We start from the raw sequence: 71,124 nt of genomic DNA, 5'->3' as shown, positions 1-71,124 counted from the left end.
CAGGGACTACATGTTTTGGAGTCCCCTGCAGAGCTTCTTGGGCAATAATAACTGGTGGGCCCCATCCCAGGTTCACTACATCACAGCATTCTGAGCCCATGAATCTGTAGTTTTTGTCAGCTGTGGTGTGATTTTTAGGCTTCCTAACACTACAGAAAATGCATTACTTTGCTCAAACTGCTGTAACAAAGTACCACAAGATGGATGGTTTAAAAATTGAAATGTATTGTTTCTCAATTCTGGAGGCTAGAAGACCAAGATCAAGGTGTCAGTAGGGATGGTCCCTTCTGAAGGTCATAAGGGAAGGATCTGTTCCAGGCCTATCTTCTTGGCTTATATATGGCCCTGTGTCTTCACATGGTCTTCCTTCTGTGTATTTCTGTGTCCTAATCTCTTCTTCTTGTAGGATTCAAGTCAGATTGCATCATGACCCACCCTAACAACCCCATTTTAATTTAATCACCTCTTGTAAGACTGTATCTCTAAATACAGTCACATTCTGAGGTACCAGGGGTAGAGACCTCAACGTATGAATATTAGGGGGATATGCTTCAGCATATTACAGAAGCATTGGTTGAAAATATGATTCCTTGGGCACTTGGGTGGCTTGTCGGTTAAGCACTGACTTCAGATCAGGTCATGATCTCAGGGTTCACGAGTTCAAGCCCCGTGTCAGGCTCTGTGCTGACAGCTCAGAGCCTGGACCCTGCTTCAGATTCTGTGTCTCCCTCTCTCTCTGCCACTTTCCCACTCCCTCTCCCTCTCTCTGTGTCAATAAAAAAAATTTTTTTAAACTTAAAAAAAAGAAAATAAGATTCCTATGCTTCATCCCTAGTGGAAGACAAGTCATTTCTCTTTCTCTCCCCCTTCCTCCCATGTCCCACACCTCTAAAAACAACACTGGCTTCAGGAATCCCTGCTTCTTGTTCTCATATCTCCCAGCTGAACTGAGGCCTTTGAGGACCCTCAGGAAGCTGGGGTCATCCCACCCTTCCCTGATGGTGGGTGCACACTTGGGTGATGTGTGGCATGTGGCATAGTGGCTTGTGAAGACAGGCTTCTACCCTCAGGTGTTAAAGTTAGCCCAGTCTGTGTGTTTCTGAGGGCTGTAATTATCCCAAAACTAAGTGTAAGGCATACTTCCAGCAGCAGAAAACACACCCATGATTCTGGCTCAGCAGCAACACAGTAAATATATATTGTCTATCATGCCCTGAAGTTGACAAGCTCATGTAACTCACACAAAACAATCAGGATTCATTGTTCACAGCAATAAGTATGCCAGCCAAAAATAGCAGAGAATGAGGACAATGTCCAGGGGCATGCATAAGGATGGCGTTTCTTCTGCCACACTATGCATCCTTGAGCCGCAGTTACTGGTGGGGTGGTGCCATATGGAACACCCCAGCTTTACCAACAAGATCCAGCATGGAGACTGCAAATCTCAATCCAATGGGACCCAAGATATTCTGCGCCCTTGTAGTGCTCCTCTTATACCACATTTAGCATTAGATGCACTGGGGCTCTTGTTCCCAGAGACATTTGGTCACATGACCCCTTTATACTCTCTGAAAAACCTAGGAGCTTTCCAAAGGCCAGCTCCAATCCTTTCTCCCCCATAAAGCTTTGGGCAAAATCCAATGCCATCTCCTCTGAACTCCCCAGACCTTGGTATAGAGATTCCTGGTTTTCACCACTCTCTTTGATCACTTAGTACAGAATTTATTCACACTAGGAAATTCCATTTGTTCTGAGAAATGGCCCCCTGGGCTGAGGCAGTTCTAACAGCCCAGGAAATTAGATTGCATCCACTCTCCCTTTAGCTCTACTTCCTGGTTTCCCAGAGCTGCTGTCCTGGTAGTCCTACTTTCCAAATCCTACTTTCTCCTGTACTGCAAAGCATATGTGTGCACCTCCTCTGCCACCCAGCCACCAGGCTGCTAAAGGGCTTCACCCCTGGGGTATGAAGAGAGAGGAGACAGGGCTATAAGAGCCTCTCTGGCATCAAGAGAAGAGAATAAGAAAGGAAAAACATGTGAACACAGCTTTGTGACAGCCATACACATATAAGCAGAGAACTGGAGGAGGAGTGGGCATACTGGGAGAGAAGGAGACAATCACAAAAGTGAAAGCAGGGCAAAGGCCCACTGTGATGGAACCCATCATGCTGCTGAAGGCTACTCAGCTATTTACTTGGACTTTTTACATAGAAGCTGTGTTCACAGAACTCTTGCCTGATCCTGGCATGGGTCTTCTTCATCCCTGATTATTCAGGTAGAAATTTGGGGAGATGATATCTCAGTCTCAGAGTGCAGGCCTCTTCTGAAAAAGGGCTAAATATCCCTGTAGGACCCACCCTGGCCACACCAGTCTCAATAAGCAGGAGTTGAGCTCTTTCTAGTAGCCATGAAAGCAGCTGCTATGATGCTGTCCCATTCAAACAGCTGTTTCACAGACGGGCTTGATGTTATCCCCCAGCAGCCTGGGGTGGGATTGCAGAGCTCCCCCCATCCTTCTTTTGCCTTATTTATATGCACATTTGTCTCCTTCACTTAACTGACAGTGCCTCTATGCCAGCAATGGCCTCTGGTTCCTGTTTCTATCAAATTCACCCCACAGTCCACACCCTAGAACCTGACACTGAATAGCTGATGGCTCAGTGTTTGCAAGGGAGCTTAGTAACCCAAGAAACCTATAAATATGAAGTGTGAAGTCACAGCTGCAAATATGGGTCAAAAGGTCAGTAATTCTGGGACAAGCAGCCTGGCCCCTGGGACACATCTAGGGCTGTAGCTATGGCTGGGACTGATGTGAAACTGTATGTTTCTTAATATAAAGGAAAGAAGGCTTGTTTCCTCCACCCATGAGGGATGTACAGCACCTGGTTAGAAAGCACTGGACTCTCCAAAATGCTCCAACACTGACACTGACTTTGCAAGGCCTTTCTTTTCTCCATCTTCCTCACCCCTCCTCCATCTTTGCATATTTTGATTTTCGTGGTTTTACCAGCAATTTATGTTCATAAAAGAATATGTGAAACATTCCAAATAAGAGAAAGAAGTAGAAAATGTCATCCACATTCCACCCACCCAAAGATAGCCACAGTTAAGATTTTGAAGTGTTTTCTTCCAATATTTCCTCTAATCTTTCTAAGCAGTGAAGGCTTCTGTGTGTTTGCCTTATTTCTACTGCTTAGTGACAACTGACAACCAGGTGAGTAAGAGGGAGCAGAATGAGGAAATGTAAATGTTAGGAGAGTGGCATTTGAGCCCCCGCTAAGCTACTAACATGTTCTATGGTATTGCACATGTCTTGACATTCCCTGGGCTTCAGTTTTCCCATCTTTATAATGGAAAATTGGATTAAGTGAGTTCAGAAGTTTCTTCCAACTTAAAATTCTTTGAATCCATTAAGGAGTAGGTAAGCCTTCAGGGAGAAATTATTGTTTGAGCTGTGATTTGAAAATGGAAACTTCTGTTAGTACATTTAGAAGGCAGAAGTCTAGGTGGAAGAAAATGCAGTTGCAAAAACAGAAAGGTTGGAGAACAAAAGTTGCACTTGGGAGATAGCTCCCAGATGGTTGAGTATGTGAGAAGTGTAGTGGTAGATACAACTGAGGCCAGACACTAAATACCTGGAATTCCTTCAGTAGAAGGCTGGGTCCAAGATGGGTTCCAAGCACTGGGTGTCTATAAGCCTGCAGAGTGGACAATGGCTATTGGGAGATGAGCAGGGTACAAAGTCAGCTTTTGCCTATCCAGGTGTGAGATCTCAGGGTAGGTCTGGTCTTGCTAGCCAAGCTGAGATGGAGACCAATGGAATCAAGGAGGTCTGAGGCCAGGAGACTAAGAACTCCATCAGCTGCAAGCATGGCACAAATCCGAGGGTAAAGGACTCAAAGAAGCTAGAATGAAAAAGAAAGAGCAGAAATCCCAATAAGAAAACAACTCAAAAGCAAAAGTAAAAACTATAAAAAGAGTGAAATGATGACCCAAACACAGAGTTGATATTATCCTGCCATCTCCACCAGACTTATTCTCCCAAGTCACACATTAATTTGGGATAAGCTGGCAGATGGGGGTGAAGATGTTGAGCGAAACAGTCAAACTTCCTAGGAAAGAAGATATTTGGAGACAAGGGTCTGGGTGTTCATTCACCGGGTAACAAGCATCCCCAAGAGTCTGCTTAGCAGCCAGTCTTTTCCAAAGGGCACCAACCAAACTGCTGACCCTCTCTATCAAGACTTAAATGTACAAGATGGGCATATCAGAAACAGCTGACCATTTCCCGGGACTTTGTCCCAGTTTAAGTATACTTTGAGGGAATAGCTGTGCTTAGGACCTCATGGTCCATACACTTTGGCTTTGCACAAACGTCATTAACTGGAGATATATAATTGTGTACACACACACACACACACACACACACATAGCCTTTGTTTCCATTTACCCATAGTACTTCATTATCACAAAATATAATAAGAGAATTTCAGGGTTGGAATGGAATTTGAAAATCACTTAGTCCAGAAACATTATAACTTACTTAAACAGGCAAATATAAATATTTATTAGACTTGAAGTTTCTAGTCCATCGCCTTAACCACTCGGCCACGACTACACGACTTAGACTTGAAGTTTCTAAAAAGAGACACAGGTTTCTAAATGCAAGTGGGCAAAGAAAGCTAGGTCCCCACTCACCAACCTCCCACTATTATCCACCAAACAAATGATATAGCCAGGCTTGAAGAGAGCATCCCACAGGGTTGCCTCTGGTAGGCTAGAGGCCTTCCAGAAGTTTTTCATCAATTTATATACCCAAGAAACCAGATAACATGTGGTCTCAGTTTAGCTGAACAAGCATTCGATGGTTGGTCCAATAACTTGGGGGATAACTTTGGCAATCCCAAGAGCCCTTTTCACCTAGTAGGTGTTAGCCATTGTTCCCTGCTTCCTTGCCTTTCCTCTTGTCTAATGGTCATAAAAAAGAAGAAGAAACACTGTAGCTCATCATAAATCTGTCATGTAATTTTCTTTTAAAGGCCATCTCCCCTCTCGGCTAGCTTCTGAAACTTTAAACATGTCTCCTATTTAAGGAGAACTTTGGTCTTCCAGAACCAGCTGTGTCTATTTCCCATGCCTGCTGTGAAAGGCAGAACCTGATTGACCCCATGACCCATCCACTGTCCAGTTTGTTTTGCCTCAACTAATCCCAAGAAATACCAGTTACATCCTCTGAACCTTTATTGGCCATTCTCTCTTCCTTTTTCAACAGGAGATTTGGGGTCTTTTAGGAAAATCCTGCAAACCCCAGCATGAACTGGTGTACATAAGAAGCCCAGAGTAGGCCCTGGTGTTTGTGGTATAGTAAGAATAGAGGGCTGGGTGTGGCCTTGCTTACTGTGTTCAGTACGGGGATCCTGCTAGTTCTGGAAGGTACTCAACCCTGTCCTTAGCTCAACACCCTGCCCAGCCCCTTTGTCTGCTTGTGTGTTCTTTTCCTTCTTTTTAAATGTTCACAGAATGCTGCAGAACTATGGAATAGCATGAGCTTTTCATGGTGATCATAAACGCACCTCCTTTATCACCACTCTTCATTATCTTTCTGGCCATTATAAAGCCAGCCCTGTCAATGTGGACTACGAGTCTCCCCTTGCCTCTATCGAGAATTATCACCATGCTTGCAGCTTGGCTGCAGATTAAATATCTATCATGCTGATAAATGGCTTCTGCAGCAGGAGCAGAAATGCCAAGTCACCTTAGAGCAGTCAGTGGCTGGTGATCCAACCAGAGCAACCCTGTACAGGAAGCACAGAACCTGAGAAATCAGTTTTATATTTGTGGCATTGTGCCCAATCTCACCTGTGGCTTATCAGTCCTACAGGTCAGCTCATATGGAAGGATGCCAGGGAAGTTGTTGATACCCTGGCTAGCAAGTGACTCTAGGAAAGCAAACATGCACAATTCCTCCTTTGTTATTCCAAGACAAAATTGGAGTCCCTGACCCAAAGGCACAGACTGGGCTTGCAGCCTGGGCTTGCAAGGCATTGGGTTATGGATGCAAAGCATTAGGTAATGAGCTTTGGCTGCCTCTACCCCAGACCATTGGAAGGAAGCATCTGGGATCCCTGCAGGGAGGGAGACTGATGAGCAGGTTCCACATTTGTGCATTCCTACAGTGTCCCTGGTAACCAAATCCACTTGTACACCACAGTAGATGAATTTGTCAGTTACATTCTGAGGAGTACAGAAGCTCATGCTGCAGCTCGACAGCTCTGTCCCCAGGGGCCCACCATGACTCTCCTGCTTCATAAGGGGCTCCAGGCTGTCTCCAAAATTCTTGCTGCTAGGAAAGAGAAGGGATAAATTCAAAGTTCTGAAGTCCCTGGGGTCTCATTCTTTTCCATACTAATTGGCAAGTTCATCTCCAAGGCTTTTGCGTCATTGCTAGCTGGACATTCTCATCCTTGGTGAGTCACACCTCCTCAAAGGAGGGTTCCCTGATGTCTCTGCTGCCTGTGGTGCCAACAAATTCTTCTGAGGTTCCGGCAACAAGCAAGAGGAAAATGTTGCAAACATCAGTGCCAGTGATGCTAAAGTCACAGCTCAATCCCAGGAAAAGTGTTGTGCATGGCTCCTGTGGGGCTTTATGTGCCATATCAGGGTGGGCCTGCCCTCCTGCCAACAAGTGGCCTCCATCTCCACAGGGGGCTGATAGTAGAGGGACAGTGTGAAGGCTTCTCTGCCCCCAGCACAGTTCTCACTGATACGTGACTCAGGGGTTTTCTTGCTGGCCTAGAATCCCTTTGTTGACAGGGTCTAAATCTTCTTTGGTTCTCAGGAAAGAGTTGCTAAATGAATGAATGATGAACAAATGAATGACTTAGAGTGTAAGAAAAAGATTTCTCAGGCTTTGAGTCTTTTGGTAGCCAACTACTTCCTCTAATTTGCAGCCTAATGGTTTATGTTAGGATTTCCTTCTAGGGCTTACAGGGGGCAAGCCTGCACTCTACTCCACAGGATAGACTTTTAAATAACTTAAGGGGATGGCTATGTTCTCCCAGGAATCTGCTTCTCCCCATCCTGAATAGTTCTTCTACTTTTTTCTACTCTTTACTTGTCTTAGTAGTTTTCTTTTTCACACCAGATTGTCCCCAACTCCATTCTATTCTGGGGCCCAGAAGTATGCTCAAAAGTCTGGACATAGTCTGCTCAACAAGGAGTCACTACTTCCCCTTCCTTAAACAGTGCAACAAACTACTATGGCAGCTTTTTCTCTAGCCACATCCCCCTCTGAACCCCTGTCGAGCTTTGTGGTCAACCAAACTAATTATTTTTCCTCTGAATTCCTTGAGAGCCTGAGATCTTTAATCAGGGTTACAAAATTTATTTTTTAAAATATGATGGCTTTCTGTGTGACTCTTTAAAACATCATCTTGTTGAGTTGGGCCAAGATGCTACAACAATGACTACTTTTTTCTCTCCAAGCCTTATATAAATCTGGTAAATTTGGCAAATGAGCCTTTTATGTCTTTAGATTTTGGACTGACCAAGGTTAAGAACAGAGTTCTGGGACATGTCACATTTGACCTGTGTTCAGTGTTAAACCCCAGCTCTCAATGAACACTCCTATGGTGCATTTGCTCAGGTGGTTACAAATCAACTTATTGGCATTAACATTCAAATCATATTTCTGAGAAAGTCATGAGAATCTTGATTGGGTGGTTTAAAACACTGATATTCCTAGAATGTCACAAGTGAATCACAACTGGGACACTGGGTGATCACTTGTCCCTTTTTTTATTGGAAATGTAAGACAGAAGCCCAGAAAGGGGAAGAGTTTGCCCAAATCTACCAGTGTAGCAGAACAGAATGAAGCTCTGTCCCCATGCAGTCCAGACCTTGTCCTCCATACCTTGCTGCAGGTCTCCATCACCAAAATATTTGAAATTTCCTTCTAACTGACATTGAAAATAAAAACAGAGACATGCCACCCTGTATCCCTTTCTTCGGTACAGCAGTGAAAATTCAGAAAGTATCATTCTTTTTTTTTTCCATTTTGCACTGAATGCCACCAGCTCTCACATACCCAGTGTCAAGGCAAATCCCTAGATGCTACAGCAGTGGCTCTTCTCCCCTGCCCTGAAGACACAGGCTAGGATGGCTTACATAATGACCAGTGTTAAGTGTAATCCATAAAAGCCCTAAGATGTTAAGGTTGGGGCTAGACCATGAGGCAGGTTGGGAACAAAACACTCAACAGGGTACCTAGACATCCATCGGTTATTTTGAGCTCTTCTCTGAGGGTGAGAAGTCTCTGTACCTACTTTCATGCATAGTTTTTACAGATTGGGACTGAAAGGAAGAAAAGCAATGGATATAATTTTTTTTCTAATAAACTTCTTAAACAACCAATAAACTTGTTTTTTTTACTTGGTTTCCCTTGATATTTGGTGGTGTTCTTTTTTATTTTAAACTTTACTTCCAACTCTAGAGCTTATATACATCTCTTTCACTGGAAGGAAGAAGTCATTTATCAGAAGCTGAGCAAGCCAGCTCACTAGTTATACACATTTGTGCTTCCTGCTGGGCCTCTGGCCCTTTCTCACTGGTATCATCTCTCTCTGGCTCCTAGGCTATCATAGTTATTGATTGTGTCTCTATCTAGCTGTCTGCCTCTGTCTTTTCTCATTCTCTCTCTCTCTCTCTCTCTCTCTCTCTCTCTCTCTCTCTCTTTCTCTCAGATAGTGTCTCTTTGTTTCCTTCTCTTTCTCTGTCTCTTTCTCATTATGTCTCTCTTCTCTCTTGCCTTAGGTCTATCTCCCAGGTGGTAAAATCTGGAAGTTATAGTAATCCTTCCCAGAAGAACCAACAGTTTCCTTCCAACTTGTAGCTGTGGCCCTTGTCCCTAGTTGTCTAACTTTGAAAAATGACTGTTAATGGAACATCTGATATTGAAGATTTAGCACATGCTATTCTCAAAGCAAAAAACAAAACAAAAAAAAGCATTCCTAGACTTGAGAAAATGTAATGTAAGAAAGAAAGAGAACTTCTGGGACTCCCTGGGGCTTAACCTGGCTTGCAAAAATGCACCCTCGGTATTTGGAGGTGGCTTGTAGTGAGAGATGGCTGGAACCAGATGGAAGAGGCAGAGCCTTAATTTGGGGCTATTCTTCCCCATGTCACACCCCTTCCATGGATCCCCATTGCCCTCCAGACAAAAAAGAAGCTCTTTAGCCTGGGGCCACAAGGCCTGCTTTGCCATGTCCCTGCCATCATCTCCATCTTCACTTCTCAACATGCCCCACATATATCTTCTTATTCAGCCATTCCAAGATTTCCACCTTTCTCTCAAACCACCCTCCATTTCCATGGCTTTATGCCATTGATCATGCTGTTTTCTTACCTAGAATTCCTTTTCCTCCTTCTACATGACCTGACAATCTCCTGTAATTTTTTTTAAAAACCTACTCATCTTCCATGCCCAAATCAAAAGTTGCCTCAATGATTCAACCGTTTAACAATTTATTGAGTATCTACTATGTACTAGGTACTTTTCTAACTACTGGAAGCACAATTTTGAACAAGTCAGGTAAAGTCTCTGCCCTTATAAATCTTTTATCTTTAGTTAAAGAGATAGACATTAATCAGATAAGCACACCAATGAAGATATAACAAATCTGGGTTAATGGCTATGAAAGAAGGGTCCAGGATGCAATAAGAACACATAAGAACTTGATCTACTATAGGAGATTGGAGAAGTCTTCTTTGCAGAGGCTGTGCATGAACTCAGGCATAACTAGGAGGAATTAACTATATTTCAGCCAGAGAGATAAATATATTCAAACTCCTTGAGGTTGGATGCTTATCTGTTTCAGGTAGAGTCAGGGAATCAGGGTATCCAGAACATAGTGGAAGATGAAGAGAAAGGCAAAATATGAGGTCAGAGAGGTAAGCAGAAGCAAGATTAGGCAGGGTTTGTAGGCCAGGGGAAAGAGCTTGTATTTTAATCTTCATGAAATGAAAAGTTCTGAACAGAAGTTACAAGCTTTGTAAAGATCCTTCTGGCTGCTGTGAGGAGAGTAGACTTTGAGAAACTAGACAAGAACAAAGGCAGGGAAACCATTTAGGAGACTATTGAAGTCATCCAGGCAAGGGATGGTGCTGGCTGAGAAAAGATATATTTAAGAATTAGAGTCTAGGGGTGCCTGGGTGGCTCAGTCAGTTAAGTGTCCGACTTTGACTCAGGTCATGATCTTGTGGTCCATGAGTCTGAGCCCCATGTCAGGCTCTGTGCTGACAGCTCAGAGCCTGAACCTGCTTCGATTCTGTGTCTCCCTCTCTCTCTGACCCTCCCCCAGTTGCACTCTGTCTCTGTCTCTCACAAATAAATAAACATCAAAAAATTTAAAAAAAAGAATTAGAGTCTACATAATGTAAAATACATTGGGAAGTGAAAGGGGTATGGATGGTAGAGACATTTATTGAGTGGAAATACAAAGATAAGAGAAACGACTTGAAGAAGGTCTTAAATTTTGCTTTAAACCAATTAGAATGGAACATGGTAATATTAACTAACAGTTTTTCAGGGCATTAGAGGGCCTTCTGTGTTCCAGGCCCCTTTCCCTACATTTTACATGTATTGCCTCACTCCTCCTCAAACCCTATAAAGTAGATGATGATGATGATGATGATGATGATTTTCATTTTTAAATGAGGTAACTGAGTCCTAGAGATTAAATAATTTCACAGCTAGTCAGTGAAAGAGCAAAGATTTAAACCAGGCAGTTGGGCCCATGGGTCTAGGTCAGCTGCTGCTCATATTGTTTACAGCTTTATAATGACCAGTAGATGATTAGAGCTATGAGTCAGGTGCTCAAAGGATAGGTCTGGGCTGGAGCTGGAGGTTTAGCAGTCACAAGCACAGAGGTTATCACTGAAGTTGTAGAAGGTGAATGAGCTGGCCTACAGAGAGGTGACCATGACACCTTGCCCTCAGCTTCCCAGTTTTCCCTTGGTCTGCCCTAAAAGACCTTTAAATCTGTTACTCTACAGTGAAACTTACCTGAAAGCTCTTCCACCCTCTGGACAACAACCTCTCATGTGCTGCCCGAAAAGTTAGGTCTCTGGTTTGGGAACTCCACTTTGAAGACCACAAGGAACCCTTTTGACCCAGGCCAGGTGTTTGCCAAATCAATGTGTGCTTTATTTAGCACATACAGTGCAGAATGAGAAGGCCTAGGCCCTTTAAAAATGAAAAAGAGGGGCGCCTGGGTGGCGCAGTCGGTTAAGCGTCCGACTTCAGCCAGGTCACGATCTCGCGTTCCGTGAGTTTGAGCCCCGCGTCAGGCTCTGGGCTGATGGCTCAGAGCCTGGAGCCTGTTTCCGATTCTGTGTCTCCCTCTCTCTCTGCCCCTCCCCCGTTCATGCTCTGTCTCTCTCTCTCCCAAAAAAATAAATAAATGTTGAAAAAAAAATTTTTTTTAAATAAAAATGAAAAAGAGTGGACAAGTGCTTTAGCTACATTGGTCTTTGGGTTCTGAAAGAAAACTATACAATCTGCCACCTTCACAGAGAGTGGGTAACTGGGAGCCAAGAGAAGCATATGGCAAACTGAGCTCTCAGTTGGTGAACCAAGACGAAAGGGCCTGACCCCAGGGAAGCCTCACAGGCTGGAGTAGAGGCACAACAAATTTTGGTGACCAAGAACAGAGGCACAGTGGCCTAGAACCTCCAGGCTGGAAATGATTTCTAAATGAATGATCCTCTGAACCTGTATTATGCAAAGTGTGGTCCACAGGTGAATGCTTGCTGATGAGATGGGTACAACAATAAGAGCAGATATTTAGATACTGCTTTAGCAACTTAGTATGGCTGCAACACAGAAGTGATTTTGTATTTTACAAAAGTATCAGTTGTGAAAAAATGAAGATTGAAAAACTAGTCCTTCCATCCTAAGTAGTGTGAGAAGTACTACTCTGCATTTCTTGTTCCCTGCCTGGGGGTAGGGACTGTCATCTGTGTTTTTAACCCATTCCCAAGGTGATTCCCAAATCATCTTGGAAACCAGTGGACCAATAGTGTAGAATGATCTACATTCCAAACACATGTATAACATCCATCTTCCTGTGGCCATGCAATCATTCCTTGCACACCTCCAGGGCAAGTGACTCTGACCTTGAAAAAGTGAACCTGATGAACCTGGAGTGCTGGCTGGCAGCTGGGCCTCTACAAGACTCCACTAAGACAATGTTTATGGTCATAAGGTGCCTGGAACAAGTTTTTATGTTGATCTGCTGCTCAGACTGGGTCCCTGTTTGGACTCTTAGCCCCTCTTCAAGATGTGTCAGGAACCTTTGCTGTGTATGCCATCTCTGTCTACAGTGCCTACTGCTGGCTTCCTCACTGCAGTTACTGGTGCCACTATGTTCTTTTCTCCCTGTCCTGATCCATGTTCCCTGCTTGCCTGCTGGAGTGTAAGAGAGCTTGATTTGTTAAGACCTATTCAATTGCTTCTATGTCCCCCTCATCTAACTCCACGACTACTTTTACTATCTCCCAAACCATCCTCTGCATCGATTGTACCCTCCCAACTATATCTGATGACCTCCCTTGAAATGCCTATTGATCTTAAACTTTTGCCTCTTCAAAGCAATTCTGGCCATGCTGTCCCTTTTAACTTGTTCATCTGAGTGGAGACTGGTGACGTTAAGTATTTGTGCTTTGGAGCAGGAGTTGTCTATTTTGTTTGAGCACTGTGTGTTAGCATAGTGTGGTGACAAAAGCCAAGAACAGGGGCTCAGGAAGCATGGATTTATCTCCCACCACTCTAACTAACTCACTGTGCATCTCTGGGAAACCCTACCTCTTTCTGAGCCTCAGCATCCTCATCCACAAAATGCAGCTGCCTTCCTCACAGGCTTCAACACTGAAAGAATAGAGGCCTTGAAATAGGCAAGTCACTTTGCATAGGAGAAAAGCAAAGACGAAGGCTTATCCTACCAGATATTAAGATGTAATACAAAGTTACAGCAATTTAAAAAATAACAATAGGTACTGGTGTAGGAAACTACAAATCAATAAGCAAAGGAAGGGTTTTTGAATAAATAGTGCTGAAAAAACTGGTTAGATCCCCACCCACACCACATATAAAAAATTATTTCTGATGTATTAAAAACCTAAATATGAAAGGTAAAAACATAAAACTATTGGCAGAAAATGTAGGAGAAATCCTTTTGGCTTTCAGGAGGTCAGGATCAGACCTAAAATAAAACCTTCAAGCCATATGAATTGATAAATCCAACTAATAAAAATTGAGAATTTCTGTTTACAAAATGATAACATTGAGAAAAAAGAGAAATGACTGGAGAGGTGAATACATTTGTGATGTTTAAAACCAAACCAAGAAGGGATCATTCAACAAGAAGATAAGATTAAAAAAAAAAAAACAGATAAAGTGAGTAGGCAATTTACATAATGGCCAATAAACATGTGAAAAGACAAGCTCACTAGTAATCATGGACATGCAAATTGAAACAATAAGATTTCACTTGGCTCCCATCAGTCTGGCAAGTATTAGAAAGTTGAATAATAAGAACTGTCAGCAAGAACAAGGTAAAATTGGAGCTTCCATGCCCTCCTGGTAGAGTGTAAACTGCTTTACTGTTTTGAAGAGTGAACTAGAGGGGCTTAGTAACATCATGTACACTGTATGATCCACCAATCCCACATCTGGGTGCCTATCCCAAAGTAGGTCCCATCAGGACATGTTCAAGGATACCCGTTGTGACACTTCATGGAACTGGAGATGAGCCACTTTCCATCCCCAAGAGAATGGATAGATTAAATGGAAAACTAAGCAGCACTTTGAAGTAACTAGTTGTATGTGCAACATGGACTGATCTCAAAATTATAGTGCTGATTTTATTTTAAAATAAGAAACAGGACAAGATTTATAGCACAATAACATTTATGCAAATTTTTTTACAATTTGTATAATGTATTTTACAAGAACACATACATATTCAGAGACTAATCTCAAATGCATTAGAGTGGGTGTCCATGGAAGGGGGAAAAGATGTGATGTGCAGATCTAGAATGAAGGGGGAAAAACAAAACCATGTACACCCTGTCCATGATTCTCATAGCCAGGCCTGAAATGAAGGGTGGATTTAATTCAACTCTGCACCTGAGGTCTACAAATAAGTTTTAATTAGTCTTTTAAAAGGAAAAGAAATGGAGAGGGGGAATGGGAGTAACTGGTTACTGGGTATGAGGTTTCCTTTTGGGGTGATAAAAAAGTCCTATAATTAGAAAGAAGTAATAGTTACACAACATTGTGAATGTACTAAATGCTATTGAATTGTGCACTTTAAAATGATTAAATGATGAATTTTGTGTTATGTAAATTTTATCTCAATACAAACAAAAAGGAAAAGAAAGGAAGAGAAGGAAAGAGGAGCTGGTCATTCAGGGCTCCTTGGAATGCAGCTTGCTCTGTGGTGTCTCCTCACCACAACCCTGTCTCCTGCCAATGGGCAAGGTTCTCCAATGTAGCACAAGGACCTCTTGGGCTTGGGTCTGGCCCTGTGCAATAATGGAATCGATAGCAATGAGCTGGGCTGCCTATGCCTCCCTTGATAAGCTAATCTTGGCCCTGGTTACCTCACAGCCCCATGGTGAAGATCTAGTAGGCTGATGTATAGGAAAGAGCTCAGCACCTGAGAAAGCACTATGCTGGTGTGAAGGATTGTTGGGGATATTTATGACCAAGCCAAATTGCACACAAGGCAATTTTCTCTCCCTTATTCCTTCCTGATATGGCAGCCAATTTTCATTTCAGACTTGGGACTTTGAGGGGGCAATATCACAACCATCCCCTCTTTCCCAGGGCTTGCCAAAAATTTGATCATCCTCCTGATGTCAAAACAACTGAGAGGTGTGCAGCGCAGGGAGGTGTGTTGGGGCCAGAGTTCAGAGACCATCAGTCATACACAGGATGTCTTCTCAAGCAAAGGTTGCTTTGTCCCAGAGTCCCAGGCCTACAGCATATGTTTGTACAGGATCTAGTCCATGCATCACACTCATGTCCAGGGGCCTTATCTTCACCTTGCATGGAGATGTCTTCAGAGCAGCCAGCTCTGGCAGAGATGGGACACTTTCGTGCTGCAAGACAAGCTAGTGGGAGGCATCAAGACATTTCCTTTCTGTAGAGGAGGTTTTGGCAGCTCTTTCTTTGCTTAGAGACCCATTCAGTTACCCCATTGGTACTACTAGATCTCAGGATGCTTAGGAAGGCAGATTTCCCTATGGCCTTGGTATTCAAGTTCAGCACCTTTGGTAGGAAAAGGTTAAGGCTAGAGCTAGTAATGCTAACATTCCAACACACGTGTCTTTTGTTCCATTACAAGCCAGGTCACCACGAACAGCCCACATGTACCTTCCTATCTAAGGAGGACCTTGGCATGCACTCCTCTTTCAGTAGAGAGACTAATCACAGCTCCCCTCCTCTCCATCTATGTTGCTGGCCAGCAGAGAAACAGCATTAAAACAAAGATCTGAATGTGTACCTCCCCTGCTTTCAAACATTGCAAATGGACAACCTAACAAAGCAAATGCCTCCACCTGTCTTTCAAGTATCTCCATTATAAGGCTCCAGGTAGCCTTTCCTGCTTTATCTATTGTCTTCTCCTACACCTACCCCTTTAGCTAAAACATTATACTGTTCTTATGAACACCAGGGTTTTTTTTCCTACCTTAGATTTTGCACATGTTGTTTTCCTTACTAGAAATGCCTGTCCTACCCTTCTGCCTTGAAATCTCCTACTCATCTTTCCCAACTCTCCCAGGCATGGTTAGTCACTGCTTCTCCTGGGCTTTCCAGAAAATATTCATTAAGCTTCTGCTGTGTGCCAAGCACAGTGTCAGGCCTTAGAGGGTAGCAAAGGGATCAAGACATACCTAGTCTTACACTCACAGAGCTGGAAGCCTAGTAAGTAGAATAAGATGGAGGGGGTGGTGAGAGGGAGATTGAACAAATAAACAGATAAAGACAATATGAGTGAGCAGTGTGGGCCAGAAAATAAAAAGGTGAGGTGGTGTGACAAAGATTGGTTGAATGGCCACTTTAGACTGGGTGGCCAAACATGGTGACATTTAGGCTGAGGACTGAATGTGAAGAAGGAGCCAGTAATGTTAGAGACTGGGGGACAGAGGATGTAGGAAGTAGAAACAGCAAGTAATTAATCAAAAATTCAGAGCCTCTGCCATCACTGAAACAATGAATAAACACACACTGCATTGGGAGAGGTGTCCTACTTCCCAGCTAGCCATAGGGATGGAAGGAAAACAGCTTGTCAAAGGCAATCACCTCCCTTGAGCAGTTCTGAGGTTTGTTCCCAGTAGATTGGCCTTTAATTCTCATCAAATTATTGTTGTTGGGCAAGAGCTCGGAGTGCCATATCCCTGGACCAACCCCATCAGGAAACACCTTGATATAGCAGGCCAAGGCGTGTGGAGCCAAAAGACCTGACTCTTCGACTTATTCACTGCATATCTGTAGCCAATCACTTAAACTTCTTGTGCCATGGCTATTGTATGTGCAAAATGGGCAAACCCAGCTTGTTGAGTTAATGAGAGGTTTAAATGGAACCACATGTGTATGGAGAAAATAAGCCAATATCACCATAATTGAATGGCCATTTAGTCTAGTCCTCTGCTTAATATAGGGACCCTGAGGCCTGATGTCACCCTAGCTTTGCTTCTGGCTCCAGTTCTTGGACTACATGAATGTAGGGGCCTAGTTGGCCTTCAGTGTCTTCTGAGTGTTTGTGCAGCCACCCTACCCATGCTCCCTTGGGGACTCTAAGAGTCCCCAGAATGCCATTGTTGCTGTCCTCTGGCAGGTCTTGGTGCTATGACAGAATTGCACCTTGTAGGTGAGCTATGTCTTCAGGAGTTCCCCTGGGCCTCATGGGCTGTCTCTGTGAAGAGTAGAATCCTCATTTGGCTGGGAATATGACTAGGGAGGACTGATGGCTTTTCCTGCTCTGATGAAGAGCCTATGATCAGATTGTACTGTTGTCTTGTGACCTTCAGGAACCCCCTTCCCCCACACTGCCTCTTTAATCATGAGCAGCCCCAATGGCTTCCCAAGGAGGTTCCCCTGGCTGCTCCACAACAGGCTAGGAGCAGAGGGACGGATCAGCAAAATGGGCAAGGGAAGAGAGTGAGGCAAGCTGGAAATGAAGGGCCAGGACTTGGGCCTTGGGATTGAGAGACATAGGCAGAGGCAATGAGCAGCTAAAGGTTCAGATTATGGGCAAGGATGGCCAAACCCTATAGGAAGAGGCTAGGATGGAGAGCCATCCAACCATGAAGAGGACCGTTTGTTCCAAGAGGAAGATAAAAGGGTCGTTGTACAGGAGATCTGCCTGGTGCTCAGCCCATGAACTTGCTCCCTCACAGATGGCTCATTGCTGGGGGTACCCATCAGAAGCAATTCCCACTGATGGAACACTGACTAAAGATAGCACACAGCTCACTAAAGTGTAGGAGCCTTCACAGACCCACTTCATCATTGTCCAGGTGGCCATCAGCAGCCCCATTTGGCATGTTAGTTCAGAGGTGGGACTCTGCCCCAGCATGCCTGTCTCCCAAGGCTTGCTCTTTTTCTGACTCTTTGCGGCCTGAGGCAGGGCTTAGGATGGCTGGGGGAGTGGGGCTGGTATTGGGAGTTGGGGTACAGGCCCTTGGGCTCAGCACAAAGTCCACTGAGGCCCAATCCTCACCAGGTCCAGAGATCGGGATGCAGGGAGGAGTGGAGGGGCAGGACAGGTTAAGGCTCAGAGAAATGGGCAGGGGAGAGGCTAAGAAGGAAAGGAGGAGGGGGAGGGGCTGGAGACACAGCTTGAGGAAGAGAAGGGAGATGAAAATAACTTGGTTCAGGGAAGAGCTGTGAGAAGCAAGGGCTGAACAGTGGGACAAGGGCCACCTAGAGAAGACACAGAGAGGAGAGGGCAGGGAGGGGTAGGAAAGGAGGGCAGAGACATATTGAAAGGACAGCAGATGAGGGAAAGGATTCTGGGGAGAGAGAGGAGGGAGGGAGAGGAAAATGGTGAAAAGGATGAGGAGAAGTGAAAAGGCAAGCAGAACAGAGTAATGGAGTGGGGGAGGGAGAGAGAGGGGAAGAGACAGGAGGTGGGGAAAGAGGAGGAGAAAGAAAAATAAGAAGGGAAAGAAAGGCAAAGAAAGGGAGCTACTGAGGGAGAAAAAGGAGGAGTGGACAAAGAAAGAGAATGAGGAGGCAGGGAGGGCATCGGGAAAGCAGAGAAGAAATGTTAGAGGAAGGAAGGAAGGTGAGAGAAGAGAAAACAGCAAGGAAAGAGCCAAAGACAGGCAACCAAAAAAGGCTTGAAGGCAGGGGAGGACCGTTTCAGATGGCACTTGTGACCTGGATGAGAGGAATGACCAGCCAAGCCTGTGAAGATTCATTTCAAAGGGGGTATGACATTGGTCTGCTGGCCAGTCTCCCAGGAGACACTTCAGCATTCAAGCCACCACACCTGCATGACCCATTGATTCTTTCCACTCCATGAGAGACACTTATGCCAGCCCACCACTAGGTAAGCCCACTACTCAGCAGAGCTGAGCACTAAGCTCTGAGTGCTGGGTGCTGGCCTAGCTGGAGAAGTAGCTAAGCTTTTCCAGCTATCATTACTCTGTGGCCATGACTCACCAGGATAGGGGCCCAGAAGTCTCCCTGCCTCTCTCCCTTCCTCCTTACCTATTTTCCTTCCTTCCATCCATCTTTCTTTCTCCACTCAGAGCTGGTCACAGCTTTAACTCACCTCCAAGTTCTTCAACTACCCTAATGAGGTAGGTGGTGGTCTGGATTCAGCCCCAGGTCCAGGTTGAAGCCCACAGTGAAAGCCAGGCAAAACCCAGGTGCTTGTGCAGCAATGCCTCACAGCTGGCTGCTAGCTAGTGTCTCCACTCCTTTGTGTAGGAAGGGAAAATCTGCTTCCAGATCAAAGTTGTGGCTTTGCAGGGCCACTAGTCCAAAGTACTAGGCATCCCCAAATGTAAGGTGGCAATACAGATCTAGTTATAGTCACTGGCTATGAAAAATATGCTCTTAAAATAACAGGCAAAATGAGCTAATATAGGATTTTCATGCCATTCACAAATGATTCAATACACTACAAGATTTGAAAATAGACAAAAATCAAGTTCCAGCCAGCTCCAACTCAAAATCCTCAAATGTCACCAGTTAGTGCTTACTCCATCTGGCTGCAATGTTATCTCTGCACTTGGATAAACAACCCACCAGAAACCTGAGTTTTGGGCCCATGGTGACTCAGCCAGGGGCTTCTGTTACTTTAGACGAAGTTCAGGAGTAGCTTCCAGGTCACTTGCCCACAGTGGCCAGTGCTTTGAACCACTCACACGATGGGATCTATCTGAAGGTGTCCAGTAGCAGGCACAATTAACTCTTAGCACATTTGGACACAGTCATTGGCTCACCTTACATTGTCTTTGGGCCAAAGAAAACTATTTTCTGTTCCACAAGATCAGAACAAAAAGGAAAGAGCCAGATTGTGTCTGCAAAATGAGCGGCATTTTTGGGACTCTTTTCAGGCAGATTTCCTCTTTCCCACACTCTGTTTCCCCACCTATTCCCTGACCCACATCTGCACAGAACTGATATATTTCCTGAAACCACTGCTATGCTATGGACATACTGGACACACACTTGTTTCCTGAAAGGCTATACTTTCATTCCATAGGTATAGTAGGAAACACAGACAAATCCACACATGTTAAAAAATAAATACACTGGTTTCCTTATTCTTTCAAGAAACATTTTTTGACATCTTCTCTGTGCCAGGCACTGAACAGGGACAAGGAAATCACGCCACAAGAGGTAACTTGATCAAGCAGGGCCAAGGGGATCTCTGGAGACCCCCAAATCAGGGTTGCTTTGGGAAAGGCCAAATTTAACTTGAAACCTAGGGAACTGGTCTCAGCCCTTGCAAAGGCTGGAAGGCCAAGGAAGGAAAGAGACAAGGGCCATGGCTTCTAGGCTCCACCCACATAAAGAGACAGTGTTCCTAGGCCCATGTGTCACTCCCCAAATTGTTTCAGTGTTTAGAGGGAGGGTTCCTTCCCAGCCTGTCTTTCCAAGCACATTGCATATCCAAGTGCTCAGTGATGAAATCGATCTGCAGAGGTGACTCACAGGCAGACAGCCAGCGCAGTCACAGAGCCCTGTCTGCATTCCCAATTTGCCTGCTCAGGTTGTCGCCTTGTTAATGTTATTTACCAGGCTCAATTCCCCCAATGCCTGTCCACAGCCTCTGCTAGAGCCCTCCAGGCATTGTCCCTGTACGCCTGTTGCATCTTGTCAATGCCTTCCTGAATTCAACAAGTCTGGGCAGCCTGTCTCCAGACTTGCCTGCTCATTCAGGGGGTGGGGAGGGGGCCAGGATCCAAGAAGGTGGCCTACTGGCTGCAGCCCCATTACCTCTCAGAGCAGGTTCCACGGGGAAATGTCCCAGAGCTACACCTCTCCTGTCTTTCCTTGGGCAAGAAAGAGAAGGGGTTGCCAAAAATGGCTCTGCAGCGTGCCACTGTGCTCTTGGCAGATGTGGTCAGGGTCCCAGTCAGTGACAGGAGGGTGGTGACAGGATGGGATGGGATCCTATGCAGAAGGGATGGGCTGACTGGCAGGGGCGGGGGGGGGGAGGGGGGGGGGGGCGGGGGGGGGTGCGGTGTTGGCGCTTGGAGAACTTCCTCCTACCATGCCTTGTGCCGGTGGCTGCACTTCTTATCTCGCCCGGGGGGGGGGGGGGCTCTCTTCTCTCTCCTCTTCTCTCCCAGGGGTCTTGGGGTGCCCCAGTTCCCTGTAGTCCAGGTCCTGCAAAAGGGTTCCTGTGACATGTAAAGTGGGCAAGGGCTTGGAAAACTGGGTGTTAATCTCCACTTACTTCAGGAGAGCGCTCCCGCCATGTTCTCCGGCCAGAAGTAGAACAGCAGCTGGACGAGCGATCTTGAACCTGAGGCAGCCTGGCCAGACAGCTCATTTCAGACTCTCGTCCAGGCTGCTGTTCACCTCCACTGTCTGCCTGTTCAGCCCACGTCGCTTGGCCTCCAAGACCTGGGTCACAAAGGTTTCTCCCTGCTCCAGCACTGGACAGTCCTGACCACTTTAGAGCCAGAGTTCTCGAAAAAGCCAGAACAGAAGGGTCTCCAGAGACCTTCCTAATTGTACAGATAAGAAAATAGGCTACAAATTCATGAGGCAATACTAGGAACTTCTGTTTACTATCATCTCACCACTTCTCCCACCCAACACCAGCCCTGAAGCCTTTCTAGCCACCCACCTTGCCCTTTTAGACTGGCAAAGAGAGGCAGGCTGTGCCTCAGGACTCAGACCCTCAAGAGCCAGAGGATCAACCTATGGATCTGAGGGATACCCATTCCTCCAGCTGGCCTCTGATTCCATCACTCCGGGAAAACGTTGGAAGGACTGGGATGTGGCACAAGTCTAGATTGGATAACTGAGTTGGCATTTAAATAACCTAACAACAAATTGCTCAATTTAATTTTCTTACTCAATCCAATAAAGGAGAAACAAGAAAATGTATCTAATTAAATACATTGATCCATAGAAACTGGCAACTCTGAAGGTCTGCCTGGAAGTTAGCAGTTACATAAACGAGTGATGCAAGGGTATGAGTTAAGAAACTCATCCCTTCCCTTCCTCAGAAAGGCTTCAAAGGGTCCTGGAAAACTCTTTCTTTAAAATAAGTGAGAAACTGAGCCTGAAAGGGAAAGGAACTCATTCAAGTTCAGCCAGTGAGGCCAAGTTAATTCCAGGGTCTGTGGAACTCAAGAGAGCATCGGGTTCATGTTCCACTTCAACCAGAGACTGGGGTCCTTGACCTTGGTCTTCAGGTTATTTGCCCAATTGGATCCTTGGACCTGGCACATCATCTTGCTTGCCTAGACATCTCTGCATCCTTCAAGACAACATGAGGTTTTCAGGTATATATCTGTATATGGATAGCAAATTAGCAGCTTGCTCCGACTCCCTTAGAGCACCACCCTGTTTGAGTCCTGTAAGTACAAGTAGGTTAAAAGTTCTGGGAAAGAGCAGAGCATCACCATGCCTGGTGGAACCAAGAAATATTGGTTTGATTGGAAATAAAGATAATGCCTTATTTCCCAACTCTCCCACTGTGCTATTCCCCAGGTTTCCAACAGTAGAAATTTCCAAGTATCTAGTAAATAGGGGTGGAGGAATCTACCTTACATTCCTGGGATCCCAGGCCAGTACCCCTATCAGAGCCTATACAGGCGTTGCCCTGGGTCCAGCCACAGCACTGAGCCCCTTTGGACCTGTGCTTGCCAAGGCTTTTAGCTAGAAATTCATCTTCATCACCATCCCAAATGGTGCCAAATATTGCTGGCTTGGTGCCAGGTTTAAATCAGGGCTGGACTGTCCTTCCAGGGAAATGTCTGTCTTGGAGAAAAGCAAAATCACTTAGTAGTTGGCAGCTCAATCCATTCCAGGGGGAAGGTGACCTGCTACAGAACCCATAGTCAGTATAGCAAGCCATTCCTCCTGCTGGGAACAGATCGCATCCCATGCCTTCCTACCCCAGCTCCCTGTTCAGTTTGAGGAGCTCTCCCTTCAGTAGGACCCTCTAGGGAGGGCCCTCTATGGTTCCCACCCACACTTGTAGCCCCAAGTAGCCTTGACTGTGGGGAGGGCACTGTGAATCCCACACAGACCTCTCCCCAAGAAGCAAGGAGAAAAAAAGACACAAACACAGATGAGCATGGGGGACAAGTATGATAAACCTGCTTGTAAGCATCAAAGGAAACTTCAGGGAAATGTAGTTTTATGGCTAACTTTGAAAGATGAGGATGTTACAGACAGAAATTTGAGGGAAGAAGTAGGTATAAGCTGAGTTCCCTATGCGACAACCCTGGGTGGGTTAGTGGCCACAGCACACCTAGAGCATATGAGGATACGAAGAGAGAGAGAGAGATGAAGCTTAGAAGATGTGATATAATCCATTAGAGAGAGGGAATGGAGGCAGCCCTTCAAGGAGTTCCCAGCATTCAGCATTTAAAGAGCACTGTAACTTGCTAGTGTCTGCTCTAGGTGCTGGCAATACAATGGGGAAGAGCAATCATGTCTGCTTCAGGGTGTTGACAGTGAAATGGGGGAAACAATCAATAAACAAGAAAACAAATAAGCAAGAGGACTACAGAGTAATAAATACTTTAAAGAAAGTCAAACAGGACAATGATACTGAGTGTGACACAGGAGGTGCAGGCTGTTTTTATGTGCATCTGTGTGAGGGCCCCTTCAGAAGCCTGAAGACAAAGAAACAGTCTAGAGGAAGAGGGATCAAGGCAGATGTACAATAAGTGCAAGGCCACAAGCTTGGTGAGCATGTGTTAAGAATTAAAAGACCAGAAGGCCTGGGGCAGAGAGAAGCAGGGGGAGAGAAAGAGCAGGAAAGGTCAGAGATATAGCCTGGGCCTATAACAGACAGGGCCTGGAGACCACAGTCATGAGTTTGGATTCTATTATAGGAATAATGGGAAGTCACTGGGAAGTTTTAAGCAGGTAAGTGGAGAGGATTTTAGGGAGACAAGGTAGAAGCAAGGACACTAGTCTGAAGACAACTGCAGGTATCTGGAAGAGAACTTATGGTGGTCTGGCCCACAGTGGGACCAGTGGAGGTGGGAGAGGTGTGTGGATTCTGACTTTACATTGAAAGTTAAGCAGAGACTATTTCCTGACTGGTTGGATACAGTGGATGAAGGAAAGAGGTAAATCCAGGATGGGTTAAAGTGTTTTGGCCTGAGCAACTGAAAGGGTGGATAAACCATTACTGACATGGGGAGGATTGGATGCAGCTGGTTTGGGAGAAAAACAATCAAAAAGTAAATTATGATGGTGTTGATTTTGAAATGTCTTAGTGGCATCTGGTAGGCATTTGGATATTCACCATTATCTGGTCACTACCTTCATGTGCTATTGGAACAGTTATTCATATAATCATTTTCTTTAAATCAACCTTAAATCAGCTCACTTTTTCCTTTAGCTCCATGCTAAGCAATAATATTCATAACATCAAGGGATTTTTTAATTAATTAATTTTTAAATTTACATCCAAGTTAGCATATAGTACAACAATTATTTCAGGAGTAGATTCCAGTGATTCATCTGCTATGCTCATCCCAGCAAGTATCCTCCTTAATGTGCCTTACCAGTTTAGCCCATCCCCATACTCATGATCCCTCCAGCAACCCTCAGTTTATTCTCTATATTTAAGAGTCTTTTATATTTTGTCCCCTTCCCTGTTTATATTATTTTTGCTTCCCTTCCCTGATGTTCATCTGTTTTGTGTCTTAAATTCCTCATATGAGTGAAGTCATACAATATTTGTCTTTCTCTGACGAATTTTGCTTAGCATAATACCCTCCAATTCCATCCACATAGTTGCAAATGGCAAGATTTCATTCTTTTTGATTGTCGAGTAATACTCCATTTTGTGTGTGTGTGTGTGTGTGTGTGTGTGTGTGTACCACATCTTCTTTATCCATTCATCTGTTGATGGGCATTTGGGCTCTTTCCATACTTTAGCTATTGTTGATAGTGCTGCTATAAACATTGGGGTGCAATAACATCAAGAGTTTTACAGACCTACTGGTGTTTTTTGCTCAATACACGTTAAAATCAATAATTACAAACATAGTTCCCAGATTCCCTTGAAGTTCAACCCTGACATTTCCTTCATACCCAACCCTTAGCAGAATCTGGGCACCTAGCATACACAGACTTGAATTGAGCCATTGGCTTTGACACCCAGGAGCTTCTGAGGGCATTTGAAGGGATTGCAGTGAGGCATTCAGAGAGGAAGACCTGGTCTGACAGCACAGTGAAGCCTTGAGGGTAGATACCTAACTGCCTCAGTGAGCCCTGCTCTGCCCTCTGCTAGATGGGGGGGGGGGGGGGGGGGGGGTTCATTGAGCAGAGCCCACCACCCTTTTCTTAGGTCCATGCACCCTCTGGTGGCTGAGTTTTCTGGCTCTGTGCACTGGGGGCTTCTGAGCTCCTGTTTTCAGGCTACTCAGTAGGGGACCCTCTACTTCCGCCTCCTTTCAAGGAAGGAGGAAGAGGTCAGATTAGCTTTAGGCTCAAGACTAAGGAACAGATATGTGCTGCTGAGGCTGGGACTCAGGCTGGGCTGAGTTGGGAGCAGCAGTCTGCAAGCCAGGCTGAAACCACCAAAGGTCAGACCAAAAGGGGAAGGAGAGTGATGGGTGGGAGCAGGGACTTTTGTTTTCTACAGAAGGTCACCAATGCAAAGAAAAGCACATTGGTGGCTATATACAAATAGGACAATTTACCTTAAGTGGGTATTTTCAGAGGAAAATAAAAAACATTCCAATATAAATATTTTAAAATTAAGAGCAGGGAACATCAAACTGTGCTGAATAAATACAACACATAATGGAAAATGTACTTCAGTTCTTATATTACACCCAGGTATGGGAGAGAAGTGGGGGTGGTAGCCAGAAATGGCCAGGAAAGAGTCATGCTTTTGCAGAAAGCAACCAAGGAGGGGACTGGGACAGGGCACAGACACAGACACTGTCTGTCTAGGCTGACATCCAGATACTCACACAGGTGTGTGTTTGCACACACATGTGTGCACATACACACACATACACACACACACACACACACACACATACACCCAGAGCTGCATGGCACACACACACACACACACACACACACATACACCCTGAGCTGCATGGATATTCTTTCTGTCACTCTTTCATCTTTTTCTCAATGAGCAAAGTGTGTTTAGATGAGAAGAGACCAATTGCTAAACAGACCCTCACAGTCCAGTATGCAAGAAAGTCTCACATAAAAGGCTCTGGTAAGCCTGCGAACTGAGTATCAGAGGAAGAAAAATCAGAAGAGTGATCCAGGCAAAGGGAACAGCATGAGAAAAGTCCTAGAAGCCTAAGAGAATGTAGACATTCAAGGAACCACAAAAGCTCATGGGTGATTCAATTCAAAGATGTCTGGGGAGAGGGTGGGAACAGAGCCCTGAATCCTGCATCTCAACACAGTGGGTTCCCCACATGACCCACATGAGTCAGCTGCTTTGCACTGGGGAAAACCAGGTCCAAGATTCAATGTCTGCCAGGTTGATGATGTGAAATCAGGCACCCGTGGGGGCTGGACAGAAGGTAAACCACATTCTAGGGAGAAAGACTGCAGATTTCTTACTATAACCAAGGAAACGTTTTTCAATGCAGTCTTCCCCCTTATTCTGGGCCCAGTGCCATTCTAGGGCAACAAAACTAATACCACTCTGGCTTCCAGCATGTAGGGAAACTTAGCTCCTTCATGTAGCCTTATCTATAAGCATCTGGGCAAGCAACTGGTTGGCTCCCCAAGGACTCCACTTCCTGGGGGCTCAGTCTGTCTTGAAGTGAAGGGGCTTAGTTAGAGCTTTTCTTTCAGCCCAACACCCAAAGGGGAAGCATATACAGAATGCTGTTCAATCATGAATGCCACCTCCCTACTGCTCCCACTCTCAAGGACCAAGTCTAAGCATGGGTAAGATGGGTTATAGATCCCTCCAAGTGAGTCTGCCCCTGGTTAAGATTTGTTACTATAAGGTAGGGAAGAGGCCAAGAAAGTACATTAAATGTAAAATAATTCTGGCTAGAAGAACGAATTCCAATGAAAATCAATGATGACACCTACATCCAGGCAAATTGGAATACATCAAAATTAAACACTTCTGTGTATAAAAATGTACAATCAACAGTTAAAAAGCAACATATGGAATGGGGGGAAGAATTGCAAATCATATATCTGATATCAGTTAACATCACGAGTATATAAAGAACTCCTACAACTCAACATTTAAAAAAACAAACAACATGACTGAAAAATTTGCAAAAGACTAAATAGACATTTCTCCAAAAAAGATAAACAAATGGCTAACAAACACATGAAGAGATGCTCAACATCACTATTTACAAGGGAAATGAATATACGACTACAATGAGATACCACCCCACACCCATCAGTATGGCTACTGTTAAAAAAAAAAAAAAACAGGAAACAAGTATTCGTGAGGATGTAAAGAAGTTAAAATCCTTGTGTGCTGTTACTGGGAATGTAAAATGGTGCAGTTTCTATGGGAGACAGTATGATGGGCCCTCAAAAAATTACAAAAATAGGATTACTATATGATGCACCAATTCTACTTCTGGTTATAGTGTCAAAAGAAATGAAAAAAAGAAATTGGGCAGACATTTGTGTACTCATGTGCATAGCAGCATTATTCACAGTAGCCAAAAGATGGAAACAACCCAAGTGTCCATTGATAGATGAATGGAAAAACAAAATTTGCTCTATCTATACAATGGAGTATTATTCAGCCTAAAAAAGGAAGGAAATTCTGACACATGCTACAACATAGATGAACTTTAAGGACATTATGCTAAATGAAATAAGCCTGTCACTAAAGGATAGATACTGTATAGTTCTGCTTGTATGAGGTATCTAAAGTAATCAAGTAATAGAAACAGAAATTAAAATGATGGTTGCCAAGGGCTAGCAGGGAGAGACTATGGGAAGTTTTGTTTAATGAGGAGAAAGTTTCAGTTTGGGAAGCTGAAACATTCTGGAAATTTGTTTCACAACAATGTGAATGTACTTAACACTATAAAATTGTACACTTAAAAATAGTTAAGATGGTAAATTTGATATGTATTGTTCTGTGATTAGTAGATGGAGAAATAGAGACATAGAGAGATAGATGACAAATAGGCAGAAAGATAGGTAGGTAGATGATAGAGATAAGTGGTGTGCACAAAGGCATCTAAATCTGCATCTAGAGCTTCTTGCTCACTAATTAGCACTTGTCCTTTGGATTCCTGGTCAAGTGGTACCCACTCAAATATCTGCTTCTCCAGAAGATTGTCCACGAATCACCAGATGTAGTGTTTCTGTCAAGACCTGGATACTGGCAAATGGAAACTTAAGAGTTTCAGTGTGTTCACTTACTGCCCCAGTAATTAAACATTTTCTGAAAGCCTGACCTGGGCGAGGCATGTCCCCAAGGCTGAAGACAGAGCAGTGAAGGACAGTGTCTTGGCCCTGCCCTCAAAGAGCCCACAGTCTGGAAGGGAAACCAGAAAACCAACCATACAGCAAATAGCCAGGACACAGACTAGCAAGTGCTGTGGGAGCCTAGAGAGGGGATGATTGACTGCATATGTGGGAGCTTTCTCTGAGAAGGTGGTGCCTGAGCTGAGTCCTGAAGGACAAGTCGGGCTTAGATAGACAGCAGAAGACAGCAGAGAGAGTGTTCCAGGCAGGGTGAGTCCTGGATAAGAGGAAAAAAGAGGGGAGAAAAGGAAAAAATGTGAATAGCAGAGTTGAGCAATAACCACTAGTTTAAATTAATTTATTAACTTATAAGCGCCTCTACTGCAGATATGAACTTGAAGAGCCTCCCACACACTGCCAGCCTCAGGGCCTCTTCAGTAATGTTCTGTATAGAGGGGTGATGGCTAGAGCTCCCACCCACCTCCTTCTCCAGGTGGCATTTCCTTGCTCCTCACTCCCTGCCTTGGAATGGACCAGAAACAAGGAGAATAATCATCTCCCTGGTCCAGAGAAGCCTGCAGAGACCTTACTCCTGGATGGCAACATTAAAATGGATGGACAGACTAGGGCTTGGAGTGCCTGATGGAGTGGCACCCCTAAGAGAACACTCTTCTACCTGCCCCCCTCCTTTCCTTGCCTTGGGATACAGACACTGGGTACCTGTGCTGTCTGTAGTCATTTCTTGAACTACATACATGTGCAGGAAAATGGGGATATTCACAACACATATTAGAAAAGCAAGGGCCAGAACCAAATGGGAAGTGGCTATGTGCAAAGGACCTGGGAGAGAGGGCAGTTTCACATTAGGGTACACACTGTCCTGCAGATTTGCTTCTTCAGAACAGATCATTGCCCAGGCTTCCAGCCCTAGGACAGACCCCTTGAAGACAGTTCAGATGCTCCTCTCTTTCTTCCTCAGACTTGGACAGGCTAAAGCTCCTGGAAACTGAGCCAACATGGTCTACTTTGTGCATAAGCTTGGCTATTAGCTGGACCTGGAGGAGGGCTCCTAGATGATTGAGGCAAAAACCTAGGACAGAGAGGCTTTGGGGAGAATTCAAGAGGGTAATGCATACAAATATGGACACCTACACAGCTCTTCTAGTTCCTGGGGTCAAGGACAAGGCTGCTAAGGCAGTTGGGCCCAAGACCTTATGGCTTATCAACAGCAGCTGGCTCAGGGCTATTCATCCCATCTGACAGGTAATCATGGTAATCATCTTCATTGTTCTGCTTCATCTTGGTTTCCAGAATGGTGATGCGCTGCTTAAGTTTCTGCTGGGCTCCCGTGTACTCAGCCAGCAGGCGGCCAAAGCGAGTGTGCAAGGTCTCCATGTTTGTCTCCAGCTGCTCTAGTTTCTCCTGCACGTCTACCTCCATGCTGGCTGCCACCTCATTCTCATCTAGCAGTCCCTCCTTTATCAAGATCTCCCGGCCCCTCTCCTCCAAGACCTTCTTGGCATCAGGGTACTCAGTCACAGCTTCCATAAGATCATCCTTGGATAAACAAAAGAGATCTGAGTAACCAAGGCTGCGGATATTGGCTGTGCGTCGATTGCCCATTTTGCTGCCCTTAATGTTAAGGATACTGATCTCTCCAAAGCAACTCCCGGCTGAGAGCAGGGCATATTGAGTAACACCATCATCAGCCACTACTGCCAACTTGCCCTCCTTGATTATGTACATCTCCTTGCCAATATCACCCTTGCGGCAAATATAATCCCCAGGGCTGAAGACCTGAGGACGAAGCTTCAATACCAGCTCCACCAGCAGGCCAGCCTCACAATCCTGGAAGATGCGCACTTTTTTGAGGGTGGATAGATGGACATTAATGGCTATCTCAGCCCTCAGCTTTGCTGGCAAGTTCTTGAGAACTTCCCGCTCATCCACACTCTTCTTATTGGTCCACAGGTAGTCAAACCACTTAATGACCTTGGCTTCCATCTCCTTACTGACCTTTCGGAACTGCATGTAATGTTTGACAGCATCAATCTTGGCCTGGAATTCAGCCCTAGTGGCATTCATGTTGGAGATCATAGAGCCCACATTCCCCACAATGGTGGCAAAGATGAGGACACCAATCAGGAAGTCAAAAATGACAAATAAGTACTCCTCATCCTTTACAGGAGGTGGTGTCTCCCCAATGGTGGTGAGTGTCAGTGTAGACCAGTAAAGGCAGTAGATGTATTCCCTAGCCAGGTAACCATACTCAGGGTCAGTGATATTGGGATAAACCCAAGTGTCAACTCCAAAGCCAATGGACTTGGAGATGGCATAGTAGATGCAGGCGTTCCAGTGGATGATGACCAAGATGTAAAGGACCAAGTTGCTGATTCGGAAGATGTTGGGGTAGCTGGTGCGTGTCTCAGTGCGGTCAAAGAATTCAAACATGCGGGCGAAGTGTAGCAGGCGGTTAAAACGCAGCTCAGGGCTGTGGATGCCCACAGCAAAATAGATCAGATCCGTGGGAATGATAGAAGCTACATCCAGCTTGAACTGTAGGGTGTGGATATAGTTGTCCCGCAACTTCTTTGGATCTTTGACCAGCAGCCCCTGCTCCAGAAAGCCTAGTAGAGATGCAAATCAGTATATCAGCTCTGCTCTCAAGCCTGTCCTTCCTAATTGGTTAATGTTCAGCAAGGGAGAAACTGCGCACTCAACCCTCATTCCTAAAGAGAGGTATAGGAAATTCACATAGCAAAGCTAGCATGAAGGACCCCAAGAGATGATCCCAAGGTCTAAACCTCACCAGGCACATGGGGACTGTAAGGTTCAAAGAGGAACAGACACCAACCCGAGTCCCAGCCAGGCAGTTGAGTCTAACACTGTGTCAAGAGAGCTTCTTGAAAATGTGGACTCAGGATTTTGGACCTATGGGTCATGCTCCTGCCTGTGCATCACAGTTATTCACTTACCAGTGCGCAGTCGGATGAAGAGGTCCGCAATGTACACCACATCTGAGAAGTAGTCCAGCACTAGCCACACTAGGTAATAGGTTTTCTGTAGGTCACTGAAGCAGGCTCTGTAGGAAGACAGGACTGGACTTCACCCTCAAAGCCAGTCAAGGATCCCTGGAGGCCTCAAACTGAGTGCCCACTGACTGCAGGTCTTGGGATGGCTACCAGGATGCTGATGATTCACAGTCAGTCTAGTGTCATGCAGAAACTTAATGACAAGCAACTTTTACTCCAACTCTTATTATTGCATAGATATCCCTAAATAAACATCTACACTGACCATTACTTGTCTATCTCATCCACTGAACCATGAATGCCAAGAAGACAGAGACTACCTCTGAGTCATTACTGCATGCCCCATGCTCTAGCCCAGAGCACCAGGATTTGACAAGTGTGAGTTAAATGAAAAACGAGTCATTGGAAGTATGAATTATAATACACAGCTGAATAGCCTCCATGCCCATCTTTTCAACATACACCTACTGAGAGCCCAATACAGAGCACTGGCCAATCCATGTCAGAGAGAAGATAGTAGTTGGGCTTAGCCTAAAGGTAGTGGTAATGAAGAAAGGTTGGAGGATGCAGGACAGTTTTAGGAGGAATTAACAAGACTTGGTGACTGAATGGGTAGAGACCTAGGATATGGACATAATAGGAGATAGAACCCAGGATGATGGTCCAATGATTGTATTAGTCAAAGGGAAAAGCAGTTAATTCTAACTACTTGGTCGCATTTCACATAAAAGCCCAACCCCCTCCTCTGCTGCACAAAGCCTACAGAATAGTCCTGTGACTGCCTCATGCTCACTTGGAGTCTTCCAGCCACACTAGGCCATCCTGAGACAAGGTTTTGATACTTGTTCCTCCTTCCCAGAAAGTTTCTTTCACCAACCTCATGTCTCTTGGGCATTTGTTTTGTTCATATTTGCTGCCAGTGTCTCCCACTAGCCTGAGAGCTCCAAGACAGCAGTGACCTGATGGATGTTTCAGTCAAATCCTTGCTGAATGAATAACTGAAGTGGGGGATGGGGTGGAATGGGAAAGCTACCTGTAGAGAGTGGCTTTGGAACTGAAATTGTGAGAAGAATCTCCATAGGCTAAAAATAGGGAGAGGGAATTTTCTCTTGAGGCAAGAACATGTTATTATCCAAGAGTAGAGAATGCTAGGGCTGGGGGTTGTCCAGAAGGTAGAGCTAGTGAGAAGGCCAGGTCCAGAGGGCCTTGAAGGTTACATTGAGGGCTTGAACTTCATCCTGTCAGCAATGAGGGACAATTGAAGGGTTTGTGAGGAATGACTGACAATCAAATCCCAGTTTATACAAAGCATACTAGTTGCAAGTGTGAAGGATGCATTAGAGGGGACAAGAGTGACTGAAAGAAATGGGTGCAAGGCTGTTGTACTTGTCCCAGGGAGAAAGGAGGGTGGCCTTACCAAGGACAGTGTTGGTGTGGATGGAGAAGTAGGAACAGATTATGGATACCAGGAAAAGGATAGAGGTGAAGCTTTAGTAGCATATTAAACTGGAAGGTGGGAGGGGGCATTGAGGGTTAATAGGGCAGAGGGAGGTGCCATTGGCAAGCAGAAAATTCAGAAAGAAGGCTGAGCTGGAATGAGTTCTGCGTCCATAGCTGAGACTGGTATTCTCTCAAACCCAAAGCCTGTGCCCTGGGCTTCTTTGGCCACCCCCTCCCAGATCCCTCCCTGCTCACCTGGCCACCAGCAGGCACCAATTGTAGAGGACAAGCATAGCAATGACAAATAGCCAGCGGTAGTACCAGTCCCCAGCTGGGTCCAAGACAAATAGTTCAAATTTCTTCCTGAGGAGACAGACAGAGGCCAGGCTTGGGGACTAGGTCCCCAGTGTGGCAACACCCCAGCTCCCAGAGGCTACGGGTCCCTTAAAAAGTAACACTTATGAGGATGTACAGAGTAAGGACTGAGTTGGCTCAGGGCCTCATTTTCAGAAAGCCACAACTTGGTACTGGGCATCTGAGTAGAGGTCACATAGATAAGAGTCACCCTTCTTCCTATTTTAACCCCGCATAGGCCCATTGGCTCCAATGACTTATGGAGACTCCTTGCTCAGAGGGCAAGGCAAGGGGCAGTGTCTTTATTGGGGTTGGCCTCAGGACCTAGGGAGGGACTTCCACAGGATGGTAATGAGGGCTCAGGGATCCCTCTTGGGAAGAAAGAGGAACTCCAAGCAAGTGAGTGCCATGTGCGTCCTGCCCACCCCACTCTCCTTATTTGGTCTCTGGCCTCCAGCTCCCAAATCACTTTCCCAGAAGCTACGTCCTGTCTTGGCAAAGGCTCTTTTCCTCCACTGGCCAGAATTGTGGAATGCCGGCTTGGCCAGACATCCCCAGTTGCCTACTCATTCCTCAAAGAATAGACCCTCTGGTTCCACCTCTCTGCCCTCCCTACTCCTTCCTGTGCAGTTGTTCCAGGCCTTCCTTAGCCAGTTAGCCCCCAGTATGGCCTCTCCAAAGGCCCACCTCTGTATCTACATTGGCACTGGTGTGGTCATACTCTCAGCAGCACTCCCCAGTTTCACCCTTCTCTGCATTTACTGACTGCTGAAACTGAGAGGGGCTGGTACATATTTAGGTGCCCTTGCTAATTTGCCTCATTAGCAGCAAGAGGACATATGAAAAAGGGCAGCTAAGGGAAGAAAAGCCACCAGGGGCTCCCATGGCAATTGGCCCCTGGAAGTTGGAAAGTTTGTGAACAAGGAAAATGGAAATGTACTGGAGTTAAAACCATAGCAGGTCTCCTCTGCCAACTCCTTTACCTGTCATGGCAGGGTTTGGTATAGACCCCAGTCTGTCCCTGGTGATGGCATAAGAAAGGTCACCAAACCCTACAATTGCATGCTTGGGAGTCCCTCCAGTCCCAAAAGCTGGAAAACTATACTTGGTGCCCTCGCCCTCGCCGTCCTTGTTGCCTTTGCCATCGTCTTGCTGTGTTGTCACGGTCTGGAGCTCAGGCCCACGGAAACGTTCCAGGAATGAGTCAGGTCGAGGTTCCTCCTCACGGAAATTCTTGTTGGCCCACTCTCTGATGATCCCCACCAAGCGGACAATCCTAGAGATGACAGGGAGCATGAGCCAGAGAGGAGAATCATACTGTTCAGAAAGGACCTGGGCCCAAGAGCTCAGTATCTGTTGAGGGAGATGGAGAGACCCTGGAAACAGGCCAGTCTATGATGTCCCCCATGCTAAGAGTTGGGAAGGGGGCCAGCACTGAGGGCAGAGAGGAGTTCAGGTATGTCTCTGAATGCAGCCTGAGGGGTAAGGGATAGCTCTGAGAAGACTCCCTGTAGGAGGTGCCATGTCAGTTGCTTATGAAGAACAAATAGGTGGTTTCAAGCAAGATAAAGATTGTGCTAATGGAGGACAGGCCAGGAGGAAGATTGGCCTAACTTTCTTGATTTCCCTATGGAGCCTTATGACTCTGGGCTGCAGATCTCAAGGTCCTCTACTTAGACCCTTTTGCTGGAAAAGATCCCCCCCCCTTCTCTCAATTAGGAGACAGACAATTCTAAAGGGAATGATCCACTGACCACTTCTAGCTTGCTCACAGGAGCCTCCTCAGAAGAAAACTGCTTCCTAGGGATCTTGGCAGAAAGGCTCAGTTGGAGTGAGACAAAGAGACTCATGGTAACCACTCTGATAGGCCCCATGGGCAAGAACAGGTAGCAGTGGTGGAACCCACCTGCGGAAGCCACCCCTCCCCCGCTGGGGGGCATCCATCTCCGCCAGCCTCTGCAGTTCTGAGGAGGTGTCATCATCGGCTGTAGATTGTGGCCTGTAGAGGAAGGAGCAGAGTTGACCAAGGTTTCTCTGGGCATACTTTGTCTCCTATTATACTTTTATCTCCTGGAAGGTGCTTAGAAATCCCATGGTCCCTTTAGAGGGTAACTTTAAGCCAAAGATTGTTTGCTCTGTGGCAGTAAGGCAAAGCTGGGAGAAAGGAGAAGCCTCCAGGTCATCTCTGAAACCATCCAATCCAATAAATTCACCTGCTGTTTGTCCTGTTGTCATCTTTGCCATTGGCCTTGATGGCAGGAGGTGCATGGAAGTTGTGGTTATTGGCTGGGGAACTCTTCACACCATTGGATTTTTCTGTCATCCTCCATGTATGACTGATATCCTCACCTGCTAAAGAGATGGCCAAGAGGAAGCTCACAGACAATCTTAGATACCATATAAAGTAGAAGAGTTGCAGGTGAGCAGTGAGAACAGAACCAGGGCTCACCTGGCAAACCTCAGCATTCCTGGGTACTGCTATGGCAATGCAGGACAGAGGGATCCAGCACTGCCTAAGTACCAGGCTCTAAGCACCAAAAGGTGATGGTTCTGTCCCCACCATGCCCGGTAATTTAAAAGGAAACAGGAGTAAATTGCAAAATGTGTTTATTTTTCTTTTACTGCAGTGAATTTTTTGATAAATTGACTATCAATGCTAAAATGGAACAAAACAGCGGTGCCTGAGTGGCCCAGTCAGTTAAGCCTCCAACCCTTGATTTTGGCTTAAGTCATGATGTCACGGTTCGTGATATTGAGCCCCATGTCTGGCTCAGTGCTGACAGCATGGAGCCTGTTTGGGATTCTCTTTCCTTCTCTCTCTCTCTCTCTCTCTCTCTCTCTCTCTCTCTCTCTCTCTCCTCTTCCCCTTTCTCTCTCTCAAAATAAAATAAAATAAAATAAACAAAAAAATAGATAAAAACTGTCTAAGACATCTTCTGGTGCTTTGGCTTTGCAGATGTCTTGCACATACTTACACTGCTGAGCACCTCCAAACCAGCCACTGCCCCAAAACTCCTGCCCCATGGAACGAGATGTATCTCCTTGGCCAAAAACAGCTGCCACCCCCCCTGGATCTCTGACTCTCCTGACCCAAGACCACGTTAAAACTCATGCTCCTCAGGTGGGAGTCCATTTTTCATTGACTCTTTCAACCAGGGGTACTGTCTCTGGGGATCCTCCTTTCAGCTCCAGTTATATTCTTTCTAGCACACATTCCAAGTAATGTCGCACAAGCTGAGAAACAAAGAGGAGCTCTGTGTGTCGAGCAGGGAATGAAGAGGAGAGAAGGAAGAGCTCCCATAGGCTCCATGAGCTCCATGGGCTCCATAGGCAGTGGTACCAGGCAGGACTCTCTCCTTTGGGCTACAGGGAGCCTTGGAAGAGCTGAGAAGTAGCATAGGTAGAGCAGCATTATATTCTAGAAATATCCTCTGGCTGCTAAGTAGAGACTGGACTAAATGGGGAACAAGATTGAAGGCAAGGTGGTAGGGAGAAAGCTGAAGAAGATGGTGCCAAGAGAGCCTGAGGTGAGTAGAGTGTAAAACTACTCAGGAGGGAGAAAAGGCAGGACTCAGAGATGGATGGGAGAGCAAGTGGGCGGAATCACACAAAAAGAGAATACAGAGTGAGGGACCAGTTCAGAGCTCTGGAGAACCCTAACATTTAAGATATGAGTAGAGGAGGAGGTGTCCACAAAATAGACTAAGAACAAGGAGCCTGAGAGGGAAAATCCAGAAGAGAGACAGGAGATTGTATTCTGCAGTATTTCCTGGCATGGGGTCAGGGGGGTTGGGGCAAGAGAGACTCAGGGCAGCTCTTCTCTGCTCAGGCTGGTCGGCATGCCCCACCAGATTTTGATCATAAATGGTCAGCACACTCCCCAGGTTACCTATGGCCCCTACTGCTGAAACCCTGCCACTCCCCACCTTTTCATCTCCCCCTCCCCATCCACCTGTTCCAGTGTCTGAAGCCGTCACCATGGTGATGGCAGGTACATCAAGCTCCATGGTGAGTGGTAATAACAAGCAGCCTCAAAGCTGCTCCCCTGGTGCTCTCTGTGGGACTACTGCACTGGGATGCTAATGAGGGCACCTGAGGAATAGGAAGCAGCATCTCTGAGTCCCTTCTTGGACCCTAGAGGCAGCAGACCATGGAGACAGAAAGTTCCAGGCAATGCAAACAAAGTTGATGCCATTCACACTGATCAGAGTGGGCCTCGGTAGAGCACTGTTTAGTGAATGAACAGCAGGGGTACAGGTGGGGCAGTAAAGGGCAAATCCATTGCAAGGATGGAAAGTACACTGGTGTGAGGGGGCTAGACCCAGAGTGGAGAGTGAGCAGAGGAGGTCAAGCCAGCCCAGGGAGGCTGCAAACACCAAGCAGAGGACTAAGGACAGCCTCTCACTGATAAACATCTAGTGCAGGTGCTGCCTGTCACAGTTGGACCTCTTCCTCACTTACTAATCATCCCTAATAGCAGTGGCTCTCAGCCCACAAAAGGGACAGCTCTGGGGGCACATAAAATTTATGCCCTCTCTAAGGTCCTAGCACCAAGACAGATGCCTATCCCATGATTTCTATTCCTTCTCTGCTGGGAACAGACCCTTCCTTCAGTCTGGTTGCCCAGCAGCTGCCCTGCCACACACACTTTTATTCATCAGAACCACCCTTTCAGGCTGCTTGGCAGGGAACAAAGGCAGGCAGCAATCCCCTTATCCTGTAGGCAGCTAGGCCACTGGTTCTCATCCTCACACTCTCCAAAAATTTCATCTAGTCCTAAGGCTTCATTTACCATCATGTCCCAAAGCAAGATTAGAACCCAGGCGTCTCTCCAAAGCTACCCACCCATATCACCAGCTGCCTGGTAGAAATCTCCTTTGAGGCACATTAAATGCAGCATAGCTGAAACTAAACTTGACACCTTTGCCTACAAATTGGTTTCTCCAGGTTACCCATCTCATAAAGGGGCCTGCCTTCTACCCAGTCATCCAAACCAGAAACTTGGATGTCAACCATAACTCCTTGTTTCCTTCCATCATCACATCAAGAGAGTCTCTATCCTCAGTCAAAAGAACCCCCAAAGTGTAAACAATCTGTCCATCCACTGTCTTCCATTCCCAAGGCACTGGCCTGGTCTCAAGTCTTCACTATTGCTCTCTAGACCTGCTGCATCAGACTCTGACTGGCCCAATCCTCACCAGGCTCTGGACTGGAGGGAAGACATGGACACTATCAGGGTTTGCTAGGAGTTAAAGCTCTCCAAGGGGATGAGAGCATAGAAGGAAGTGGAGGGGAGTTCTGAGGACCTGTAAAGGTGAAAGGTGACCCAAGGAGCTGAAAGAGTGGGAGTGACTGAGGACAAGCCCCAAAGAAGGGAGATTTTCAGGAAGGGAGGAGGCTTCAGGAGCCCACCCTTGCATCAAGAAGAGCAGGATTGCCTGTGGAGCCTGTCTTTGTCTACTGCCTCAAGCAAGAGCAGCCTCCAACCTTCCGCCTCCCTCTCCTCTGGCAGTCATTAGATTATTCTCTGTATTTATAGGTTTGATTCTACTTTTTGTTTGTTGGTGGGGAGATGGGAAAAACAGGTGAAAGGGAGTGGAAAATACAGGCTTCCACTTATGGAATTAATGCATAACAAGGATAAATAAAGGTACAGTGTGGAGAATATAGTCAATGATATTGTAATCGTGTTGCAAGGTGACATATTGTAGCTACACTTGTGGTGAGCACAGCATGACAGAGAAGTTGATTCACTATGTTGTACACCTGAAACTAATGCGACATTATGTGTCAACTATACTTAAATTTTCTAAGAAAAAAAAAGAGCAGCCTCTGGGAGTGGTGGTAAAAAACAGCATGTTTTGCAGGGTTTCATAAGTAAGTAGTAGGAGGTGAGAAAGAAAAGATATGAATATAGCTAACTCTTTCCAGAAGCTTGACTGAGGGAGAAAGGAGAGAGATAGAGGTTCTCTGTGTTGCTCCTGTTATTCTTTCACTAAAAGGAGATTTTTAAAAAAGCAGGTATAAAGTTTTTGAAGAACAATTCAACAGATAATGAAAGTATCTGTAAATGTGACCAATTCCATTTAAGGCTGGAGCTCATGAAAGATGGATATAATGGGTGGCTCCAGGTACCAGAGGAGTAAGGGGAGACTTATGAAGAACATGGAGGGAGGGGCCAATAATGAATAGACTAGGAAGGAAGGAGGTGACAGACAGACAGGTTAGATGGGGATGGGGATATTGTGAGAAACACCCTAAGGGGCTCAGTCATGTGAGAATTCTTACATTCTCAGTGAAATGAAAGAGGTTTCATCTTCAGAGGCATCAGGCAACAGTAGATGCAGACTGGAGACCAGAAGGTTTGCAATGGCTGCTGCAGGGTTACACAGGGGAAACTGAGTAAGTGTGAGGGCAGGACTAGGCTGGGCAAGAAAGACAGCACACCATGTAACTGGCAAAGGGAAGAGAAATGGGTAGGGTCCTAGATGGAAAGTGGGACACCCAAGGAAGAAAGCTTTCAGAGTAACACAATGATTCTGTAAAAAGGCTGACGTCAATCATGATATACTTCTGGACCTCTTTTCTCTTCACCTACAAGTTGAGCAACCAACCCAAAACTTTTATAGAAAAACAAGATCCAAGGAGTTTCTTGGATCCTGGTTGAAAGCATTCTGAGGACAATTCCTTCAGAGATGCTAAAGCCAGGGACAGAAGGGACAAAGTAGTCATACAGCCAAGACAAAAAGGCAGATTAGCTTCCCGTTTGTGGCTCATTCAAATGCTCACTGCTGCCTGGTACTCTTTTATTCACTCACCTATCCCATGCATATTTCCATGGCACCTATTGTGCATCAGGTCTGTGATAAGTGCTGAGGTTAAAGAGAGTTTGGCCGAGTCTCTGAAAATGTTGTTCCCAGAATAAAAGGGAAGAGAGGAGCACAAGTCATCCTCAGAGTCACTTCTCAATTCATGTCTATTCTGTTTGTCAACAACATTTGACACATCTTATCTACTCTCTCTTTCTTGAAATAAGGGGTTCCACTCTCTTTGTTCTCCTCCCTCACTGGCGACTTCTTACAGCGTCCTATAAAAGCATCTTCCTCTTTCCTAACTTTAAAGTTTGGAGTTTCCTGAACTCAGTCTCTGGATGGATCCCTTATCTGTTCTTTCATTTCCTCAGTCAGGGTTGTGGCTTTAAACACATCTGTATTCCGATGACTTGCAAATTTATAACACCAGCCCAGCCTCTCACCTGAACTCCAGTTTGCCTCCCTGACATTCGGGAACAACGGTCAATGACCACTAAGAGTCAGGAAGAAAATTATCCCTACACTTGCCCCAGATTACTTTTGTGAGAGGTCCCAGACTGTGTCACAGAGACAGGAAACCCAGATGGAGCCTTATAGATTCCTTGGATTGAGAAGACAGACGAGAATATCCAAGGAAATCAAGGCAGTTAGAGTTTGCAGAACAGAGTACTGGAGAAGAGAGAACTGCAAAGAGACACAATTCTGGAGATGTGCAGAGACCCTTTCAAGTATTCACCTGACCATTTATTAACACACACCTATGATGAAGGAAGTTATCTATGGCTGGGGAAATAATGATTCCAAAAAATTAGAGGTAATACCTCCCAACCCTAACACAGGGCTTAGAATAGTGTCTGATGCCACCAACTAGACTAGAAAACCTAATGATTAATGGGGTATTGGGTAGAGTATCCAGAAGGGTCCTGATACTGTAATGGAGAATAATTCATTCCTAGACTGAACCCTGTTCTGGTCCCACTGAAAAAGTCTGAAAAGCAAAACTCAAAAGGATCAAACCCTTTCCAAATAACTTAACTTCATCCCAGAGCAAGACCCAAAAATATTTTTAAGAATTAAAAAAAAAGTATCCAGCATCCAACAAGGTAAAATTCACAATGTGTGGCATCCACTTAAAAATTACCAAGCATACAGATAATGTCTCCATAATGATGAGGAAATTATCTACCAATTAAAATAAATCCAGAACTGATACAAGTGTAAAATTACCAGACAAGGGTATTAAAATACTTAAAGTAGCTATATTCCATATGTTGAAAAAGTTAGGTAAGAGTATGGAATATATGAAAAGACCCAGATCAAACTTCTAAAGGTGAAAACTACAAATTCTGAAATGAAAAGTACATTAGATAGAACTAATTGCCAATCAGATGTTGCAAAGAGATTAGTAAACTTGAAGACAACAACTTTCATGTTGTTTAGTGTATTTTGTCTAACATAATAAAATTATCTAAAATGAGGGATGCCTGGGTGGCTCAGTCAGTTAAGCATCCAATTTTGGCTCAGGTCATGATGTCACAGCTCATGAGTTCAAGCCCCACGTCAGGCTCTGTGCTGATAGCTCAGCTGATAGCTGAGCCTGCTTCAGATTCTGTGTGTGTCTCTCTCTTTGCCCTCCTCTGCTGGTCTCTGTCTCTGTCTCTCTCTTTCTCTCATTCACTCTCTCTCTCTCTCTCTCTTTCTCAAAATAATAAATAAACATTAAAAAAATTAAAAAAATCAACTGTCCAAAATGAAGCACAAAGAGAAAAGAGAAACAGGAAAAGAAAGAGCAAAACGTCAATGAGCCGTAGGACAACTTCAAGTGGCTTAATATAGGTGTTGGTGAAGTTCCTAAAGGAGAGAGAGAAAAAAATATATATTTGAAGAAATAATGGCCAATTTTTTTTCAATTTTGAGAAAAACTATAAGCCCACAGATACAAAAATCTCAATGACCTAAGCACAAGAAAAATCAAGAAAATGATACCAAGGCACATTATAATCAAATTCTGCAAATCCATTGATAATGGAAAAATCTTTAAAGTAACCAGAGAAATAAGACACATTATGTACAGTCACAAAAGTAAAACTGAAATAAAATGTCCAATAATAAAGGTAGAACCTGATAGTAATAAAGGCAAAATCTGTCTCTCAGGCTTTCCTTCCAACTTCCAACTGGACATCATTCTCTGGCTCCCCTTGGACAACAGCAGTTCACCTCATCCCAAATCACACTGAATTCACCACCACCATCAGCCTTTCAAAAGATATTTGTGACCAACTGAGACTTCAAGCCTTCAGCTTCTGGCCTTCAGTGTGGCTTGGTACTCAAGCTTCTTCCTGAAGAGCATGTCCAGGCTCAGTCTCCCTATGCACAGCTTCTCACCAAGTTTTCAAAGTCTTAGGGTGAAATCCACACTATGCCACCCTTCTTGTCAACACCATCCTGCACTAGAATGTGCACTGCCTGAGGGCAGGCATCAGTATCTGCATTGTTAGGCACTGCATCCCCACATAGCACTGAAGCTGGCTCCTGGAAAGCACTGATATACACATTGATGAATGAAAGTAAGGAAGAGATGGAGAGAGGGGTAAGAAAACATAAACCTTAGTGCAGTTCTGAGGAATCTCAGAAGACTCAGCTCAGAAGAGGAAACTGCTAGTAGAGAGACTCACTCCAGTGCCGCTTCCTGGAAATCTCATGAGTCCCTCCAGGTGACCAAGTATCCCAACTTCTTTTACAGTCCAGGCCATCTTGGCCTCAGATTCAAGTTAATACCAGCCAGAGTTTTTATTCTATGATTAGGAAGGGAATTCTTCCATGACTGACAGCCTAGAAAGGTGGGCTCCAAGTCTCAAGCCAGAAGCTAGTGCCTCAGATATTCAATCCTAGCCATTACAGCAGAGAAGGTCCTAGGCTGCAGGCAAAGGATGGTACCAAGAGGTGAGTCATGCACACCATGGGTGGCTGGGAGGTAAGGGCAAGCAAGCAGGAAAGCAGGGAAGTAGGCAGGCAGGCAGACAGTGACAAGAAGAACCAAGAAGAAGCTAGAACCTGGGGGTACAGAGGCAGCTTCTCACTCATTCAGTAGCTATCATGTGCTGAGTATTTGACCTGAGTTAATTCACTTAATCCTCACAATCTGATGAGTCTGATACTATTATTATTCCCACTTCACAGATTCAAACCTAAGCAATCTGGCTCCAAAAGCACACTCAGCCACAGGGCCAGCCTGGAAGGTGAACAGAATCAAGAAATCGGGCATGACTACCAAGAGGAGAGTTAGGTCATAACTGCACCAGGCACTGCAGGCTCTTGTAGAGCTGAAATTGCAGTGACTCCTTGTACCCCAGGCTTTGAGGGACATCTGAAAGGGGCCCAGCTATGGCAAAGGAGAATTAGCAGGAGCTGAGAGTGGGCAACCCCAAGCTGGAGGTGGAGTAAGTACCTGGAAGGCAGTAAATCCTTGATGTTTATTCACTTTTGGTTATCATCAGCCACCCTGAGGTCAGGCTCCAGCATAGCTTCTTTAAGAAACAGATGCTTAAGAACTATTTGTTGAATGAACAAAGTCTCCAGAGAGACAGGGCTTTGTACAAGAGGTCTAGTAGGCCAGCACAGTTGATCATTCCTTTGGCAATGGGCTGCAGCCTCTAGTGTAGACACCATGACATCAGAAACTTGCCATGGTTTGGCTTCTTTTGCCAAGACAGAATTCATTTCCTTACAAACTTGGGGTTAGGGCATTATTTCTGACATCAGCCACACTCAATCCATACCCCAGGGGAGGGAGGCTCTTCCTAGGACAGACTGGACCCTAGAGATAGTAGTTCATATCCCCAATACCTGTTGTCCCCACTGAGAAGCCCTTTCTGTGCTCCACATCCCCAGGTGTCCATTGGCCATCTCTATCTCCTGGGGGCAGTCATTGGGCCTTGGACTCAACATGTCCCAATCTGACATGACCTTCTGACCCCAGCCCCAACTCTTATCTCCCCAGTGCCTTATCTTGAGAAAGCCACATCTCCCCCCACAGGTGCTTAGTCCAGAAAGCTAGGAATCATCCTTGGTATGCCCCACTCCATCTGTAAATCCTGTTGGTTTTACTGCCGAAACCTTCCTTCAGTACCTTCTTTCTTGTCTAGTCTGACTGCTGTTGCCTTAGGCCTGGCCTCAACCCTTGTCACAGCCTTCTGACTCTTTGCTTCTTTGCCTCCAAACCCACAGCCCTACCTCGTCTCTACCTTCCACACTACAAGAGTGAGTTCAGTAAGTCTATACCAGGGTCTGTCTGTCACTCCTGCATCCAAAACCCATTGAATGGGCAGATGCCCTCACCTTAGAAATAAACTTTTTCAGAGCAGGGACTTGTCTATTGTGTTTAGTCATTAATCTCAAAAGCCTAGCCCAATGATAAGCACATATGTATTTGGGAACTGAATGAACGAACAAATGAATGAATGAATGAATGAATTTCCTGAACTTGCACTTTCCCAAATCTATATCTTGTTTTATTTTCACTTTTACCCACTTTATTTGTATCATAAACTTGTCATTTCCTTACATGCTTATTGTCTATCCCTCACAAGATAGTTACATCGACATGAATAAGGACATGGTGTGTTAAGTACTTATTGAATGGGTATATGAATCATCTACATGACAAATTCCAAACTCTGCATTTGGGCATTCAAATCTCTTCTGGATTTCACCAGACCTATCTTTGCAACCTCATCTCTTATGGAACCATCTCATGTTGGAGCTTCGTGGGGTAGGGCCAGGTCTGGTCCTAGAAGTTTTGAGGCCACCATGGCACCTAAGGGCCAACCAAGAATACACCCTGTCAGCCACAGTTGGGGTTCAACTCAAAGCACATGTATCCAGTCCAAGCACTTAATGTCACTCCCTTTAGGTAAGGCAGCCATCACCCTGGAGGCTTTACCTCACAAGTGGTACTAAGGGCTCTTCTCATGCTCTTTCAACAGCAGGGACAGGACACTGGCAGGAAATCTAGAGACTAGGCCACCTCAACAGTAGATGCCTCTTATGGCCACAGGCCAACATGGATGGAGGTGACACTTCCTGGCCTGGGGTCAAGCTGAGACAAAGGGCAAGCTCAGCTGAGGGGCCAAAATGGAGAGCCTGTCCCTGCCCTAGGCCTGGGTGTGGAATCTTTCCTCAGTCAGAAGCTCCAAAAACTTGATTGAAGATGTAATCAAATGGTAGAAGGGCTGGCTCCCAAAGCCTGAGAGGCCTGTAGTGGTAACTCTTCCTCAAGGCTCTTTTGAAGAAGCCAGAGTGAACTCAAAGGGCTGAAAGCAAAGACTGAAATCCCAGTAGGAGTTCTGAAAGAAGCACTACATAACCCCCACCCCTACCTCCATTGTTCCTCATATGCAGAGAGCCATGGAGCTCCAAGTGGCACACTCCCCATGCTCTGAGGCTGGGATACACAGAAATGCCTTGGGCTAGGCAGACAGTGGAGGCAGGTGTAGGAGGTAAGACCCACAAGATTCTCCTTCTCTCCCACCAAACTCTGTCTGGCCAAGTAGCCCCTCAGCCCCTCTACTTCAAGCCTCCTCAAACCACTCTATTCCACTCTCCTAGAAGAGAACAAAGACTTAGCAGCCTTGCACCAAGCTTAAGATAGAACTCTGTGTCTACATACTCCTAGAGCCCCCAGGATTTCATTCAGCTGCTATGACAAGGGACAATGGTTCCCCACACAGCCACTTTCCCTCAGCTTCCTGGGAAGACCAATCACATGAAATACCATGTCAAGACAGGCTCTAGGACCTGTACACTTTCATGGGCTCCTGCCCCTACCACATGGAGACCACCAGCCCTGGCCACAAGATGGTGTCAGCCCTTGATCAGTGGCTGCCTCAACCCAATGCCTGTCCCTTTCCTTACCAATCAGATGGTTTCAGAGGCAGGCTGTCCCCTGGCCACAGTCAGCATCCATTGGTCCATCTGTGAAGCCTCCAATCAGAGATAAGACCTTGGGGAATCATCAGCACTTGACGCCAGCAGCGACCTCCTAGTGCTCCTAGTCCCAAGCCTGTGGGGTCCCTTAATCCCCACCCAGCTGGAAGCCCCCCAGTCAGAGAGCTTCCCCACGCTCCCTGACACCAACAGGAGAGGCTGGCAGTGGCCCAGAGGAGCTCATGCCCACAGCTGCAGCAAGCTCAAGACCCTGGCTCAGAGTGGCACATGCCCACTGGAGAAGCTGCTGGGCCTGCTGGCTGGATGTGTGACCTTGTCACTGTGGGCCTTCTACACCTCAGGCTATAAGCAGGTAAGGGCTGAATGTTATGCTGCCTGGTTGTGGGAGCTGCTTGTCTGCCCAGACCTAGGAGCCAGCCCCTCCCAAGCTCCCTGAGGAGCCCTCGCTTACACGGAGCATGCATCACTCAGGGCTTTGCGTCTGGGGACTCAAAGCTGCCAGCTCACTGCCCCCATGCAGCTGCCTCCTGGTCTTGGTCACAGTCATGGCCAGACTACCTCACTAGATGGCAAACCAAGGAGAAACCTGGGAAACAAAAGAGATTCTTGGGGTGGGACAAGGTTGGAGAAGAACCCATTACTTCCTCTCCAGCTCTGTTTGAACTTGGACTCTAAGAGGGGCCATGGTTGGGGAAGTGAAAGAAGTCAAGGACCCTTGGGTGGCAAGTCATTAGCTCCTTTGCAAGAGACCGGGATTTCAGCCTGCTACCAGGTACAACAGAGCCCCCTCCATGCACCTCACATCTCTCTCTCCACATGCCCACCTTCCTCTGCCAGGCTTCCCCAGCTGCTGGGAAGCCAACCTGAGACAAAACTAGAATATTGAGTTTCAGCCTTTGCCAGGGATGATAGGGGTTTAGGGACGAGTCCAGTGGGGCAAACATGACCAGAGGCTTACAGTTTTCCTTACCTGTACACACAGCTGGGGAATTACCTCATCCCTGAGTGGGTCGTGTGGGGTGGCTTACATGAGATCGTGTGCACAAGGCCCAGGACACAAACAAGTACGTGTATCTGCATGTGACAGTGACAGTTTGCAAGGATGCACACCAAGCTGAACATGGGAGTTAGTTCTATAGAGGGGCTTAACATTGTGAGATAAAGGGATTTGTTAGCTAAACCTATAATGTTTGTTGTTTTCAGAAAGATATAATCAAGCAGGACTTGTGTAATTATTTTTTAAATGTAATGTGCTGACACATAGTAGGTGAACCAAAGAAAGTAGTGCTCAGAATTGACTTACTTTTATGCCAAAGTATTTTCCACAGGGGGCATGTCCTAAAGACCAGACTTGTATGACTAAGGCAAGACCAGCCCTCCTTTCAGGAGGCAATCAGGTCAGAATTGCTCTCCAGGGACCCTGGTCAGAGGCCATCCTACCAGACCTTTACTTCTACTAAATGCCAGGGATGCATAAGGCAATGGAAGCAGTGCCTTCCTTCTAGCAGCTCCTGATCCAGTGTGGGCATCAGCTATGTACTCCTCTAATGCAAAGCCTGGGCAGCCCATAGGAAGTTTCATAGAGGAACAATAAACAGCACACTCCAGAAGAACCCCTTCCACCACATCCAAGTATAAATGAGTCTTTCTGCTCCTCCACTTGCCCAAGAAGTTCAAACCTTCTTGGGAGATGGGTTGGGCTAATGCTGGAGTGCTTGGGCAAGGCCAGAGCAGCTTGGCAGGGAACAGCATCAAGGAAGCAGATGCTCCCAATGGATTATAGTCAGAGGGCCTAGTAGGAGGTGCCAACCCCTGTAATAGGGCCCATAATAGAACTCTGCAGAAGGACCCACTGCCTGTCTCCCAGGCTGCCATGGAGAATAGCATAGGGAAGCTTTGGCTCCATTTCCACTCTGGAGGGCTCCATAGATGGAGTGGGCAGGCAAGGCTGGTAGCCGAGTAGTCACACCGCAAGGCAAAATATGGAGGCCAGCCAGGGCCTAGGCAAGTTCTCCACCTTAGCTTACCTAGCCCGAGAAGCATTTCTCCAGGGGGCTGCCACACTGTTTGTTTGCAACTTAGCTAAATTGCTCCCAAGAGTAAACCTTTGTTTCACAACATATTTTCAGCCAGACTTCTTTTGCAAACATGTCCGTGTCTGCTCACACACACATGCAGACCCATGTCCCAAAGGCTTGCCCCAGCCTACAGAACCCTTCTCTTCCTCTGAGCCTTTTGGCATGGCCAGCTGGAACAGAAAAAAGGGGTGGCTTTCAAAGAGCCACTCAAGGGGAGACCTCATGGCATCCTTAACTCCAGGCCTCTACACTCTGTTTGGCTGGTCTTCCATGCCTTCAAAGGCAGTGGGAACTTTGGCCTTGTCGCTGTTCCCCTTAATAAGTCCCTATACTTTGGGGCCTGGTCTGCCTGAGGCTGTGGGGAGGGAACGGGTGGCCTGCAAAGAAGTCCTCTAGCCTTACTCTTAGCCTTCAGATGATTCTTGTGCTCTAGGGCCCATTTGGAGGAGGCACAGAGGCTTAAGCTTCTCCCCAGGCCTCTTGGATTTCCCAACTAGAAGCATTTGTCTCTAGAGCAGCAGCCCTCTCCCCATTTCACCGAGGGACTTCCTCTGGTACCCCATTACCCTCTCTACTTTGAGACCAAAGAGGGAAGCCCCGAACTGTTTCTTCATTAAGTGTTCTTGTCTCCGCTTTCAGCAGGGCCCAGGCCCCAGTGACCATATGTATGGTATCCCTCAGGGCTGACAGGAGGTTCCTGAGACTCAAGAGTAGAAGAATACCCTCATTTTATGGGGACCACTGAGCACCAGAGATGGGTGGGGCAGGGGCAAAGTAGGCTCATGACTCAAGTCTCTCTCTTTTATTCCCTCCTTCTTTCCATCCCTCTCCCACTATTTCTCATCCTCCTTCTCCTCTCTCTCTCTCTCTCTCTCTGTCTGCCCCCCCACCCCCTTTTCTCTCACACACACATATAGTCATGTTTATTTTATGTCTAATGACTAACATACTCTCTTACTTTTGTAGATGGAGAAGCCTTGACAGATTTGGAAGATTGGGTAAAGTCCAGTTAGCCACCAAAGCCGATGAGTAGCTTCTGGGTCCCTGCCCCCCAAAACATATGTATTTATTCCTTGGTCCCAGGAAAAGGGGCAAAAGCTCTTCCCAAGGCCTCCTGGAGCTGAGCACAACTGCCTTTATATTCACCCAGGCCAAGTCCTACTGCCCTACCAGCAATCCACTTTGAGGTGAGCTTCATGGGGTCATGGACATGGGGGAGAGAGGTTCAAGATTCCTCCATGTGGCCTTGCATCCAGCCTCTAGAGTTGAGTTGGGGCCTTGTCCCCATCAAGTCTATATGAGACCGGCAGAGCCCTAGCCTAGGACACAGGAGAACCCGTTCTAGCCCTAACCCTGTCTCAGTATTGTTGGATGACCCAGGACCATGTTCTCCCTCTGCAGGACTCAATTTCCTCCTGGGAAAATAGAAAAGTTTCTGGTCCCTTCCAGGAGATTTCGTCTGATTGAGTGCCTACAATTCCTGACCCATACAAGCTGCTGCAGAACTTCTTCCCCACAAGCACTCACTGGCATAAACCCAACAGGAAGGACTTTGCCAATCCCTGTCCCTAAGCAGGCTCTCTACCTGGGCAGGGAGCCTTGGGGAGGAGGGGGAGGAAGGAACCAGGACTTATTGGGTGTGGCATCATCCCAGTCTCTGCAACAGTGACTTTGTTCAGAGTTGCTGTCCTCACATGAATCCTGGATGTAAGAAGTTCAGACACCAGAGTTTGCTGCTATCAGTGAACTTTTATTGAGCATGTTCTCTATGCAGAGTCCCATACACAATGTGGGAGAAAACTGGGAAGACACAGACAGCCAAGTCACTGCCACAGAGGATGGAACAGAAGGGACTCTTAGGGAAAAGAGGCAAGGTTTAGCTCTGAGATGGTCACCATGGAGCCATGATGGACAAGCAGGAAGCACCTGCCACTGTGGGGGCCACATGCCACCCTCCTCACCTTCCAAAGTGGCTGCACCTTAGCCCATTCAGACCTCTACCTCCCAGCAGCCAGAGCCTCCCCAGGCCAGGGGTGTAACCAGAGTGGAAAATGGCCCTGATGCTGCTAAAAGCTGCTGGGAGATGGAAGGAGGATGGGCAAGGGTGGCCCAGGGAGAAAAGGGAAGAAGAGGAAGGAGAAGAAGTCTCAGGAAGCAGGAAGCATCACTGGCGCATCCACAGCCACAGGTTGACGACACAGGCTGACACCAGCATGGTGAAGAACAGAGTTTCCCTGTGGCGCCAGGTGGCACCTTGTTCCTCCAGGGCTTGCAGCCGGCAGGTGATCACTTGCAGCTGCAGAGACCAGGAGGCTAATGAATGACAAGCCAATGGCTTCTGGAGAAGCCCTTGGCTCACTACTAGGGAAAGTATGAACTTAGTACAGAAAGGGGATTTGATGTCCTTTGGTAGGCCACAGTGCCTCTGGGTGAGAAGCAGACAGAACCGAAACCAGGGGGCTAGGTTGGGCCCATGGGATAGATGTCCAGGCTGTTTGTGTTCATAGGACCAGCCGCTTTGCCCACTCATTGGGTGTTCACCCAGTTGTCTAGAAGAAGCCAGCCTATCCCAACTGTGCTGGGGGAGGTGAGGAAAGGCATTTCATTCTTGGGGCAGGCTGGCATGAGGGCATCAGCAGCACCAGACTGAGGACTCCAAGATGGGTGACACTCAGGGGCTGGAGACAGCCACCAAGGTAGATGCCCCTCCGGGGCCAGGGCTGCTGTGTTCTCTTCTTGAGAAGACAACTCTTTTCCCAGACCTCTTATCACCATTCTCTGTGCACAGACTTATAGCCTTTTCTGTTGCCTCTTGGTCCTCCTTTTGGCTTCCACTGTTCCCTTCCACATATCAGGAAGAGAGGCAGGGCTGAAGCTGCCATGAAGGTGGGTCACTAGAGGCCTGAGGCCTGGGAGGAAAGGAAGGGGAGCATGACCTCAACTCTGCTGCTAGAGGCTAAGATGACTTCAAAGAGGGTGGTGTCATTGCTGTCGAGCCCCACCTGCCCCAAGATACCATGAGCATAGGAGATGCTCACCTGCCTTCTCATAACTTCCATCTCTAGTTCATTTAGCTCTTCCAGGCCAATCTCTGCCACCATATCTGCCTCTGGGTTGCTGGGAAACAAGAAAAGATAGAGGGTCAGAGCTACTGGTGGTCCCAGGCCAGGCCTGGCAGGGAGCACAGGAAGGCGATGAGGGCAAGCAGGTAAAGGCAGGGTCTCTTGTAGACAATGACTCAGTCATCCTTGAGTCCTTCCCTTCCCTGGTAAGAAGGTCCTGGGACCTCAGGGCTGGGAACCAGCCCAGCCAAGCCTCAGGTTGCTTGAAGTCCCTGAATGGGCAAGAGGCCAGGAGGCTCAGGGGCTATGGTAAGGAGGCAACAGAGCCTCAACATTCTAAGCATGGCCAGCTGCTCACAATACCCTCTTGTCAGTCTGCTTGCCAGTCCATCTGGCCCACTGTGGTTCCTGCCCAAAGAGCACCAGCTTTCTTTCTGCAGGGTCCCTGGGATCTTTCTTACCGCTCATAATGGAATCTCCTGCTTTGGAAGCCACCAGGATACTCCCGGGGGTTGGCATCACCACGGTCTGGTTCTTTCAACACTCTGGGTATTGACACCTGGGGCCCCTAAAGAAAAGGAATGGTCAGCAAAGGTAGCCTACTCAGTCCCAGCTGAGCAGCTGCTCCACACTGCCCAGGACCAATAGTGTACCCATCAGGAGTCACGTGCTACCTGTTCCTCTGAAATCACAGGCTGGCAGCTTCAGACCACTAGAGGAGCCTGGGAATCCCACAAGTTGGCTATTTGTCACCACTCCAACCTACCATGTTCCTCAGTAGTTTCTGACCATCCAGGCTGTGGGGAAGGAAGAATAGTAACAGGGATCCCCATCCTCTGCCAGCACTGTCACATACAGACATCAGATGAGTCCAAGACGAGAATGGAAAACCTCAATTTTAGAGCCAAGGAAATTGAGGCCTGTCAAGTGACTGCACTTCTTCCTAAGGACACACAGTAAGTGTCTGAGCTCAAGATAGAACCCTAGCCACTGGGAAACAATAGCTTCTTTCTGTGTGTCCATGACCATTCCAGGGGCTTTCATTTTTATCCATCTGCTAACCACTCCCTGGAGTGGATGTCTCTGGCCAAGAGTTCTTCACTTAGTAGCAATGTGCCTCAGTGGTCCTGTTAGGAAATGGCAAGTTAGGAGGCATGGAATATGAAGCACTCAGCTCCTGGCTGAATTAACTAATTAATGCCTGAAGCCTAGCTGCTGGGATTCTCACAGAGGCTGCAAAGCCTCCTGCTTGCTCATTACAAAAGATGAGCTAGCAAGAAAAAAAAATGCTAGCAGTCATGTGAGAGGCAATAGGTGGTGAGAGAGCTCAGCAAAGCTGCAGCATTCAGAAGGTGTTGAGAGCAAACCAAGGGAAGTGGGCCTATGGCTCAGAAGCAAATGGGGAGCAGTAGATCACTGAATTCCCCTTCTGCCAGTGGCCAGAGAGGACCCAGATGTGGAGGCTGCAGAGACACTGGGGTGGTCTCAAGGACCCATTGGGGGATGGAAGGGACAGGGGCCTTGGCTGAAGGTCTGTAAATGGAACAGCCATCCAGCCCTCTCACCCAACCTGGCTGTCAGCCAGGCAGTTCCCCCCAAGCCCAAACTTGAGCTAAATGAATGGGGGAGAGGGGTGGTTGTGCCACAAAACAGAGCCCTCTCCATTCTGGCATTTACAGGTGCCCTTTGTACAGTCCATGTTGCTAAAGTAGAACTTAATGTCTCTCCGTTCTCACCAACACAGAGTTCTGGGTTGGCTGTATTTGCCTCATTCTTTTTTTTTATGGTTCTATTTGCCTCACTCTTAATGAGAAATAGACAACCAAGTCTTGTCTATCACCTGAGAAATATCTGCAGCCCTCCTATGTTCTTAAGAACAACAGTAAACTGCAAGTGGCCTCCATACTCCATTTTTTATAATAATGCAAAATTTGTCGTTCTCAGAAGTGCACACAGATATTGGCATGTCTTTTTCTGTGTGAACCGTACTTGACAGTAATACTACTATTTGATTTTCCTCTTCATCTTCTTCTTGAGATACCTCAAAAATAGCATAAAAGTGACAGTATTGTCAAGAAAATCCCAAGACTATAAAAAGGAATTTGATTGAGAGTTTCTCCTAGAATAATTTCCACACCATCCCCTTGATTTTCCTACAGATTGGGATCAGAAGGACAAAAAGTTTTTTTGAGAGATTTGTAGGTACATAAGGATGAGAAACTGGTGGCTGGGATTTGTTTGTTTGAGATAACATAGTTTGTTTTTAACACATAAATATACAGGAATTAATGTGACAACATCTGCAGGTCGATGATAGCCTATTGTGGGTTGCTCATCATAAGGCCTAACTGTTCAAAAACAGTTGTCTTGTTGCTTTTTTGTTTTTAATTATGGAAACTCCCCATTTAGAATTATATGCATTATAAAATATAACATTTTATATCAATTTGATAGAGATTAAGGAAATCTGTGAATTTCAACAAGTCATAGCTTCCCTCTACTATTGCAAAAAGTGTTATTTTTATTTTCATGTAATTTTCAAGGCACACTACTTTTCACCCCCAAAACAGAAGAACAGTATCATTAACTTTTTTATCTTTTCATGTTGTGGTTCTCTCAGAAGTGGGCACAGTTCCATTCATTTTTGTTTGTTTTGCTCAAAAGTAAATAATAAATAGAATTGATAAATCTTAATTCTAAATGTCTAATTTCTAAATTCAATATGATTTTTTTAAAGTACTCCTGCGGTCCTAATACGTAACTATAATTACTCCAGAGTTTATACCCCGCCTCAACTGCCCTCCCATGCCCACCCCCATTCTGCCTCAGTCTCAGGGGCATGGGTGGCTTGCTGGAGCCTGACCTGATGGAACAACTTGATGTGGCTTCTACCTTTGGACAAAAGAAGCCAATTCAATATTTCTGGCTTATTTTCATTCCCAGGAGGTCTCTGGGAGCTCTTTTTCTCTTTATTCTTTGGCAGTGGAATCATTTGGGCATTTTATTTTAACTCATTCCCTAGAACAGGGAGGCCTCCCTCCTCTCCAATCTTGTTGCCTTACCCCCACTAACCTCTGCAACACTGTAACAACCATGGTAAGCTGGTTAACAGAATCCACTACAGAACTATCAGACTCAAGTGATTCCCTAGAATCATCAAGTCATCCTCCTCTCCAAAATTGCTGCCTTTTTCCAGTCCCCTTTACAATATGGCCACTTTTTTTTTTTCTAGAACATTCCCTCACCCAGAGTGAATGTAGCTTAAAGGATTAGCTACAGAACAATGGGGCTCAGGTGACTTCCAAGAATATTGAGTCTCCCTCCCTCTCTAACCTGGTTGCCTTTTCCCAGTAATCTTTGCAACAGTATAAAAAACATTTTAGTAAAACTTTCCCTCACCCACAGTGAAAGTAGCTTTAAAGGACTGGCTACAGAACTTGAGACTCACATGATTCCCTCCAACAGTCAAGTTCCCCTACTCTCCAGCTTGGTTGTCTTTTCCCAGTAACTTTTGCAACAGCATAGCAACCACATTTCTAAAACTTTCCCTCACCCACCAGTGAACATAACTTCAAGGACTGGCTACAGAATGAGATATTCCCTAGAACATTCAGGTCTCCCTCTTCTCCAAACAGACTGCTTTTTCCCAGTATCTTTTGTGACAATATAGCTGCCTTTTTTTTTTCTAGAACATGCCTTAACTCACGTTAAATGTAGCTTAAAGGATTGGCCACAAAATAGTCGTATCAAGTTGACTGGATTTCCTAAAAGCCAGGGAGCATAGGAACCTCACTTGCCTTACTTTGTCCCATTCGTGAGTTATGTTTTATATATATATATATATACTATATATATGCTATATATTTATATATTATTTATATTTATATAAATATAAATAATATATAAATATATAGCATTATAAATATAAATAATATATAAATATATATTTAATATAATAGATTCTATAAAATATATATTTATATAGAGAAATGTACAAAATACCTATAGAAATTTATTTATTTATTTATTTATAGAGGAAAGTTTCATTTCACACACACTAGAGTTTTGCAGAGTAAAGTATACATGTAGTCCCCAAGTAATATGTGATTCAGGTGTTCTGCACTCCCAAGTTTGAACTCCCAGCCTACCAAAGGATGGCCCTGACCTCTCGCTGGACCTCCCTAACCTTCATTGCCCGAATGGCACACAGGAGTTTCCTCCCCTCTCCCCAAGTCAACATCTGGCTCTACTCAACCTACCATTGTCAGGCTGCAGCCCCTACAGCCAGTACTCCCAACCCCAACCCAGTCACTGCATGCCAAGGCCTCCATACAGTACCATTTTCTTGGCCCGGGTGGCAGTCTTATTCCAAACTGGTTGGCCTGAACCAGAGTCAGCAGCCTTTGAATCCAATTTTTGTCGCCAATGAGAGGCACCCAAGGGCTGGGATCCATGCTCTTTCATTTCTAGGGAGAAGAACAGAGGTCCCAGGAACACCCATCGAGGCTGTACCAAGGTTTCCTGGGCACAAGACACACCAGAAAGAGGACAGGGTCCCCAAACTTCTTAGGAATCATTCAACACTCATTCACTGCTATCTACTGGCAGATCTCAGGCCCCAGTCTGTTCATCTGTTCAAAAGTTTAGCAAGTATTTACTGAGGGCCAAGCTCTGGACTAGGTTACTGGAGGGAGAGCAATGACCAAGAGGCAGGATTACAACAATCAACTGACTGTGTGTGCACAGGGGGAGTGAGGGGGCAAAACAGAAAATAATCTGTCAGTGTAGATTCAGATGAGGGATACATTCTCCCAAAATGATAAAAACAGAGCAACATGACAGAAGGTAGGGGCTACTTCTAGAAAAGTGAGAAACAACATTGAAGCAGAGACCTGAAAAAGAAAAAAAAGATCCCAGCCATGGAAAATCTAGGGAGAGTATCCCAGGCACAGAGAACAGAAAGCACAAAGCCTATGAGGAAGAGCCAACCTTGGCGTGTTATAAGGACAAGAATAAATGCAGTTTGCAGTGGGTCACCATGCCACAGTATGAAATATGTTGAGGTGGCGACCTTGATTAGTTCTTATAGATCACAGAAAGGAGTATGGATTTCACTCTAAATGAGGAGAGGCATTGAAGGTTTAGCAGAGAGAATTGATCTGATTAATCTTATAAATTGAGCCCTCCGGATGCTTTGTCATAGACACAGTGGTAGCTTGGACCACACATATTGGTACCATCCTACTCTCTCATGGGCTGCAAAATGCTCACATCATCAATTCCTTTCCCCCAGCTTCCCTGTCAGTCAAACCACAAATACATGTATATGCACACCAAGGCACAGACACACACACAGCCACACATACATGCAAACACATACATGCATATATATGAATCTGCCCAGCTATACACACACCTTCCCCACCACGAAAGCACAGGTGCAGACACCCAAGGAAAGGGAAATTTCACGGGCTCCTCACCTGCTATCACTAGGTGCTCTTGGCTTTGCACACAGCTTCCAGGAACCAGCTCTTCAGCCATGGATGTTTCCATCTCCTCCTTGATTCTATAGGGGCCTCCTGCCATTGCAGCCAGTTTTTTACTTTTAAACTATGGCCAAGGATACACAGGAAGCAGGGCACAGCAGAGGCACTTGGAAAATCAATTCTTCAAGAGGTAGGAGCTCAAGTCAGATATATCTGGGCATGGGGGTGGAGTCAGACTCCCTCACTGGGCTCAGGCCTTGCACCCAGCACATTCTGTTCTTGTTGTATCTTGTTGGCTGGGTCCACAGCCTTCTCCCCTGCTACTCTGTAAGCAACATGGGAGAAGAGATAAGTGTCAGAAGCTTTGCCTATGAGAACTACCCTGGCTCTCAGGTCACCTGATTTGGCCCCATTGAAAGGCCACCATCCATCATTTCTAAAGAGAGGCAGGTACTGGCACAGGAGCTCAGAGCCAGTCAGTAGCCAAAGCATGGTTATATCCCAAGCCTCGCATGACTTCTGCAAGCCCAGCTCTGGCTAGTAATCCAGGCCACAACACCCTTCAATAGGCATCCTCTGCAGGGCACATCCTGTCTCCCACAGTCTGGAGTTCCCAGGCAAGGGAGATGGTCTTTTGATGCCCTCAGTCAGCCTGAGCAGGAACCATGAGAACCAAGGGAGGGAAGGCAGGAAAGAAGGGAGCTGCTTGCAGCCAGTGGAGGCCTTACCATCCCCAGGCCCTGGAGTCCCTGGTCTAAGTCCAAATTCTCCCTCAGTTTTCCTACTGATTAGACCATTGTGAAGGTCAAGTTTACTTGTTTACTTGGATAGTCTATAGTTCTCAGTTATTCCATCAACCACTAGTCTAGTTGTTGCTGTGAAGGTATTTTGTAGTTGTGGTTAACATCTACATTCTGTGAACTTTAAGTAAAGGATGTTACTAATCCTGGATAATGTGAATGGGCCTCATCTAATCAGTTGAAAAGCCTGAAGAGTAAATACTGAGGTTTCCCAGAGGAGAAGAAATTTTGCTCAAGTCTGTAGCATCAGGAAACAAAAGCAAACATAAGCTACTGGGACTACATCAAAATAAAAAGCTTTGGCACAGTGAAGGAGACCATCAGCAAAACAGAAAGGCAAAAACAGAATGGGAAAAAATATTTGCAAATGATGTATCTGAGAAGGGGTGAATATCCAAAATATATAAAGAACTTATACAATTTAACACTTAAAAATCCAATTAAAAAAAGGGGCAGAGGACTTGAATAGACATTTTTCCAAAGAAGACATACAGATGGCTAACAGACACATAAAAAGATGCTCAACATCACTGATAATCAGGGAAATGTAAATCAAAACCAAGAGGAGATACCATCTCACACCTGTCAGAATGGTTAGAACTAAAAAGACAAGAAATAGCAAGTGTTGGTGAGGATGTAGAGAAAAAGAAACCCTCATGCACTGTTGCTGGGAATGTAAATTGGTAAATGTAAACAGAATTGAGTTTCCTCAACAAAGTTAAAAATAGAAATACCATATGATCCAATAATTCCATCCTGGGTACTTACCCAGAGAAAATGAAACCAAACGACAAAAAAAAAAAAAAAAAAAAAAAAAAAAAAAAAAAAAGAAATACTAATTTGAAAATATATGTGCACCCCTATGTTTATTGCAACATTATTTAAAATAACCAAATTATGGAAGCAACTTAAGTGTCTACCAATAGGAATATTGGATATTGAATAGAGAAGATGTGGCTTACAGGCTTCCAGTTATGGAATGAGTAAGTCATGGGAATAAAAGGCACGGCGTGAAGAATATCGTCAGCGGTACTGTAATAGCATTGTGTGGTGACAGATGGTAGCTACATTTCTGCTGATAATAGCATAAAGTATAAACTTGTTGAATCACTATGTTGTACATCTGAAACTAATGTAACATTGTGTGTCAACTATACTCTAATTGAAAAAAAAGTTTTTTAAAAAGACTAAGCCATCTCTCCCTACCTAAGATTCTGCTGTGCGGGCCTGCCCTGAAAATTTTGGCCTTGCTAGTTCCACAATGGCAGGAGCCAATTCCTTAAAATTAATCTCTATATACATACACATATGCATATGCATATACATATACATACATACATATCCTATTGGTTCCTTTTCTCTGGAGAACCCTTACTGATACAACCACAAAAGGCGAACCTTGGCTCTTGCAAGTAGCCCTAGAGTCCCTGTCAAAGAGGAGGCTATTTGTAAAAAGAACTGAGCACAGCTGGGGCCAGGTGGAAGGAAGAGGAGGAAGCAGGGGGGAGAAAGAGGAAGGGAGGAAGAAAAGGGTAAGAGAGAAAAGGGAGGGGCTGGAACTTGCTTGGAAAGGGTGGCATGGTCTGGGCTGCCTGTCCCCCTCCCTGGCCCCATCTGTCCAGCCCTGGGACTAAGCTCTCTGGAGCAGAGCTGACATGGGTCCTTCCTGCATTCCTGAAGGCCCTGAGGAAGCCCTTCCCAGATGAGTGGAGCAGCTGCAATGAAATCTGAACTTTCTGGAAGGCCACCTTAGGAGCAGAGAAGTGTGCTCTGTGGGACTCAGGAGCCTGGAAAGCAGGAACCATGAGCTTCTGCCTGGCCAGTGTTGCCAGACTGAGAAAACACAAATGTAGAATTCCAATTGAATCTGAATTTCAAATAAATAAACAAATAATTTTTAGTGTAAGTACACTCTGTTCAACATTTGAGACAAACTTACAGTAAAAATTTATTCGTGGCTTATCTGGCATTCACATTTGACTGGGTATCCTTTATTTTATATCTGGCAAACCTATGCCCTGCCCATCCTCACCATGATCTCAAGATTTGACCTTGAGCAAGTCTTCCTTTTCTTTGGGCCTCAGTCTCCCCATTGGACAATAGAGTTAATCCCCTCCTTACAGAGTGGCTGGACTGTGAGAACACTAACAAAACCTTGCACTATTGGCCTCAGGTCACATTAGTCTCTGAGTGCCAACTGGCCTTGACCAGTTGGGGCTTCTTGAGAACTAAGGCACTGGTCCCAGGTGTGTGCAGAGGCACTGCCTCCTGGTGGCAAAGGAACCCACCACCTAAAGTCATGCAAATAGTGTGGGCAGAATTCTTTCCCAATCCCTGTACTTCTATTGCCACCCAGAAACCTTGACATCTCACCATCTTAGTATGCCTACCTCTCTTGGAATGGGCACCACAGATGGCTAGGCAGTGGGGGTAATAATTTGTTGTGACTTTGGACTTGTCCCTTAGCATAACTTTCTAGCATGCTAACCTTTTCCATCCAACATCATCATTTCCTTCTGAAATTGCCTCAAACTCTGAGTCTAAACACTCTGAAAAGTCCCCACCGTCTAGTGTGCCAACCTTGGGAGTCTGAAGGCCTAGAGCATCCATAGAGTACATTCCAAGCCTTATCGGGGCCAGGGAGATGGCTCATGGCTCGTGTAGCTGGTGGGTCACAGAGACCTAGAGTGTAGTGAAAGGGTCCCAGAGAAGAAGACCAGAGAGCCCAAAGCTCTATCCACCTCGGAAATTAGACAGATGCCTTTGGAAAGGGGAAGGACGGGTCTAGAGAATACCTGGCTAAGACGTGTATATATGTTTGCAGTGTTTTAAACAATGAGATCATACATTTGAGGTATATGCAGTTCTGCAGGTTTTTTGTAAGTACATGACACATAGTAGGAAAGCCCTTATAAAAGCTTAAAAGAAAAACATACAGAAATGTGTAACCATACATGTACACATTTACATGAAGGAAAGTCCAGGGGATTCTTGTCTATCACTCTTTCTCTCTCTTTTTTTAAGGGTTTCATGGAATTTTTCCTCATTTTTATTGAGAAATATGCAATTTGCTTTTTAAGTGCATAGTGTGCCTTGGAGCTCGCCCCTGTCAGAACAAATCTCCCTCACGTCTCTTAAACACAGCTTTTGCTGCACAGCTGAGCCCCTGCTTATTGACCTGCTCATGGACATTTTGGGTGTCTAGAGCTTTTCACTTCACCTTTATACACAATAAACAGTGATCATTCCTGGACATGCCATTTTGCAGACATGTGTAAATCTTTCTTGTAGAGCAGGTGCCTAGAAGTGGAATTGTGGGCTTCTAGGGTATGCATGTTGACAATGTTTACTAATATCAACCAGTATTGTCAAGGCCCATCCTATGAGACTGCACCAAGTAGGACCTCAGTACAGAGAAGAAAGTTCCGGTTTCTTCATGGCCTTATCAACACAAGATATTATGAAACTTTCTAAAATGCATCATTATGATGGGTAGAAAATGATATCTATCTCATTGTTGCTTTAATTTATATTGCTTTAATTATGAATAAACTGGAGCAATTTCTCATATGTTTATTGATCTTCTGTATTTCTTTCCTGTCTGCTGGAGGGCTTGGATCTTTATTAAAATAAGAGCTGCTTTATTAACAAAATGGATGAGGATGAAATCTCCCCCTCCCTTCAAGCTAAGCATCTCCAAAGAAAACATATCATAGTTTTCCCTAAAGGTGATCATGAGCACAGAGCCTCCACTGGGAGCCAAACAAATTCAGTTAATTGCATCCAAGTTTGTGCTGAAATATAGAGGGCATCCAGCCCCCTGCCCCCAACACACACGCACACAGAGCAGGTGTCTAACTCAGGCCTGTCTGCCCTTGTCTTGTGTCTGTCTCTGTGCCTGCCTCACCACCTGCCCCCACCAGTGCGTTCCAACCACCAGCCTCTTCCAACAGTTCAGCAAGGTGTGCACATGACAGTTTCCCAAAAAGCGGGGAGTCTGGAAGTCCTGTGTGCTGCCTGCTTCCACCTCCCTTGAAAGCAACAGTGAAGGGTAGCAGGAACCCAGGCCCAGGGTCAGTACACTTGGGAGTGATCTTAGCTCTGACACTGGGGCATCTTAGCAAGTTGTTTCCCATGCTCTGAGTCTCTGTCTCCCACTCTTCCATGGAATATTGGGCTAAAACCCAGTTTTAAACTATGTTTCATGGTTTCAGGGGGGTGTGTTGGGAGTACCTGGGCTTCAAGGCAGACTCTAGCCTCTCTTCACATGGATCAGCTCTGCTTTTATCACTTTGTTATATTGGGGTTTTATGAAAAAAAAACCATTCAAAGCCAATGGGTGCAATGGTCTGCTGCCTCCCAGCTCTGCTCAGAGCTCAGTTTCCGATAGCTATAGTACCAAGTCCAAGCTGACAATCCTGATTTGGGCTGCAAACCCAGATCCTACGCATCTGGGAGCTTCCTCTCCACTTGCTAATGAATGTTACGAACCTGTAAACAATTCTCCTTCCTGCTCCTGGAAACAGCTGGCACTGATGTCATCCCTGGACCCCCAGGGCCCTCCCCAACCCGAAGGGAAAGGGAAGGGGAACTAGCAGAGCCTTGCAGCTGTTCCTGCATTCCTTAAACAGACTGGAAGGATAGAGAGGCAAACTGCAGGGACTGTAGCTAGCCCAGGGAATGAGGGCCACCTCATAAGCAGAGAGAGGAAAAGAAGTGGCAGGAACACGTGGATCAGCTCTTAGGACTCATTCCACCCAGAGGGACATGGCCACTAGCAGGAGGTTACTGGAAGCACTTTGATTTCCAAATGTGGGCTCCTCTCATTTTGTGTGACTGTCTTGAATCAAGAGTGACTGGGTGCCAGGCCCTGAGACTAGGGACAAATTTCTCACCCTCATGGAGCTCATTCTTAGAAGGCAGATAGAAACAAGCAGACAGGCAGGAAGTCCATGTGTCTGTGGGGACAGTAGCAGGGGCTTATTTTTGTGACAGTCCTGCCCTTAATCTTAACACACTTTGCTTTCTTGGAAGTGTGGTGGGTGCTCCCTCAAGCTCTGCCAACCTAAGAGGAAGAGGCTGACCATTGTCCACAGCACTGACAGCCTCTGCACACCTCCAGGACAGCTCACTACTTCCTGAGAGGACTTGGACTGGGTGGAAATGCTGGCCATGTCCCCCAAACTCTGTCCAGTCTGGAGGGAGCAGCCCCAGCAGAAGTGGGTTAAAGACACTTAAACAGAGCCATATCCCAGGCTGATAAGCCTGCGTCTCAGCAGTTACAGTCCTCTCTGCGGCCCCTGAGGTTTTCCCTGCTGGAGCAAGCTGACTGACGAAAGGGAACTCGGAACTACCTGTGCACGTGGGACAAAGTAGTACCAAAGAGCAAAAAGACTGGGAAGCTTGCCCCCTGGCTCCTTGTGTTGCCAGCGGCTGTCTCTGCTGCTGCTCCTTCCTTCTCCCTGTCTCTCTGCTGGCTTAAGAATCCCTTGCCCCGAGAGCTGGCAGCAGATTTGGAAACTTGGAGGTGGGGGGGTTAGTGGTCTGCCAAGCAGTCACCTTTGCCCCATGTACAGGGACCCTTTGAAGGGGTTGGAAAGGACCTCTTTCCAGATCCCCAGAAAAGGGGTCAGACAAGGTGACCTCGCAAAGCTCGTGGCCTTGCTTGCAGCCTTTCCTGCAAGGTGACTCCTCAGATTGAAATGCATCTGCTTTCAATTGTTTCCATGTGCAATAACTGAAATGTGATGTGTATGTGAAATTCAGGAGGATCAGAAGCCAACGGAAAATGGCCAACAATAATGGAGAGGTGGAAAAATGGTACAAAGTCTCAGACACTGACCAGCTCAAAAGCATAAGCAGCAGCCTCCCCTCCAAGCTAGAGAAAAAGGTGGAGGAGAGGAGAAAACCAAGATGAGAAACATACTCCTGAGAAACTACATGTTTTTTCAGACAAGCAGATACTCCTCCCAGTATCTACCATTTTACAGATGGACAAGCTGAGTTCAATGCAATTGCCACTTAGCAATTCAGTGGCAGGACTTAGATGCAAACCTATGTCTTCAGACTGGTGATCCAGGGTCGTTGGTAGAACAGGACAAGGTCCCAGGGAGGAACTGGCACAAGAGAGCCTCAGCAAGCATCCTCTAGCCCCGTCCCACATTGACTTGCCCTTCACTCTCTAAAGACAGAGCCAGCAGGCAGGTCCTCACACAAAGGGCACAGACCACGGAGGATGGGGTGGACCAGAGACCAGGCTCTGCAGTCCAACTGTCCTCTCCCCACAACTCCTTGCAGTTGGAGTCCTAGCTCCTCACTTGGTAGCAATGTGCCTCAGTGTCCTGTCAGGAAAAGGCAAGTTAGGAGACATGGAATATGAAGCACTCAGCTCCTGGCCAAATTAACACTTGAAGCCTAGCTGCTGGGATTCTCACAGAGGCTGCAAAAATAAAAAATAAAAAGCTTGCATTCAACTCCAGATTTATCAGTGATCCATCTATGCATTCTCCAGGGCCTTCAGCTTCTCCCCCTTGCCAGAATGATTCTCTTCAGCACAGAAATATTATCATATCTTTCCCAGCACGGGGACATTGGTTTCATGAGAGCAGAGACCTTGTCAGCCTCACTCACTACTGTCTCCTATGCACTTAGCCCAAAGCTTGACTCATGGCAGGAGCTCATAAAGTATTTGTTTAATTAAAATGACCTGAATATTAAAAAAAAAAGTCTTCCCTTTGTGTCTTGTCTCATTCGTGCTACTGTCCTTTCTCAACTCTTTGAAAGTGTTGCCCCCACCAGGCACACTGTCTAGACTCTTTGACCTCCCAGACATTCCTCTTCTCATTCTAGTTTGGCTTTCTCATCCACAACTCAACTGAAACCTCCTGGCAGCTTGATCCAGTGAACCCCCCTCACTTTTCATTTTAATTCGCTTGTTGAAAGCATTTCACATCATTGTCCTCTCTCTCCTTCTGGAAACATTCTCCCCCCTTGGTTTCCAGACCTGTGCAGCCACACAGTTTTTCCCTGGCCTATCAGGCCTCTCTCCTAGCCCACTGGGTCCACACCCAAGACTTCATTTATCATCTTTTGTAAAAAGCATTTTTATTTACTTTTTAATTTTTTTTAATGTTTATTGATTATTGAGAGAGAGAGGGAGAGAGAGAGAGACAGAGCATGAGTGGGGGAGGAGAAGAGAGAGAGGGAGACACAGAATCTGAAGCAGGCTCCAGGCTCTGAGCTGTCAGCACAGAGCCCAACAGGGGGCTCGAACTCACAAACCTCGAGATCATGACCTGAGCCAAAGTCAGACACTTAACCGACTGAACCACCCAGGCACCCCTGTAAAAGCACATAATGGAATATTACTCAGCCATTAAAAAGAATGAAATCTTGCCATTTGCAATGACATAGATGCACCTAAAGTGTATTATGCTAAGCCAAATAAGTCAATCAGAGAAAGACAAATACCATATGATTTCACTTATATGTGGAATTTAAGAAGCAAAACAAATGAGCAAAAGGCAAAAAGAAAGAGACAGACCAAGAATCAGACTCTTAACTATAGAGAACACACTGACGGTTACCAGAGGGAAGGGGGTGGGGTGATGGGTGACCTAGGTGATGGGGATTGAGGAGGGCACTTGTGATGAGCACTGGGTATTGTATGGAAGTGTTGAATCACTATATTGTATACCTGAAACTAATATAACACTGTATGTTAACTAACTGGAATTGAAACAAAAGCTTTTAAAAACAGATGAAGCACAGTTGCTCACAGACACAATTCACAGCTATGGCAGCTTGATACTGAGACACCAAGTGCTGCTCCACGTGTGCACTGCCTCTGTAACATGTCAGTGCAAAACAAATGTTGAAGGATAACCACTATTATCTCTTTTGGCCTTTTTTTTTGTAAAAGCAAAAATCTGCTGATTTCTTTCAGTTAGTGAAAACAAGCAGTAATGTAGGTCTTTCATAAAAGCAAAGTAGTGTAAAGCAAACTATTGAAAAGTGGGGGATACCTGTATTTCTATCTCTTGTATACATCTCGTACTGGTTCTGTGTCTCTGGAGAACCCTGATACAACCTCTTCAATATATAATTCAGTGTTTGAGCAAAAATCTTCTCAGTAGTCTACTTCTCTCTGTTTCCTTTGCCACTTTCCTTGGCAATCCCACCAATGCCTCTTGCCTGGATGACTGCATAGCCTCCTGCCTTATCTCTTATATCCCGTCATGACACCTTCAGCCCATTCCCCACATAGCAGGCCAACTGATTGTTTTAAATATAACAGGCTTGGCCATGTCCTCTTGCTCCTCAAAGCAGTCCTCAGTGCCCTCCCATTCTCACTAGGGAGTAAAAACTATAGCTCTGAGTATGACCTTGGGACCTCACATGGCTGCCTTCCCTCTGCCTCTCCAACCTCATCTTGCACGAGGATTTCCCCTTATGATACCCTGGCTTCTTCTGTTTCCATGAAAGCTTGATGATCTTGCTAGACTCTAGGGGTCTTCATATGCCATTCCTCTGCCTGGTTTAATTGTCTTCAGTGCTCTTTGCCTGACTGATTCCTAGTCATCCTTCAAACTTTAGATTGGGCATGGCTTCCTCAGAAAGGCTTTCTCTGGCAGCCCCTAGTCCCAGCACCCTGGACTTCCCCAGCAGAAAGTTTGACATGCTTCATTGCTGTGGCTTGTCTAATGCCTCCAGAAAACTAGGCCCAGAACTCCAGAAAGGTAAGACCTAGAATGTTGCTGCACTCCCTACTGGAACCCTATGGCCTTGCTTGAAACAGGGGCACCACCAGCTCGTAGAACATCACGTTCTGCCAGCACCTACCCCAGTATGCCCTTGTCAGTCCCAGAATTCGGGAGTGCTGGGACTGACCAGTCCACCCACTGTGCTGCTAATGATTTACTGTAACTAGTCTGATATGAAATGTTACCCAGCCTCTATTTTTATAGCACATAAAGACTAGTGAAACTGAATTCATCATATAGTTTGAGCTCTTCAGAGAAGAGAAGTTGCTGAAAGTCACTGCTATTGTTGCTGCTGGTCTTGTCATTCATAAAAACAACATATTTTGTCTATAAAAAAAATCTGAGGGGGAACAAAAATTTTGTCTGTTTTCAGGCTTTGGGTTCTCACATCACTCTCAACAGAGGGACCCTGGGAAAACTGTTCTGAAACCCACTTCCCTCCCAATTCCACTTGCTTTTTTGGCACCTTTGGCAACCGTCCCAGGCCTGTCCATTTGTGGTAGGGAAGAAACTGCTCTGGGGTCTTGTTTGAAACTAACAAGGTGCCCCTGTCTTTGCTAGTACCTAAGAGAAGTAATGATGTTCACACACAAGCTTTTCCAGAGTGTGTGTGATGTGCTCAGGATTGGAATAAAGAACAATAAAGACTCCCTCTGCTACAAGTGGAATGTTATAGGCTGAATTGTGTCTCCCACCCCCTCCAAATTCATATGTTGAAGTTCTCACTGCCAGTACCTCAGCATATGATTATACTGGGGGATGGGATCTTTAGAGAGGTAATTTAGGTTAAATGAGATCAAAAGAATGGGACCTAATCTAATCTGACTGGTGTCCTTACACCCAGAGGAGATAAAGACACCAACACACACCTAAGGAAGAGCATGTGATGACACAGGCAGAAAAGGATGGTCTAGAAGCCAAAGGGAAAGGCCTTAGAAACCAACCTTGCCAACACCTGGATCTCAGACTTCCACCTTCTAGAACTGTAAGAGAATACATCTGTGTCTTTTAAGTCATCCAGCCTGTGGCACTTCATTATGGCAGCCCAAGTAAACTAACACATTTGAAGGTTGGGTTCTGGTTGGAGAATATAATCAATCAACACATTTTATTTCATTGAACACTGACTGTGAGCCACCATGCCAAGTTCTGAGGAAGAACTAGGGAGAAAAAAACTTTTACAGGTTCTCTGCCCCGTGGAATTAATAGTTGGGCAGGAGGAGGTGTGGGGATGCTGGAGGGTTGGCGAATCAACAAGAAAACAAAAGCAAACTGACCTCCAAAAGAGACCAGCACTGTCATATGAGTGGCTCAGGGTGGGGCAACCACTGAAGACCTGAGCTCACATGATGATGGCAGCACTTCCTGTCTGTGAGCCATTGGCCAAATGGCATACCTCTCTGTCCTTGCTTCCCTCAGCTATCACAGGTTTGTTGGCAGGACTGTCTCAGTTAATACATGTGCAAGGCCTGGCATACCCTAAGTGCTCAATAAATGCTGATTATGATTAGTTCCAAGCACAAGTCATGGATCTTCCCACTATCCTTTCATCCCTTCACTCTGTGCAGTCTCAGACCAGCTCCTCAAAGGCTTTGGCAGTAGTTCAGGATTGGGGCTTAGGGAAAGAATGACAGGATTCCAAGCCACACCCAGGAGCACAGTATCTGCACCCGCCTGCCCCGCCCCCCCCCCCCCGCCCTGTTCCCTACTATCACTCCTTTAAATTCCTGCCCCTGACTTGCCCTCACCATCCACAAGCACAGTGTCTTGCCCCTAGAACCTGTGATCTTGTGGTATAGCAGGTAAACAAGAGAGGGAGACCCAATCCCTTGGATGGTGTCCCAGCAAGACTTTGGAAGCCAGGGGTCTCTCTCACATACTGGCTTCCTTACATGGGCTACCTTGAGACTTTTAAGTCACTGCCTAGAATTTTTGTTTCTGACAAAAAGAACCTAAAGTTCAAAACCCATGTTCAGAATGTGATCCCATGTGTGTACTGAAGTCTGCTTGAAGAGTATTCATTTAACTTCTCAGCATCCCTAGAACGTTGACATTACTCAACAAGCCAGTCTGGGATAAGAATGGAACCCAACGCCTCTGGTTTCCATTTCTGGCATTCAGGCTACATATTCAATCCTCACAGGAGGTCTTAAGTTTCACTGTCATTTTCTCAACACTTCCATGGCTTTTCCTATTAAAGGGTGGATTATTTTCATTCCTGGGGATTGGCCCAACTTGCACTGGTGATATCCCATGGCCATATCTCATCCCACACCAATGCTGGGACTGTTTGTAGCTAAGACTATGCTTCCACCAAGGGGAAGCTAAGGCATCATTGCCCTCTGAATAGTCTGAGTCTTGCCATCCTCAGAATTCAAGAAGCTGAACCAAGGTGAAGCCTGAGTATTAAGTCCTACCTTCACAGGATACAGGGAAAATTCTCTCTCTCACCCCTCCCCCAACTCTGAAACCAAGCCAGGAATCCTTCTAGCAAGAGACACCTCTGTGAGTAACCAGGGATCAGGTGACAGGGAAGTTGCTAACTTGATTTGTGACAGACTTTACTAACCTCATCCCAGGGGGATGGGTCAGGATATCATCTTACAAACATGAGGACAAACTTTAGGACCCAGGATCCCTCTACTTCCTGCTTCTAAACTGGTTTGGGCTGTTTCTTTATCTACAGTCTGACTTTTGGAAAAAACAAGTTTTTTTCCAAAACAAAGTTGATGGCCCACAACCATCAACACCTCCTGCAAGTTTGGGAGTCAGCAGGGATCCAAGACCGATGAGGACAGGACACAAGTGAATGCCAGGTGCTCTTTATTATTATTAATTATCTTTTTGTACAGAAAGAGACAAAATTTAACAGCTAAACTCAACAATTATAAAAAGAGAGAGAGAGAGAGTGAATTAGAAGCAAGTGTGTTTGTTGCTCCCAGGCTCCAGTGAAATCCTGACATAGTACTGAATGTACAGATTTTCCAGCTGACATGGGTCAACACATGAATACAAGCACAGTTTAAAGTGGTATCAAAATTAATCCATTTCACAGTAATCATGTCTATAAGCTGAATTGCACAGATCAGGGTTTCCATTGTCACAAATTCACAATCACAGAGTGAAATAGCAGGTGTGTTCAGGCCTGGGAAAGTGGCATCCGGAAGGAGAGACAGATCGGGAGGCAAAAGCAGCTGTGGGATTTGTTCCAATCTTGAATATCTGTGTTAATGCTCAGGCTGGGGGCGAGAGAAGGGCAGGCACTGTTCAACGGTCAGATGTCTCAGTACAGTGGAACAACTGTTGAGGCAATGAGTCCGAGGGGGTGTGCTATTTGGATATCTTTGTCAGAAAAATTCCTGCTAGAGAGAGACTCACTGCCCACAGCCTGTGAAAGGAAAAGCTCCGTATGTTTAGTATTTGGGGGCAAATGATGGGAGTGGCCAGCCTGTTAGCGAAACATCTGCTTTACAGAATATTCAGCAAGATACACAGTTATATTACTTTACATTGCAAGCTAGTTCACAAACTGTTATTCATAAGGTAAATAAAGGAGGACAATGAAAAGCTGCAGCACCCAACATTCCCACAATGGAGAGAGACCAAGAGATCATCCTATGTGGAAAGAGCCTCACACACAAGAATCACTGAACCCCAAAGCTGAAGGCACGGTGAAGGGATCCCTGATATCTTGAGCTTTTTATTTGAAAAATGTGCTCATTTTAACTAGATCCCTCTTACATATATGACCCTGAAAATTGACTAAAGGGAAGAATATTTCAAAAATCTCTACAGCGCAGGAATCACAGATACCATGAATTATCTTAAGTTGTGATTTTCTATAAATTCTGAATTAGTGGGCTTCAAATTAATAGGCTTTTACCATAGTTGCAGGCAGTCTGATTACAGTACTTTGAAATTAGCTAATTATACTGATTAGTATGAACAGAGTTCAGTGGGGAGAATGTGCTTGTTTCTGAATCACACACTGAAAAGGTTTACTGCCCAGCTCTCCGTCTCAGCCTTGAACATGAGAGCAAGACAGCACACAGGCACACTCCTCAAAACACAGAGCATAGGTGAATAAGAGAGCCTCTCTCTCTCCCTGTCCCCTCCTCCCGTCCCCCCAGACAAAAGAACAATCTAGAGGCAGTGTTGTTTTTTCCTTCTTCTCACGGGATGCCATTTTCTTGTCAAAAGATTAACCCGCAGCCAGAGAGGAACCATCTGGCTCCAACTCCTTAACAAAAAGACACTTTCCTGTCTTGAATTCCTCATATTCAGGCTACTAGAAAGACAACATCCAACCCTTTGGGCAGATTCCTGTTTTCCCAAGCACCCTAAGGAATTCACACTAATGGCAGTGGGAATCACCAGCACAAAAGGAGGTCACTGGCCTCCAAGTCAGCCTGCTGGGTGTTACTGGGCACCTGTGCGCCTCACTCTTTCCCTTGTGCTTTCATTTTGAAAACCCCAGGTGATGGGGAGCAGCGCTGGAGGGACATGTTTGTGATTCTTGTTTTAAAAAGTCTTAAAAAGTTTTTGTTTGAAAACAAGCGACAGTCATATTTCAAGGAATTTTTTAAACCTTTTCTCTTTTTTCTTAATGAAAAATATCTAAATAACTAGCCCCACCATTCTGAAAGTCAAGAGTCACATATTTTTTTCACACAAAAAAATAAAATTAAAAAATAAAATGGTCCAGGAGTGCTTGGATCTTCTTCATCTGTTGATAACAACAGAATAGGAGCCGAGGCAGAGGACACTGTGCCAAAAGGACATGTGAGACGGGGTCCCACAGGGCAGAGGCCCATAGGATGGAGCTGCTTAGTCTTCTCACAAAACTTTTTATGAAGTAGGGACAGAAGGTGGTGACTTTGCGGGGCTTGGACAGCTAATACCAGCTCTCCTCCCTCAGGGCCCTGTCAAAAGGCTGTCCAGCCCCAGGAGGTGGCATTCCTCCCTTCAGACCGGAACCCTCCTGGTACAAATATAGCCACACACCAGCTATTGTTTCAGATAAGCATATGAGAAAAGGCAACGTGCACACGTGTGCAGGCAGGCACACACGCACACACACACACACACACACACGTCCAAAAACAACAAAAATGTGGCTACTACAGATTTAGCATTGTATCAAACCAACGTCCATACAAAGACAGAGTTTGAGAAGATATATACAGGGCAT

The 71,124-nt window shown here is 45.7% G+C and overlaps 3 protein-coding genes across 5 annotated transcripts in view; all 3 read right to left on the bottom strand.

Annotated features, from left to right (window-relative positions):
* Positions 1–26,995: 26,995 nt before the first annotated feature.
* Positions 26,996–35,336, bottom strand: CNGA2 (cyclic nucleotide gated channel subunit alpha 2). Its single transcript, XM_011279517.4, has 6 exons — positions 35,201–35,336; positions 34,894–34,986; positions 34,093–34,263; positions 32,889–32,996; positions 31,137–31,243; positions 26,996–30,788 (listed from the first exon to the last, which is right to left on the bottom strand). Exons 1-6 carry the CDS (start codon positions 35,308–35,310, stop codon positions 29,374–29,376), a joined length of 2,004 nt encoding a protein of 667 aa, XP_011277819.1. The 5' UTR covers positions 35,311–35,336; the 3' UTR covers positions 26,996–29,373.
* A 14,216-nt stretch (positions 35,337–49,552) lies between these two features.
* Positions 49,553–56,673, bottom strand: FATE1 (fetal and adult testis expressed 1). Its single transcript, XM_004000995.6, has 5 exons — positions 56,366–56,673; positions 55,224–55,351; positions 51,347–51,453; positions 50,862–50,940; positions 49,553–50,119 (listed from the first exon to the last, which is right to left on the bottom strand). Exons 1-5 carry the CDS (start codon positions 56,469–56,471, stop codon positions 49,988–49,990), a joined length of 552 nt encoding a protein of 183 aa, XP_004001044.1. The 5' UTR covers positions 56,472–56,673; the 3' UTR covers positions 49,553–49,987.
* Positions 56,674–68,739: 12,066 nt separating this feature from the next.
* The window catches only part of PRRG3 (proline rich and Gla domain 3), a 12,975-nt gene continuing 10,590 nt past the window's right edge, over positions 68,740–71,124 (bottom strand). For all 3 annotated transcript variants that reach the window (XM_023249400.2, XM_023249401.2, XM_019824445.3), the window contains exon 4: positions 68,740–71,124. This exon is cut by the window's right edge and continues 3,168 nt beyond it. The gene's annotated coding sequence lies outside the window, so the exon portion shown is untranslated.

The sequence above is a fragment of the Felis catus genome, chromosome X (assembly GCF_018350175.1).
Source record: "Felis catus isolate Fca126 chromosome X, F.catus_Fca126_mat1.0, whole genome shotgun sequence".
Lineage (NCBI taxonomy): Eukaryota > Metazoa > Chordata > Mammalia > Carnivora > Felidae > Felis > Felis catus.
Note: the sequence above shows the minus strand (reverse complement) of the source record. Positions and strands in the feature narration are given on the sequence as shown.

Bases quoted from the DNA above. Each gene is read 5' to 3' on its own strand.
- FATE1 (XM_004000995.6), bottom strand. From the start codon at position 56,471: ATGGCAGGAGGCCCCTATAGAATCAAGGAGGAGATGGAAACATCCATG. The intron at 55,352-56,365 runs GTGAGGAGCCCG...TCTTCTCCCTAG, and splicing joins AGAGCACCTAGTGATAGCAG to AAATGAAAGAGCATGGATCC. The intron at 50,120-50,861 runs GTGAGCATCTCC...TGGTCTCTGCAG, and splicing joins TGGAAGTTATGAGAAGGCAG to CTGCAAGTGATCACCTGCCG.
- CNGA2 (XM_011279517.4), bottom strand. From the start codon at position 35,310: ATGACAGAAAAATCCAATGGTGTGAAGAGTTCCCCAGCCAATAACCAC. The intron at 34,264-34,893 runs GTGGGTTCCACC...TGTCATCTCTAG, and splicing joins GGGAGGGGTGGCTTCCGCAG to GATTGTCCGCTTGGTGGGGA. The intron at 30,789-31,136 runs GTAAGTGAATAA...CATCTCTACTAG, and splicing joins CTTCATCCGACTGCGCACTG to GCTTTCTGGAGCAGGGGCTG.